Here is a 72,089-nt window from a genome sequence, read left to right as displayed (position 1 = left end):
CCAGGGAGTTGGCATAGGACGATGGTGCGCTCCGTACAAACTTCCGCCACATGGGTCGTGTGCATTGGACTTCGTCTGGATCTTTGGGTAATTGTGGGTTGTCCGGGTCATGATGAATTGTCTCTAGCACAGCTAATTCCCTCAGATATTGGATACCTCTTTCCATGGTGGTCCACTTGCTTGATTGACATATAACATCTTCCTTAAAGGGGTACCTTTCCTTCACGCTTGACAGGAGTCGCCACCAGAGGCTGATGGCTTGTGTCCCTCTTCCAATTGCCTTGTCAATGCCACCTTCCCTGGCAAGCGATCCCAGCTGCTTGGCTTCCCTACCTTCTAATTCCAAGCTATTAGCCCCATTGTCCCAGCATCGGAGGAGCCAGGTGATAATATGCTCACCTATACGGCAGCCAAAATCTTTTCGCATATCCCGCAGCTCACTCAAGGATAGGGACCGGGTGATTACCTCTGGTTCTGCCTCTTCCTCCTGTTCCCGTGATGACCCTGGCTCATCTCCCTCCTTCACTAAGCAAACTGGTTTTTTTATATATTTCTTCTTCTGTACGGGGGCAACTGATACTGGTGCAGGTTGGTCCGCTGGTTCAGTTGCAGTATCGCTTGCCGGGTTTTGGATAACCGCAGCGTCTGTCGCTGGGTTTTGGGTAGCTGCTGTGCTCGTTGCTGGGGCTGGAGGGACCGCAGTGCCCATTGCCAAGGTTTGGGTAGCTGCTGTGCTCGTTGCCGTGGCCAGAGGGGCTGCAGTGCCTGTTGCTGAGGTTTGGGTAGCCACAGTTCTCGTCGCCGGGGCTGGAGGGGTCGCGGTGCCTGTCACCAAGGTCTGGGTGGCCGCAATGCTCGTCTCCTGGGCTGGTGGGGCCGCAGCGCCCATTGCTGGGGTTTGGGTGACCACAGTGCTCATGGTTTTGTTGTTAGGTCCAGAGACCTTCTCTTCTCCTTGAGAGTACTGAGTGGAGTCGAACTGGGCTCGATAGGCATGGGCCAGGCCCCAGCACGTTGCAGTGATTTCTATCTCTCTGGAGCTGCCGGGGTGACAGCATACCTTTTCCAAATATTTTACTAGTTCTTCTGGATTCTGCACTTGTTCAGGGGTGAATTTCCAAAACATTGGAGGTGCCCACTTTTCTAGGTACTTGCCCATACTACCCCACACACCCTGCCACTCATAATTATCCAGCCTTGGGGCAGATCTCTGGGTGATCTTCTTAAATAGTTGTTTAACCTTAAACGAGAGCTGAACCACATTCAGGAGCATGCTAATTCCTAGCAGTAGGGCTAGGACCGTGCTGGTCTCAACATCCCAAGGGTATTCAAATTTTTCAAAATTCTCAAACACCATTGTAACTGGACTGAAGGAGAAAGGAGAGGGGAAGAAAGGTATCCCACCCATAGACTGGCTTTCCAAGGAGGAAAGGTAAATGGTATAATTATTAATAGTTTCCCACACATGGCTCCCGCAGTATAAAGGTGACAATGCTGAGTGCAAGTACCGGATTAATCCCACAACCGATGACTTTATCATACCATTAACCAGTGTTATACAATACATCAAAGCGAAAACCTTAATCCACCTCCCACGGATGATAAGCAGCAGCACAGGGACTACATACAGCAAGCGAGGTGATACATAACAGAACTTTAAAAACCAGAGCAACAACTCTAAGAACACATAAATCAACATAATGACCAGCGACTATTAGACCGATATAATGAATGCTTATAACAAATTTGTTTTAACAAGCTCTGGTCAGGTTTGTCGTTATCTCAACCCTTCGTGCCCTACGTTGGGCGCCAAAATGGACTGTCGTGGTTTAACCCCAGCCAGCAACTAAGCACCACGCAGCCGCTCACTCACTTCCCCCCCACCCAGTGGGATGGGGGAGAAAATCAGGTAAAAAGCAGCAAAACCCGCGGGTTGAGATAAGAACAGTTTAATAGAACAGAAAAGGAGAAACTAATAATGATAATGATAACACTAATAAAATGACAACAGCAATAATGAAAGGATTGGAATGTACAAATGATGCGCAGTGTAATTGCCCACCACCCGCCGACCGACACCCAGCTAGTCCCCGAGGGGCGATTCCCTGCCCCCTCTTCCCAGTTCCTATACTAGATGGGACGTCACATGGTATGGAATACCCTGTTGGCCAGTTTGGGTCAGGTGCCCTGGCTGTGTCCTGTGCCAACTTCTTGTGCCCCTCCAGCTTTCTCACTGGCTGGGCATGAGAAGCTGAAAAATCCTTGACTTTAGTCTAAACACTACTGAGCAACAACTGAAAACATCAGTGTTATCAACATTCTTCACATACTGAACTCAAAACATAGCACCGTACCAGCTACTAGGAAGGCAGTTAATTCTATCCCAGCTGAAACTAGGACACCCTGCAGCTATAACAGGGACTGCTACCAGAACCTTTTTGGTGACTTCTGTGGCTCAACAGTTTCTTGAGCATAGAGCAGCACTTAAAGGTGTTCAGGATCAAATTATGTAAAAGTAAAATTATCCTGATGGAAAGTAGCCCCTAAAGGAGGGAGAAGACTAAAGAATGTCATATGCTGCTTCTGTAGCTGAATCCATGCTCAGACAGATTAGGGTTTTTGTGAGAATATCTAAGTTGTCTCATAATTGCACATTAACAAAAAATGTTTTGGCAAGGTCCTTCCCAGTTCATATGGATCATCAGGGATGGCAGTAAAATGGAACCTTGTTAGAGATTAGACAAGCATCTACTTACTCTTCTCTTCAAGGAGAAAAGCATTCAAGAAAACATGATGAAAAAAGTTAAAATTTAGAAAATTAATACTTGTTTCCACAGTATTTTCTTATGTATTCACAATGTTTGTTTAGAGTAGAACATTCTGCAGAATCTACCAACATAACTCTTGCATTTAAAACAGCTTTTCTTTAGTACATATATGTCAGCTCAGTGGATATTACTGTGTTTTAAGTCTATTTAATTTGCTATCTGTTAATTTGCTACAGGCAATGGGAAGCACACCTTTCACTCCAAAATTATGTAACATGGAAGTTAAGAATATGCCTATTAGCTAAGGATATCAGAATGGCAGCATCCAAGGCAAAGGAACAGCTCAAAACATGATTGGAGCTAATCATAGTATTTATACTGGAAAGATGTGGCATCAACAGCCTGAGAACCAACATTAGTAATACAGTAGAATAAAATCTTCCATTTTCTGAACTAAAATATCTTGTTCAGAAAAATAATTGCCAATTGAAAAACAACCAACCAATCCTCACCCTTAACAGCTACCCTCAAAAGCTGCCAACAAAGCCAAACAGCCCTGGACAAGAACAGCTAAGGTTTAAGCTTAAGATATGCCAGAACAGCTCCAACAAAACCACATACAGAATCCTTACAAATGTTTGGGGGGGTTGGGTGACTGTTTTAGGAGATAGCTCTGAAAGTTAAGCAGAGTATGATTATCTGACATGAAACTGTAAGTCAGGTGATCTTGATGAGAAATAGGTTTCTGTATTTAAATTCAATATTGCTGTATTGCATTATTTTAACTAATACCGCATTTTTATAACTTTTTTTATTTTGTAGGACAAATTTAGAGAATTTGCAAAACTGAGTAAGATTAAGTTGCTTGAAGCCACTGAAGAATCTATTGGTCCTCCAGAAATGTACCAATTTCACTGCGAACTGAAAAACTTCAGAAAAAATGAAACAGAACTATAGGTAAACATACACATTATAGCGACATAGAGAAGTGACTGTAGGGAAATTAGCATAATAAAATTTAATGTGAGATCTTATAGAAGAGGTAGGCGATATTTATTTACAAAGTCTATAAGTGGGTTGACTTTACCCACTCATGCTCATCTTCTCCCAGATTTCATTTACTCACACACTCATGCTTGCAAACACTAAGACATGTCTATGCAAGTGGACTGGATATAGAGTACAAGGGACGCCTGTTGTCAAGTCCTCATCACTTCTCTGGGACTCTTGACTGTCAATAACAAACTGTTTTCTGGACAGATCTTTTGTGCCCTTTAGGAGTCATCAACTGTTATGGGGTGATCCTTTGACTCAGTCTTGCTGACTTGAACTTCCATAAATTTTGGACAAGATTGTTGCATGTTTTTCCTTGTTTGGAATATAACAGATGGGCTAACAGGAAAAGGACTGGTGTGTGCAATGTGCTGCAACCTTGTTGCCATCCTCCTGACATTAGGATGCAGGGTCTTTCCCTGACAGTTACCTGTGCTGTAATATTACCAGAGAACAGGCTTTTTGATCTTGACAGAAATAATGTGTTTCTCAGTGTTACTGCTGGGAGCAGTGTTCTGGGAATAGTTGTATTGTCCTCATGTCCCTGTTTGGATGCTAAAAAGGACTGTGGTGGGTTGACCCTGGCTGGATGCCAGGTGCCCACCAAAGCCGCTCTATCACTCCTCAGCTGGACAGGGGAGAGAAAATATAACAAAAGGCTCATGGGTTGAGATAAGGACGGTTCCAGTCAGTTTATCACACGTTGTCTCTGCTGCTCCATCCTCTTCAGGGGCAGGACTCCTTACACTCTTCCCCTGCTCAAGCGTGGGGTCCCTCCCACGGGAGACAGTCCTCCATGAACTTCTCCAGCATGAGACCTTCCCACGGGCTACAGTTCTTCACGAACTGCTCCAGTATGGGTCTCTTCCACGGGATGCACTCCTTCAGGAACAGACTGCTCCAGGGTGGGTCCCCTGTGGGGTCACAAGTCCTGCCAGAAAACCTGCTCCAATGTGGGCTCCTCTCTCCATGGGTCCACAGGTCCTGTCAGGAACCTGCTCCAGCATGGGCTTTCCACGGGGTCACAGCCTCCTTCGGGTGCATCCACCTGCTCTAGTGTGGGGTCCTCCATGGGCTGCAGGTGGATGTCTGCTCCCCTGTTAACCTCCATGGGCTGCAGGGGGACAGCCTGCCTCACCATGGTCTTCACCACAGGCTGCAGGGGAATCTCTGCTCTGGCACCTGGATCACCTCCTCCCCCTCCTTCTTCACTGACCTTGGTGTCTGCATAGTTGTTTCTCTCACATATTCTCACTCCTCTCTCTGGCTGCAGTTTCTGTGTCGCAGCAACTTTTTCCCCTTCTTAAAAATGTTATCACAGAGGCGCTACCACCATGGTAGATGGTGGCCAGCAGCGGGCCCGTCTTGGAGCCATCTGGCATTGGCTCTGTCAGACATAGGGGAAGCTTCTAGCAGCTTCTCACGGAAGCCACCCCTGTAGCCCCCTGCTACCAAAACCTTGCCATGCAAACCAAATACACTCTCACACACTACTAGTAGTATCAGCCCTGCTCTGTACTGCTGCAATGATGCTTAAATGTTTGTTTAGGCCAAAAGCCACTGAAGTTAATGAGTTTTCTATGGGCTCCAATGGCTGAGCAATCTGGATCCACTTAGTAACTGCTTCTGAACCTAATTGTGCTGTTCATAAAGGGTTTTTATGGTCAGAACTTTTGTACTGTTTAAAATATGCTTTGCTGTTGTTGCATTAAAGGGTGAAGATGTTTGGCAGAAAATAAACCCCCTTACATTCCAGCTTGTCCTCAGATATCAGAGGGGCTGGGGGCGGCTAGGCTTAGATTCTGAGTGATGCCCAATTCAACACTATAAGTCCGGTCACGTTCAATATGTTGAACGATCACAATGATGGATGCACTAATAGCGTAATATTCTTTCAATATAGTCACGTTCAACAAACTATCATGGCTAGATTTTAATGAATAGTACAGTTTATTAAAGCAACAGGAGTACAGGTTCTTTTGGATTGCCAGTGATAAATGCACTGTCTGCAAAGCACGTGCAAGTACCAAGAATATGAATAATACAGCCGACTACAAACGCATTAAATTATGGAAAAACTCTATAGAGATTTCTAAGTTTCCCAGGGAAGCACTCTGTATGACCGAGGGTTCGAATCTTACCTAATAGGCGTCCCTATGGGGGGAAAGAGAGGTTCAGCCCGTCGACTCATCCCAGAAGTCAGCAATGTCCTCCCGACTTGTCTACAATGGTATCTCCCCTAACATTCCTCCTCTCTTAAGCTCTTTTATACTAGTTTCTTATTTTTAGGTGGAGCTTGAGTGACTCTAGTCATACATACCTTTATTATGATTGGTGTAAAATCTCCTTGCTTTGCTTTTAAAGGTATATGCTAGAGAAAATACAGAGCGCATGCTCAGTGAGGGGTGGTCACACCTTGAAGGCAGGTAGCTTTTGGGATGGAGGCATGTTTTGGTATTATAATGAGCATAGTTCACCCAGAGAACATGACTGAGCATGTCACTACTCCAGAACTGGGCACTTATGATATAAATCAGAAGTAAGACAATAGCGTTGACAGAACCCCATTATTTCACCTCCTTGCTTCAGTGGACTCAATGCAGGGACCTTCCATTCTTGTTCCAGTAGTTCCAGTTCCCCATCCCTGCAGTGATATCACAGAGCCTGGCAGTGGTGTCTCCACTCCGCTCCACCCTCCATGTTGCTTGTCTTAGAGTCAGCATACCAAGCTCCCCTGGTGTTGCTAACCTCTAAGGTTGCAGGTTATGTTGCTTAGGGAATTATTATGGAACAGATTTCTTGTATATCCACTGCATTCCACCCTGGAGGTTTACCTTCCCTTAAGAGGGTAGGGGGACATATCAATAAGTCACCTCCAGCAATCATTCCACAGCTGTATAACGTTTGATGCCAGTATAAAGTGGTACAGGCTCCAGTGTGTATGTAGCTCCTCAAACATCTTATGCCTTAGACCAGTTTACTCACATAAAATTACTGGAATAAATTATATTGAGAGAATCTCCTTTACTTCAGTTTAAAGGAGTTTACAGTAAGGTGTTCCCATTTGAAATATTTCAGTTAAAAAATCATACCCCTGAGAAAAATGGTTCACTAGATGTAAGCTGAATGTTGCTTAGCTTCTAGGTAAGGCCTGGTTCATCTGTCTGTGATCCAGTAAAACAGGCACAGTGATTTGCTACCGACTTTGCATATATTAATAACACAGTTGTGGTTTTCCCTCTCATTGTGTTTTTGACAGAGCAGTTATATATGGCTTTTCATAGGATCTCAAAAATGTTTTCAATTTAGAAACACTATTCAAGGCTACTGAAACAGTGGTTAACAACAGAAGAGCCCACATATGCTCTCTACAGGGAGCTCTCATGTTACTTGCACCTTCCTCCTCATCTCTCCTGAAACTTCTACAGCTGTCTTTATGGACTCTGCCCATTAGCCACAAGAGGAGGAAAAAGCCATTTGGAAAGCCTAAGACTTTTCTTTGCACATTGTTAGCACAAGATTAGGAGGTGTCTGATATTGTCAATGCTCTTTGGTGTCTTTCTCTGTGCCTTCTGAATTCTCATGAGGCCTTTTTGGATCTCTGGGTTGGTACGTAAGAATGATAAGTTGTCCTTATCTACTAAGTGTTTTCCTAGTCCTGTACTTTACACACTCCACTTCCCTTGTACCTTGTGTTCAGCACTGCAGATTTTTAAGTGTTGTTTTGATCAACACTGCATGGCTGTCCTGGGTTCAGCTGGGATAGAGTTAATTTTTACAGGAACCTGGGAGGTCGGGGGGGGGGCACAGCCAGGACAGCTGACCTGAACTAGCCAAGGAGCTATTCCATACCATGTGACATCATGCTCAGTATATAAATGGGGAGTGGGCTGGGGAGGTGGGCTTGGCTTTTGGTGGGGGAAGTGGCAGATTGTCAGGTTCCGGGTGGTGAGCAGTTGCACTGTGCATCACTCCTTTTGTATATTCTTTTATTAGTACCGTTGTTGTTGTTGTAACTTCTCTTTTTGTGTTGTCCCAGTAAATTGTCCTTATCTCAACCTTCGAGGTTCCGTTTTTTTTTTCTTTTCTCTTTTCTGATTCTCCTCCCCATCCCACCGGAGGGGGGCGGGAGGAGTGAGCGAGCGGCTGCGTGGTCCTTTGTTACCGGCTGGGCTGAAACCACGACAGTCCTTTTTGGTGCCCAACGTGGGGCAGGAAGGGTTGAGATAACGACAGATCTGGCCAGAGCGTGTTGAAACAAATTTGTCATACGCATTTCTTATATTAGATAAATAGATGCTAGTCACAATGTTGATTCATTTGTTCTCATGGTGGCGTTTTGTAAATTCTTATATGCTCTATGTATTGCCTGTAGTTACGTTTCTCACCTCTGGGAGAGTGATTGGGATTATCATTTTGCTGTACTGGGCAATGTCGACTTGTGAAATGATTACATCACTGGTCATGAGGTTAAGCTGGTATCTGTATGAGGCAGTGATATCATTTCCATACTTCGGGCACCTTTTATCGGATTTTATTGGTAATTACACTCAATCCATGGGGAAGTCGGGGGGGATACTTCCCCCCATCCGTTCACCTCCCTTCTCTCCTTCCGGCTAATTACAACAGCTTTTGAGAATTTTGAATATCCTTGGGATGCGCAAGCCTGTGTGCTGTTAGTGCTATGCCTCCTGAATGTGTTTCAGGTCTTGTTTAGGGCTACAAAAAGGTTCTTTAAGAGTACCACCCAGAGATCTGCCCCAAAGCTGGATATTCATGGGTGGCACGGCATGTGGGAGGATATGGGCAGGTATCTAGAGAACTTCTCACCTCCAGTGGCTTGGAACTTCACTCCCGAACAACTACAGAACCCTCGTGAAGTGGTAGAATATTTGAAAGGAAAATGCTGTGGCTATTCCAGAGACGCACAACTTACCGCACTGTGCTGGGCCCTGGCCAGTATCTACCAAACACTGCTTGATATTAGGCAGCACCCTCAGGGGGAAAAGGGGGAAAACAGAGCAACAGGCACCGTGGCTACCCCAACCCTGGCGACAGGAACCATGGCTACCCCTACCCTGGCAACAGGCACCATAGCTACCCCAACCCCGGTGACAGGTACTGCAGCTAAACCAGAGAACCAACCTGTGCCAGTATCAGTCGCCCCTGTACAGAAGAAGAAACACACAAAGAAATCAGCTCGCTTAGTGAGAGATGAAAGTCAACCAGGGTCATCGCGAGAACAGGAGGAAGAGGCAGAAACTGAAATAATCACCCGATCTCTATCCCTGAGTTGTGCGACATGCGAAAAGATTTTAGCCGCCACCCAGGTGAGCACATTGTTACCTGGCTGCTCAAATGATGGGATAATGGGGCCAGTAATTTGGAATTAGAGGGTAAGGAAGCCAAGCAGCTGGGATCTCTGTCTAGGGAAGGGGGCATCGACAAGGCGATTGGGAGAAAAACACAAGTCCTCAGCCTCTGGAGGCGACTTCTGTCAGGTGTGAAGGAAAGATACCCCTTCAAGGATGAAGTTACATGTCACCAAGGCAAGTGGACCACCATGGAGAGAGGTATCCAGTACCTGAGAGAATTAGCTGTGCTGGAGGTGATTTATAATGACCCAGAAAATGGGCAGTCACCCACAGATCCAGATGAAGTCCAATGCACACAACCGATGTGGCGGAAGTTTCTACAAAGTGCACCACCAACCTATGCCAACTCATTGGCAGTAATGTCCTGGAAAGTAGGCTATGGACAAACGGTGGACGAACTGGCTGTCCAACTCTGGCAATATGAAGGAAGTCTCTCTTCCTCCCTATGGGCCTGTGTCTCAGCTGTAGAGGAATTGTCCCGAGAGTTCCAGCAATTCAAAGTGGATATGTCCTCCTCCCCACCTGTACAGGCCCGCATTGCAGCTATTAGAAGTAAGGATTCCTCTGCCCAAGAGAGAGGAGAGAGAGAAAGTACACACGATGGGCTAACCTGTGGTTTTACCTGCGTGACCATGGAGAGGACATGAGGAAGTGGGATGGAGAACCTACCTCTGTTGACGCGAAAGTCACGGACACTGCACACAATCAATATGATCAAGCAGATGCCACTTTATTGCCAAGATAGCTCGGTTTATATGTTCATTCTAGTTACTGTTCACGCATAAGCAAATTAGAGATTGGTTAGCATGAGCTGTCCACGTGCCTAGTTACACCTAGTGATTGGTTATAACAACACTGCACACGCGTATAAACATAAGGCATAATTGGTTGTATTAACTAAAACATGCGAAACTTGTCTCAGTCTAATTGGTCAAGATAAGCTGTGGAATTGAGGTTCTTTGCCAAGTTCCCTTTATCGTGGAATGCGCACCTGTGTTCTTCTAATTGGTATCTTTCTTTTTTTGTCTTCTTGTTTATTCTGTTCAAGGCCTTCTAAAGGCGTCTGGAATGCTCTTGCGATCGTTAGCTAAATATGTGTCCACAAGCAAAGCGTCCTTGAAGCCTGCTGCCTACAAAACATCCTTGGCTCACAAATTGATCAATTCCATCGAGTCTGGATTGTTCACTATGTGCCCATTACTTTCCAAGTATCCCACAAATCCCTCTTTTTGTTTTTGAACAATCCAGACTTTAGCCATTGCATTCTGTACCATCCTTCCTAAACAACTGAGTATACAAGGGATAATTAATAACAAGACTACCAATACTAACAAAACAATTCCCAACATTTTTAACAGATCTCTTATCCATCCCATAATTCCCCAATGGGTAAACAGCCTGTCTAACCTTCCCAAACCATCACTAACCTGCAGTTTTTTAACTTGGTCCTTCATTATTTGTATAGCTTTATGGACCGATTCAGAGTGATCAGATAAATTCATACAACACATTCCATCTAAATCTTCACAACCATGACCATGTGCTAGCAATAGAAAATCAATAGCAGCTCGATTCTGCAACATTGCATGCCGTCTTGCACCGCAAACTCAGCCCAGCAATCGGTAGGTGCCAGCTTTACATGGGCGTCCCCATGGAGGCAACGATGGCCTTGCTGTACACCAGCCTGATGCTCTTCAGAAAATCCTGGTATTTATACATCTGCAGAGGAACGGATTTCAGCACACATGGCCAGCGGGTGCCAAAATCCGCCTCGGTTGCAACATGGGGAGCCTATGACGCATGCGCTCACTGGCCAGGCGTGCTGCACGAGTCATAGCCATCCTGTCTACTGGTTCATGGGTTTTGTGATGCAGTTGCAATGCACAAAGAATCTTGACCTGTCATGTTGGTCAAGGTGACCTACAAGATCTATGAACACAATTAATTAAACACAGTAAAAGCAACATTATACCTAATAAAATACACAAGAATAAAAGAAACCCCAATTTTTGACAAAGATACAAACCAACTCCTAAGTCCCCATCCTGCAGCTAAATGCTCTAAGCCGAAATGACAGCTTTCTTAATTGCGTTAAAGCTCTTGCAGCTCCTTCTTGCCTCTGCAGTTCTGTTATCTTGTTTATTAATTGCTCCACTGTCCAAGTTCCTCATGTCCGTTGTTTTTCTGGTGGTTCAAAGTCCTTTCATACTGCAGCTGTCACGTACTCTGGCCCACTCATGCTAACTGCGGCCTACTTATGCTAACTCTAAATAATCAGGCTCAAAGAAATGTCCCCCATTTTCCATGAAATCTCCCACAATTCCCCCTTTTTGTTTTTGTGCAAGCCAAGTTACATGAAATGCTTTTGCACTCATATGTTCAACTATTTTTATGATACGTGGTACAATCATTACAACTGCTAATATTACAATTAAAATAACTAAGCCATGCATAAGCAAATCTTTCAACCATCCTGTAATTCTTAATCTTGTTAGTCTACTTAACCCTGTGTTAGTTATCGTGAGCCTTTTTACTGGGAATCATATTGATATCAGGTGTTAGTAACGTAAGTTGTCCAAGGCTACATGGCCTCCCGTTAAGTTTCGATGGAATTCACCCTCATGCTCTATCCCCACAAATTAAAAACATCCCTGCAGGTAAAGCAGCTGGAATAGAAAAAAAAAAAAAAAAGCGTGATATTCTGGAATAGACATAGTTACACCAAGCTGTAGCATTTCTATATACAAGCAAAATAGATAGCTTCTTGATGCGTTATGTTCGCCAAGATTACCCATACATTCTGTTTTGGTTGTTGGATCATCCATTCTTCACTTATGTGTGTCACCCATAACAGGCCAAATGTAGCAAGGAGGAGGAAATCGAGGGGAGGGGGGAAAGGGGTGCATCAAAGGATACGGTTGGCGTTTTTTCTCACTTCACAGCAGCCTCCAGCTGTGTAAGCTTTTCTATTACTGACTGTAACTGCTGCAAAGTGAGCTCCGGCCCCTCTTCATGCTCTTGAGGCGACCCAGGCGTAGATGGAGGCAACGGAGGGTATATGCTAGGCATAATTTGTTCATGTTGAGTGGCAATATCTGGGGGCTGTTTTCTCGTAGGCAGATTTTTACTCGCTTCCTGATTCTGTAGGGTTTTCTTTAAGCGTACGGTTAGGGAGGGTTGGGAACTGTCAGATGGCTGATTAATATCGGCAGTCCCAGGGAGTGGAGCAGAAGTCAAAGGCACAGGAGCAGGCAGACAAGCTCCAAAAGTCTCTCTCGCTGCATTATGTTTTTCTCCCCGCGTTTCTCCTTCGCTTGTGGTGGGAGAGAGAGCAGCAAAAGCAGACGCAGACACTTTACGATCTGCTTTCATTTCTTGCAGAGTTGTCCTAATTAATTTCCATAAAGTTGCAAGACCTTTAACTTCTTTAGACCCATCACTAATTTCATCCCATAGGGAGGTTCCGATAGCTTCCCAGGTACTAAGCTCAAAAGCTGTACCCACACTAATTAAAAGGTTTATGTTCAATGCTTTAAAAGCTAAATCTTGACTGAGTTGTAAAACTTCTATGGCAAATTGTGCCTGCCATCCTGATCTGGCATAAGGACCTGCCCCCAATAACATTTGAGCTTGCACTCCAAACAAAGGATCCCTGTTCTGTCGTGGGATAGCGGCTGCATTTTCACAGGTCGCTTGCTAGCTTTGATAAAATTGAATCTGCTGGGATGGAAGCAGTAATATTTGCACAATCATTTTAACATCGTATGGTGTCAATAAATGTGCAGAAAATACATGTTGAATAACAGATTGACTGTATGGTGATTTTAACCCATATTGAGTGACTGCTGCCTTAGCTTCTTTTAAAACTTTCCAGTCTAACGCTTCCCAAACAGGACCCCCAAGCGCCCCTGCCACAACTGGAAACGCAGATGGAATAATTTCACCTTCAATTAAAGCATCTCTGATTACCCCCTTCCATCTTTTTGCCGGATCTCCCACCCCACTCCCTGTTAATAAGGTCGCTGGAGGTGGCTGTGGCAAAGGAGCCACGGCACCGATCTCACCCGATATGTCCTGGGAAACACAAGGATTCATTGGAGGTGGTTGCGGGAACGACGAAAATCCTGCGTTGAAGGGTGGTGGAGGTGCAGGAAAAGTTGAAGACGGCGGCTCGGACTTCACCGACGGCTCCAGGCGGGCTTCAAGAGTCTCTAGCCTTTGTAACAGTTCCTTTAGTTGTGGATCCCCTGAACCTATTGCCCGTTCCTCCTTTCCCTCGAGCGGGGATGGGGGAGTGGATGGTGGCAGTGGTGGATACAGGGATGAGGCAACTGGTTTAGGTGATGAAGGACGAGAATTAGAGACTAAGTTGTTTTCTGTCTCTTCTGCTGGTGGTGGTGGAAATTCTGCCAGGCTGTCGGCTTTTTCCAAGGGCTGATCTCTGGGCTCTGGATCTGCTACTGCAGATTTCCTGACTGCACTAGCCCCTGCGCCGGATACACGGGCTGGAACAACGGCTGGAATTTGTGGTGGCGCAAAGGTGAAGCTCGCCAGGGATGGCATCCCTTGTGGCCCTTCGGGCTGCAGTGCGGCAAAAGCAGAAGCTACTGCCGAATGTTCAGCTTTCATATCTTTTAAAGTTTCTATAATTAACTTCCACATGGTGGAATATCTGCTCGCCTCTTTTGAACCCGAACTTATGTTATGCCATAATTCTTGCCCTATCTTTTCCCAAGTAGGGATGGCAAAAGCATCTCCAAAGGTAGGGAGTAAGCTTTTTTCTCTCGCCCATAGTAGCAGGGCTTTCAGGGTAGACGAGTCATAACTTAATCCTCTCGCAGAGAGCATATGTTGGAGGAGCTTAACCACTGCTGCCTCTTCCTTGGACATAGTGGACCCCATCTCCTCCCCGGCCGCTCGCCTGATCAGGACGAGATTCCCACGACGGTACCGGTACCGTTTTTCTTTTTTTCCCGAGTGCCGGGGCAGCACTCACCTCCGGCCAGCTTCTGCACCCTCTCTCCGTCGGTTCCTGTTGTAGAATTCAACACCGATCCGAGGGTCCCTGTTCGGGTGCCACTTGTTGACGCGGAAGTCACGGACACTGCACACAATCAATATGATCAAGCAGATGCCACTTTATTGCCAAGATAGCTCGGTTTATATGTTCATTCTAGTTACTGTTCACGCATAAGCAAATTAGAGATTGGTTAGCATGAGCTGTCCACGTGCCTAGTTACACCTAGTGATTGGTTATAACAACACTGCACACGCGTATAAACATAAGGCATAATTGGTTGTATTAACTAAAACATGCGAAACTTGTCTCAGTCTAATTGGTCAAGATAAGCTGTGGAATTGAGGTTCTTTGCCAAGTTCCCTTTATCGTGGAATGCGCACCTGTGTTCTTCTAATTGGTATTTTCTTTTTTTGTCTTCTTGTTTATTCTGTTCAAGGCCTTCTAAAGGCGTCTGGAATGCTCTTGCGATCGTTAGCTAAATATGTGTCCACAAGCAAAGCATCCTTGAAGCCTGCTGCCTACAAAACATCCTTGGCTCACAAATTGATCAATTCCATCGAGTCTGGATTGTTCACTACATGCCCATTACTTTCCAAGTATCCCACATACCTCAGTCCTGGATGCACGGGTATGGGAGTTGCAAGAAAAAGCAATCAGAAAAGAGGATTCTTCTTGGAAAACTGCTGCTCCAGTTTCCTGTGAGCAGTTCCCCAGACAGAGTAGAAGGGCTGATCTCATTTCTGATCCTCTTGAAGGGACTTCTGATTCACGTTTGCGAAAAGTGAGTAACGGATACTCTGACCAGGATTAGAGGGGCCTTGCCTCCAGCCAGGTGGAGGAAAGGGATAACCGGGTCTACTGGACAGTGTGGATTCAATGGCCTGGCACATGAGAACCACAGGAATATAAGGCTCTAGTAGACACTGGTGCACAATGCACCCTAATGCCATCAAGTTATAAAGGGGCAGAACCCATCTGTATCTCTGGTGTGACAGGGGGATCCCAAGAGCTAACTGTATTGGAAGCTGAAGTGAGTCTAACTGGGAATGAGGGGCATAAACACCCCATTGTGACTGGCCCAGAGGCCCCGTGCATCCTTGGCATAGACCACCACAGGAGGGGGTATTTCAAGGACCCAAAGGGGTATTGATGGGCGTTTGGTATAGCTGCCTTGGAGACGGAGGAGATTGAACAGCTGTCTGCCTTGCCCGGCCTCTCTGAGGACCCTTCGGTTGTGGGGTTGCTGAGGGTTGAAGAACAACAAGTGCCAATTGCTACCACAACGGTGCACTGGTGGTAATATTGCACCAACCGAGACTCCCTGATCCCCATCCATAAGCTGATTCGCCAACTGGAGAGCCAAGGAGTGATCAGCAAGACTCGCTCACCCTTTAATAGTCCCATATGGCCTGTGCGGAAATCTAATGGGGAGTGGAGACTAACAGTAGATTATCGTAGGCTGAATGAAGTCACGCCACCGCTGAGTGCTGCTGTGCCAGATATGTTAGAACTTCAATACGAACTAGAATCAAAGGCAGCCAAGTGGTATGCCACAATTGACATTGCTAATGCGTTTTTCTCAATCCTTTGGCAGCGGAGTGCAGGCCACAGTTTGCTTTCACTTGGAGGGGCGTCCAGTACACCTGGAATCGACGGCCCCAGGGGTGGAAACACAGCCCCACCATTTGCCATGGACTAATCCAGGCTGCACTGGAAAAAGGTGAAGCTCCGGAACACCTGCAATACATTGATGACATCATCGTATGGGGCAACACAGCAGAAGAAGTTTTGGAGAAAGGGAAGAAAATAATCCAAATCCTTCTGAAAGCCGGTTTTGCCATAAAAGAAAGTAAGGTCAAGGGACCTGCACAGGAGATCCAGTTTTTAGGAATAAAATGGCAAGACAGGTGTCGTCACATCCCAATGGATGTGATCAACAAAATAGCAGCTATGTCCCCACCAACCAATACAAAAGAAACACAGGCCTTCTTGGGTGTTGTGGGCTTTTGGAGAATGCATATTCCAAATTACAGTCTGATTGTAAGCCCTCTCTATCAAGTTACCCGGAAAAAGAATGATTTTAAATGGGGCCCTGAGCAACGACAAGCCTTTGAACAAATTAAACAGGACATTGTTCATGCAGTAGCACTTGGACCAGTCCAGGCAGGACAAGATGTTAAAAATGTGCTCTGTACTGCAGCTGGGGAGAATGGCCCTACCTGGAGCCTCTGGCAGAAAGCACCAGGGGAGATCCGAGGCTGACCCCTGGGGTTTTGGAGTCAGGGATACAGAGGATCCGAGGCTCGCTATACTCCAACTGAAAAAGAGATATTGGCAGCATATGAAGGAGTTCGAGCTGCCTCAGAAGTGGTTGGTACTGAAACACAGCTCCTCTTAGCACCCCGACTGCTGGTGCTGGGCTGGATGTTCAAAGGGAGGGTCTCCTCTACACATCATGCAACTGGTGCCACATGGAGTAAGTGGGCCGCACTGATCACACAACAGGCTCGCGTAGGAAAACCCAGTCGCCCAGGAATTGTGGAAGTGATCACGGACTGGCCGGAATGCAATGATTTTGCAATGTCACCAGAGGAGGAGGTGACATGTGCTGAAGAGGCCCCACTGTATAATAAACTGTCAGAAAATGAGAGGCAATATGCCCTGTTCACTGACGGATCCTGTCGTATTGTGGGAAAACATCGGAGGTGGAAGGCTGCTGTATGGAGTCCTACACGACAAGTTGCAGAAACTGCTGAAGGAGAAGGTGAATCGAGTCAGTTTGCAGAGGTGAAAGCCATCCACCTAGTGTTAGACATTGCTGAAAGAGAGAAGTGGCCAGTGCTCTATCTCTATACTGACTCATGGATGGTGGCAAATGCCCTGTGGGGGTGGCTACAGCAATGGAAGCAGAGCAACTGGCAGCGCAGAGGTAAACCCATTTGGGCTGCCGCACTGTGGCAAGATATTGCGTCCTGGCTAGAGAATCTGGTTGTAAAAGTACGTCATGTAGATGCTCACTTACCCAAGAGTCATGCCACTGAAGAACATCAAAATAACCAACAGGTGGATCAGGCTGCCAAGATTGATGTGGCTCAGGTGGACCTGGACTGGCAACATAAGGGTGAGCTATTTATGGCTCAGTGGGCCCATGACACCTCAGGCCATCAGGGAAGAGATGCAACATATAGATGGGCTCGTGATCGAGGGGTGGACTTGACCATGGACACTATTGCACAGGTTATCCATGAATGTGAAACATGTGCTGCAATTAAGCAAGCCAAGCGGTTAAAGCCCTTTGGTATGGAGGGCGATGGCTGAAATATAAATATGGGGAAGCCTGGCAGATTGACTATATCACACTCCCACAGACTCGCCAAGGCAAGTGCCATGTGCTTACAATGGTGGAAGCAACCACCGGGTGGCTGGAAACATATTCTGTAACCCATGCCACCGCCCGGAACACTATCCTGGGCCTTGAAAAGCAGGTCTTGTGGTGACATGGCACCCCAGAACGAATTGAGTCTGACAATGGGACTCATTTCTGAAACAACCTCATAGACACCTGGGCCAAAGAGCATGGCATTGAGTGGGTGTATCATATCCCCTATCATGCACCAGCCTCTGGGAAAATTGAGCGATACAATGGACTGTTAAAGACTACATTGAGAGCAATGGGGGGTGGAACTTTCAAACATTGGGATACACATTTAGCAAAAGCCACCTGGTTAGTCAACACCAGAGGATCTGCCAATCAGGGTGGCCCTGCCCACTCAGAATTTTTACGTACTGTAGAAGGGGATAAAGTCCCTGTAGTGCACATAAAAAATATGTTAGGGAAGACAGTCTGGGTTACTCCTGCCTCAGGCAAAGGTAAACCCATTCATGGGATTGCTTTTGCTCAGGGGCCTGGGTGCACTTGGTGGGTGATGCGAAAAGATGGGGAAGTCCGATGTGTGCCTCAAGGGGATTTAATTTTAGGTGAGACTAGCCAGAATTAAACTGTATGATATTAGTTGCTATATAACCCTGCTACTGTATGTTATCATCACTATAATTGTTGTATGCTATATCCATAGTACTATAGTAAGGATCACTTAGATCAAGCAAGAAAAGAACTGTGATAAAAGTGAGCAAAGCGCAGTAGTGATGGAACCAGAACTGACTCCAGGAGTGTGTGCCTCAAGGAGATTTGATTTTGGGAGAGAATAGCCAGTGAATTGGGCTGTATGATGTTAACTGCTAAATAACGTGCCAATGTATGTCATTATGTCTATATGCCATATCAAGGGTATTACAGTAAGAATTACCCAAAATGACTGAAGGATGGACTTTTAAACCGAGCCAAGTACAACAGTGATAGAACTTGAAGTGGCTCCCAATGATTTCCTCAAGATCAACATCTTCGACCTGCAGACCAAGGGCGTGGGTTGCACCAAATGTACCAGCTGCAAGCTCCAGAGGCAGCATGCAACAATCCAACACCTCGCACCATCTCTCTTATCCTGAAGGACTGTTACAACAGATGGAGCCCCAAAGTCATGGACTAAATAAAATTGATGGACACATTAGAGGGATGGCCCATTGACTAAGGGAGTGCTATTTGTGTGTGTGTGTGTAGGGGGGTGTCCATATACACATATGTATATAAGACAAGGAAAGTGGTGGTGATTCATTGCAAAATGTAGGATCTGGGCATGATGTAGATGGTATAGAATAAGGGGTGGATAATGTCCTGGGTTCAGCTGGGATAGAGTTAATTTTTACAGGAACCTGGGAGGTCGGGGGGGGGGCACAGCCAGGACAGCTGACCTGAACTAGCCAAGGAGCTATTCCATACCATGTGACATCATGCTCAGTATATAAATGGGGAGTGGGCTGGGGAGGTGGGCTTGGCTTTTGGTGGGGGAAGTGGCAGATTGTCAGGTTCCGGGTGGTGAGCAGTTGCACTGTGCATCACTCCTTTTGTATATTCTTTTATTAGTACCGTTGTTGTTGTTGTAACTTCTCTTTTTGTGTTGTCCCAGTAAATTGTCCTTATCTCAACCTTCGAGGTTCCGTTTTTTTTTTCTTTTCTCTTTTCTGATTCTCCTCCCCATCCCACCGGAGGGGGGCGGGAGGAGTGAGCGAGCGGCTGCGTGGTCCTTTGTTACCGGCTGGGCTGAAACCATGACAATGGCCTAAGAGACAACAGACAATACTGAAACAGAGGCTCACAGGTTTTGATATGGAAAGCAATAGGATATTTATCAGTTACAAGTTGGAGACTATAAGCCAATAAGAACCAGAAATGGTTGTAGCCATTTCAAAAATAGAAGCTAAAAGCAACAGGGACTCTGATCTCTCTTCCCCCATAAGGAATAGGTGAGTTCCATATGAACAATGTATAATAATACAGAAACAGGTGTTTATTAAGGATTAAAAAATGTTGTCAATCAAGAAGTTCCTTTTTTGAAAGGTGAAGAGTTCCATAATACCTGTGGGAGTGTTTGAGGAGGTATTTTGAGGGACAAGGAAGTTTTCAGTTGAGGACAGAATGGCACTGAAAGCACTGCAATTGCAAAATTCATGCTATTGTGAAACCTTCTTTCACTTTAAGGCAATCCCTTAAAGCAGACTTTGTTAAGTACATTGTTCTGACAATTACGACTTTACATCAAGTTATTGTCAATGCAATTTGTCAGATATTTCTGGGAGATGTGAGGAGCTCAACCTGGAAGAGATTTTTAACTCCATAGAAAAAAAACATTGGGAAAGTAGCAGTTGTTATGGAGCTCTGATGCAGAAAGGAAACCTCCTTGGCTCTGAATGAGTGCTGAAGAACATGTGTTTTAGACTCTCATGGAAGTGAAAGAAGTCATTCTAGCAGGTAGGAGATTGCTCTTGCATATGGCTTTCTGAACCATGCTGTGGGCATTTAACCGAACTTTTATGGCATTGAATGTCATGTTTCATTTCTTCTTCCCTTGGAGTGGGGGGGAATTTCCTTTTAGAAATTGTGTTCTCTGAATCAGTTGGTCTGTACTGAGGGTCACACCTCCTCATGTCACAGCTAAAGTCTTACTGCTAGCATCTATTGGAATGCTTCCAGTCTTCATATCTTGTGACTATTCCAGGCAAAATGTACACAATTCCTGGGAGGACTATTCTGTAGAGTCTATTAGATTTCATTGGCTGGAAACATCCAAGGCTAAGGCCTTGTGTACAGTAGGAAGATTTTTGGTAGCTTTTCTGATTAGACAACTAGAGACAAAAATTAATGAGTTTTAAGGTGAGGAATGATAAATTTATGAAAAGTGCTATATAATGAGATTGCAAGGGAATGAGCTCTATGCCCCAGTTCTGTGTCTATTATCCTAAAAGTGATGGGGGGGGAGAAAACTGCATGTGAGTTTCTTTCTTTTATTTGTCTTTTGGCTGTTCAGCCTGAGGACAGAAAATAAGGTCTCCCCCATAGCCGTCTCTTCTCCAGTCTGAACAACCCCAACTCTCTCAGCCTTTCTTCAGAGGAGAGGTGTTCCAGCCCTATGATCATTTTCATGGCCCTTCTCTCGACCTGCTCTAACAGGTCCATGCCTTTCCTGTACTGGGGGCCCCAGAGCTGGGTGCAGTACTCCAGGTAGGGTCTCATGAGAGCAGAGGGGGAGAGTCACCTCCCTCAACCTGCTGGCCATGCTTCTTTTGATGCAGCCCAGGATATGATTGGCTTTCTGGGCCGCAAGCGCACATTGCCAGCTTACGTCCAATTTTTCATCCACTGGTATCCCCAAGTTCTTCTCCACAGGGCTGCTCACAATCCATTCATCCCCCAGCCTGTATTAATATTGGGGATTACCCTGACCCAGGTGCAGGACCTGGCACTTGGCCTTGTTGAACTTCATGAGGTTCACACGGGCCCACTCCTCAAGCCTGCCAAGGTCCCTCTGGATGGCATCCCTTCCCTCTAGAGAATCAACTGCATCACTCAGCTTGGTGTCTTTCACAAACTTGCTGAGGGTGCACTCAGTCTCACTATGTCATTAATATCATGTCAAGACCTGAAGTCTGCTTACATAGCTTGTTCTAGCTGCAGATAGCACTAGCCCATCCCTCTGTCTCTGCTTGCCTTGCCAGAGGGTTAAATATTGCCAGAGGGTTAAAATATTCCCTTGGGTCAGGGGTCTAATTTTGCTCACACCCTAGCATAGTTCAGGTACCAGGTTAAGTTAGTGTAAGTAGTTGCTCTTAGCTAGTTCTTCTGACTATAAATGTCAGTGAGCTTTTTAGGGCAGGGCTCCTTGTCTTTCCTTCCTTCAGAGGCTGAACAGGTAGTTTTTCTCCTTACATTCGTGAACTCCTACAAATCCATGGAAATCTCAAGGTAGCAGTTTGGTTGTACAAGGTTAAGCACATTAGCTCATGGGGCAGCTGCATGGTACAAGGGAGAGCATCAGCTTGAGCTCAAAAGCCACTGAGCAATGAGAGAGAAACTTCCTAGTAGCTGGAGCATGCTAATGAGGTAATATTCTTCCCCCACTGTAAGTTATGCCACAATTAGTCTTTGTCTCCCTGGAGTAGTGGGAGAAGGAATGCCTGGGAAAATACTTGGAAAAAGTAGAGAAACAAGACCCAAGCATAATAACTAGCAATGCTAAGATCTTTGAAGCTGGCTCATACACCACTCAACTCATGGATTTCATCATGTGCAGCAGTATTTTTTTTATAATTCAGACTGGTTTACATGTTCACTCTCTCTCTGACTCCAATCATTCAAAACAACATTCATTTTTTTAATTGTTTTTTTTATTTGAACATTATATATATATGTACAAAACCATCTATGCCTACTTTTTTTCCCTTTTCTTTTTTTTTGTTTTACAATTTCATGTTATTTACAAAACAGGACAGCAAAATAACTTATAAAGAATACCAATACTGTACAAAAAGAAAACTGATAACTGATTAAACTGTTGACAAGTTGGTATTTTACAGTGTTACAGATCACTAATGTGTAAACCGTAATTTTGAAGTATGTGTCCAGTCTGGTGTATGCTGGGCTAAGTCCATCTGCAAACTGAAAATAGATCTGCAATACAGGTCATGAAAAATTGTTCAAAACAGATGTTGCATAGCTATACCTTTAAAGCCATGGCTTCTCTATAGTAATGGGCTTTCTTAACCAAGGAGAGAAGCTGTCCTAACTTCAGCACTATAAAGTATTTCCAAAATAGTACAAGTACATACAGTATTAGAGAACCTGATTTTCCTTTCTTTCCCTCCCAATATTTGCAACACTCCTTCAAAACTTAACTTCAAGATGCAAAGAACTAACCTGGAGTTTGTTTCATATGTTAGATTTGTTGTTTGCTTTTACTAAAAAAACCAAACCCCACCTTAAAAAGCCAAATGAACAAAACAATAAAATATAAATCTCTAAACCTGATCATTCCCAATATATTCTATTAGTGGTTAATGAATCACATCATTAATCCCATCTGTCCTATGCTGAAATACAGTATACAGTAGAGCAAATCAGTTACTGTTTAGGAGTGGAGTTTGGTTGGGTTTTTTTCAGAAACAGGATTTTGTCACAAGTAATAACAACATGAGTCTATATGTTCCATTGTTTCATGGACCAAAGTACCCCCATCTGTTAATTCCTTTAGAATGTGAAGAAGCAATGACATTTCTTTAAATGTGCATTCTACCCCAACTATTCAAGCTGGGATCCCCAAATTTGGACATTTAGATCCATATGTAGGTTATTCCTGGTAGCCAAAGCATTTACATATTGATTTAAGAGGTGTTTATCAGCTATAGCTCCCCACTGTAGTTGATTGATAGGATGTGAGGGTGTTTCATATTTCACAGGTTCAAGCCTTAATTTTCCAAGTAATAGATTTGTCCTACACAATGGCAACAATACAGACTGTATGACAGACTGTAAAGTTTGTGTGATATTCACAGAGAAGAATGAAGATGAATGTGAATGCTCCTTTGAATGTCGTTGGGTTAAACATGGCCCTGACCCCACTCAACAAGGCAGCATTAACAGTTGTCATGGTTTAATCCCAGCCAGCAACTAAGCACCATGCAGCCACTCTATCACTCCCCCTCCTCAACTGGACAGGGGCGAGAAAATATAACAAAAGGCTCGTGGGTCGAGATAAGGACAGGGAGAGATCACTCAACCAATTACCGTCACGGGCAAAACAGATTCGACTTGGGGAAATTAGTTTCATTTATTACCAATCAACCAGAGTAGGGTAATGAGAAATAAAACCAAATCTTAAAACACCTTCCCCCCACCCCTACCTTCCTCCCAGGCACAGCTTCACTCCCGAATTCTCTACCTACAGCCCCCAGCAGCGCAGGGGGATGGGGAATGGGGGTTCCAGTCAGTTCATCACACATTGTCTCTGCCGCTCCATCTTCCTCAGGGGGAGGACTCATCACACTCTTCCCCTGCTCCAGCATGGGGTCCCTCCCATGGGAGACAGTCCTCCACGAACTTCTCCAACGTGGGTCCTTCCCACGGGCTGCAGTTCTTCACGAACTGCTCCAGCATGGGTCCCTTCCACAGGGTGCAGTCCTTCAGGAGCACACTGCTACAGCGTGGGTCCCCCACAGGGTCACAAGTCCTGCCAGAAAACCTGCTCCAATGTGGGCTCCTCTCTCCATGGGTCCACAGGTCCTGTCAGGAACCTGCTCCAGCATGGGCTTCCCACGGGGTCACAGCCTCCTTCGGGAACCCACCTGCTCCGGCGTGGGGTCCTCCACGGGCTGCAGGTGGATATCTGCTCCACTGTGGACCTCCATGGGCTGCAGGGGGACAGCCTGCCTCACCATGGGCTGCAGGGGAATCTCTGCTCTGGCACCTGGATCACCTCCTCTCCCTCCTTCTTCACTGACCTTGGTGTCTGCAGAGTTGTTTCTCTCACATGTTCTCACTCCTCTCTCTGGCTGCAGTTTCTCTGTCGCAGCAACTTTTTTCCTTCTTAAATATGTTATATCACAGAGGTGCTACCACTATCGCTCATTGGCTCGGCTTTGGCCAGTGGCAGTGGGTCTGTCCTGGAGCCAGCTGGCAGTGGCTCTGTCGGAGATAGGGGAAGCTTCTAGCAGCTTCTCACAGAAGCTACCCCTGTAGCCCCCCGCTACCAAAACCTTGCCACGCAAACCCAATACAACAGTACTGGTAAGCTGTGATGGTTTGGGCTGGGATAGAGTTAATTTTCTTCACAGTAGCTTGTATGGGGCTATGTTTTGGACTTGTGACCAAGACAGTGTTGATAATGCCGAGATGTTTTCGTTACTGCTAAGCAGTGCTTACTCAGCGTCAAGGCCTTTTTTGCTTCTCACACCACCCCACCAGCGAGGAGGTTGGGGGTGCACAAGAAGTTGGGAGGGGACACAGCTGGGACAGCTGACCCCAACTGACCAAAGGGATATTACAGACCATATGACATCATGCTCAGCATATAAAGCTGGGGGAAGAAGAAGGAAGGGGGGACGTTCAGAGTGATGGTGTTTGTCTTCCCAAGTAACCATTATGCATGATGGAGCCCTGCTTTCCTGGAGATGGCTGAACACCTGCCTGCCAATGGGAAGTAGCAAATGAATTCCTCGCTTTGCTTTGTTTGTGTGTGTGGCTTTTGCTTTACCTATTAAACTGTCTTTATCTCAGCCCACGAGTTTTCTCACTTTTACCCTTCTGATTCTCTCCCCCATCTCAGTGTGAGGGAGGTGAGTGAGCGGCTGTGTGGTGCTTAGTTGCCAGCTGGAGTTAAACCATGACATCATAAGCAGAACACTTTATATTTCTAGATAGAAATACTGCTGCTACCTATTTTTATTAGGAAGAACACATGTTCCTACAACTCAATTTGGACACCAGAAATTAAAGTTTGGTTTCTAAAATAAATGTTTCAAAAAGCTGAAATGGAGGTAGAAAATGTGCTTGGTTTCCTGATGTCTTCACTGAAGAAAACACATCCCTTTTTATTGCATAGACTGCTCAATATCCCTAATGCCTTAAAAGCAGTTCTCCACGCATAGATGGAATTTATCATGAACTGTATGCAAACTATTTCTAATGCTGAAAGCTATATACAGCTGTAGAAGAAAATACTGAGTTTATTTTTTTATGTTTGTTTCTAGGAAGCAAGCTTTTTATCAGGTAATACAATAAGATACTGTAATTGCAGGTATACTAACAAGATTTTTATGTAAAAAATTTTACAAGGTGACCTAAATTCATTTGTGGGGGAAACACTTTGGATTTCAGTGTGATTATCCTGAGATGAATTTGGCCCAAAGACTCTAAAGGCTGCACCTCCCCTTCGTCTTCTTGAGGGATGAAAGCAGAACAGAAGAATGTTTCTGGAAAGAAAAATGTGTAAACATAATTCTTCCCCTATGAGTAGTTGGGGAAGGAAAAAAAAAATCACTGATAACCTCTTACAGTTCATGCTTTTAACATAGGAAAGATGGAATACTCAGATAATGACAATGATTTAAAGTTTTCCTTCAGTGATGTTTTTGCTCCTTTTAAAGAGCAAAAGATAGTTTTAAAATAAATATTGCCTTTCTCAGTATTTGATGTGTCACGCGTGATACAGGTACAATGCAAGGTACCTAGAGAAGCTTATGACACTAGGAATATTATGACACAACTTCTGTGTTGTATTTCCAATTAGCTCATGGTTTTCCCCCATACTCTACAGCAACAGCTACAAAGAGATATAGGAGCCCTTTCAAAATGCTCTTTACAATAATTTTAGCTGTTTCCATTAATAGAGAGCTCTTAAGGAAATGTCTACTCTCTCCATAAGCACACACAACTGCCATTGGATTTTGCAGGAGTTAGATAAGCCTATGAAGAGAATAAATCTTTAAGGCAAGTGTATGAAGAGAAAAAAAAACTTTAAAAAGCAGCAGTTTATAAAGATGACAGCTGCTGTTATGCATCCATTCAAACAAAACACAGCAAAATAAAGCACTGTTAGTAGCATTTCTATAGTACAGTACTGTATTTATTGTCAAATGAAAGTATAGGGTTAACCAAGAGATGTATTTTTCTGCCTTCATACCCCTGTGTATGGATTGTCCAGCTCATAGTTCACAAACAAGTTTCACCATGTCTAGTACACACAGGCGACTCATGAGGGGTTACAAAAGCAACCCAGCCTTAGATTGCCTTGAGGCCCTGTCTCTCTGCAGAGATGACTCACAGGGAGCTGTGTAGATAGCTTAGCCCTGGGTTGTCTGATAAGCCCTAAACTAAACAGGGTGGTGGCTGCACCATTCAAAGAACCAAAACCTGAACTGAGCCTTGAAGTCCCTTAACAAATAGCATGCCCTGAGTCTCAATCCAACCACTATTCAGTTGCCTGAGGAAGCAAGGTAAAGAAAAGCTGGAGGGTTTCAGCTTCAGTTTCAAAAGACAACCTTGTGTATTCAAACAATCACAGACCAGCAAAAGAAAGAAAGATAAGGGGAAACTCCACTGAGATATACATAACCCACTCAGGCATATATCATAATCCACTCAGGCATAGTCATACACACCGTTCCACAAGTCAGGGGATAAAAACTCTAAGATTCAGGTTGGAAATGGGGGAGTCACTTCTCCAACTATACAGTTGGCTTGTGAAGGAGACCCTTCCCCTCCTTGATCGGGATGCCGGTCGAGGTAGCTTCCCTGGGATTGAGAGCCCTTACCTGGAGGGGTAAGTGAATATTGTTTATGGTTTAAGTTTGTAAACACGTGTGTGCTTGTGGTTGTCTGTGAATCGCTTGTGGTTGTAATAGTGTACTACTCTTGCTTTTAAAATTGCAATAGTGCATTCCTCCATTGTATCTGTAAAACCTGCAATAGTGGCGTGTTAAGTCTGTAAGTGAAGTTCAAATAAATCATTTGCTTGAACCTTGCAGTTAAGTCTCTTTCTGCCGCACCCTGCCACATTACACAGGCTGATTTCTATTTTTTCCAGGTAAGTAAATAATAGAGCTAAATACACATACTGTCAGTAAATGACTGAGCCGTTGTGACTTTCTTTGCTTTAAGTATCTGCTTGAAGTATACATTTTTTTACTGGAAAAAGTGCAGCTTATATTCAAAAGTATAGTTAATACAAAGAAAAATTGAAAAGACATTTACTGTAATGGGTCTTCTTGAGTATAAATTCACCTTATTTTTGTGTATCGATCAGATGCTATTAGTAATAAATGCAATATTTCTCTTAACCACCTTTTTAAATGAAGGATCATTCTGAGATAGAAGTAAACCCACTTTTAAAATGTGCTATGGAGTTTTTACTTGAGAATTATTTAAGTGACTCTGAGTAAAATGTGGGTTTACTCAAATTTTAAATACAAGCAGCGTTACATTGTTCAACAAAACATGTTCATGACACAGCAACCACAAAGACCACGCTATTGTGGTGTCACAGGCCAAACCATCCAGTCAGACATATATACACCAGTGTCAATGCTTTAAATTACAGAAGAAAGTCATTGCCTAGACCAATCACCATCCCTTCCCTCACTCACTCTGCAATTCATTTGCTTAAGACTGTTGCTCCTAGCAAAGGGTGGGGAGGGGGGCACAGAGTACTTATTTTTTAAACTTCGGCTACATGTGCTTTCAAACCATGAGTAGAGACTGAACAGCATGGCAGCGGAGACTGCTCTTGCACTGTTCATCATATCCTTGCTGCGGCTCGCTTCCCCCACTCTCCTCCCCAGGCCACCTCTGCCTTCACAAGGAGCTGGAGCTTGATTTTTTGGATCGCTTGATCATGCTGGGGTGAAACTCGGTGTGGCGCCGGGCATGCTTTGTCAGGTGGTCACTCCGGATAAACTGTTTCTCGCAGAGGGGGCACCGAAACTGTTTTTCGCCTGTGTGGGTTCGGTAGTGCCGGGTGAGCTCATCGGAGCGAGAGAACTTTTTAAGGCAGCCAGGCCACGTGCAGGGGAATGGTCGCTCGCCTGCAGGGAGAAAAGGATGCCAAGAAATTTAGGGGAGGGATATAAACACCAGCACATACAAACTTTGCTGCAGCAGGACAGCTGAGAAGCTGGGTAATATGCTGCTGAGGGGATGTTGTGGTTTAACCCCTGCCAGCAACTAAGCACCACGCAGCTGCTCACTCACTCGCCCCCACCCAGTGGGATGGGAGAGAGAATCGGAAGGAAAAGGTAAAACTAGTGGGTTGAGATAAGAACAGTTTAATAGAACAGAAAAGAAGAAACTAATAATGATAATAATAACAATAATAAAATGACAACAGTAATAATAATAAAAGGATTGGAATATACAAAACAAGTGATGCACAATGCAATTGCTCACCACTCACCGACCGATGCCCAGTCAGTTCCCGAGCAGCGATCTGCATCCCCGGCCAACTTCCCCCCAGTTTATATACTAGATGTGATGTCACATGATATGGAATACCCTGTTGGCCACTTTGGGTCAGGTGTCCTGGCTGTGTCCCCTCCCAACTTCTTGTGCCCCTCCAGCCTTCTTGCTGGCTGAGCATGAGAAGCTGAAAAATCTTTGACTTAGTCTAAACATTACTTAGCAACAGCTGAAAACATCAGTATGTTATCAACATTCTTCTCATACTGAACCCAAAACAACACTATACCAGCTACTAGAAAGAAAATAACTCTATCCCAGCCGAAACCAGGACACATGCAATACAGGTGGGGGGGGCTTCGCCTGCCACCCCTGGTTGCATGGCAGCAGGATTAGGTAAGACAGTAGAAACCATAGGATAGAGTGTGGCAGCCAGCAGAGCAGAATCAGAAGACAAAGAAAGAGCATTACACGCATAAGGTGGGGCGGATACAGTTGGGGCATTATCTGAGGCTTCGTCCGGGGCAGTAGCCTCCACTACTGCAAGCATTACCTTTGGCGATGCCTCTTTCATCCCACACCTCTGACTTTGTTTTTTTCTCTCCCACGCCAAATCATCCCAAACATACCAGTAATCCATTTGTCCTGGGAACGTATCCTCTAGGCAATGTCGCAGAAAGGTAAGTCTGTGCTGGTCAAAGGTCCCTTGCGGTGGCCACCAGTCTGCTGGGTTTCCATCTCTAGTTATAAATGGCCAGCCTTCTCGGCATAAGGTAACTGTGTGCTTTTTTGATAGGCTTGCTGTACCAAAAATTCTTTTCCAAATTTGTAGTACCTCAGCCAAAGGTGTCCCCTTCTCTGTGCTGGGTATATTTCCCATCACTTTCCTTATTTATCCACATGTGCTTTACACTGATCCCCCTCTCCGGCCATGAAACAGTATCCTATTCCCCAAGAAGCTGAGAAGAGCATTCAAAAGCAAATAGACTGGTATTTAGCTCAAGGAATTTTGAAAGCATGTGTGTCACTGTATAATACTCCTATACTCCCTGTAAAAAAGAATAGATTAGATGAAGATGGGGAGCCAGAATACTGTTTTGTACAAGATCTGCGGGTAGTTAACCAGCATGTAGTGGTTCCTCACCCAGTAGTGCCCGATCCCTCTACCATACTTCTACAAACACCACATTGGGCAAGATATTTTACTGAGATTGATCTAACCACCGCCTTCTTTAGTATTCCTTTAGATGAGGACAGCCAACTTTTGTTTGCCTTTACGTGGAAAGGACAATTAACCTGGACGCATCTCCCACAGTGGTTTGCAGGGTCTCCTACAATTTTTTCATGAATACTGGGAGAGTAATATCTATCTGTTAAAGGACAGGGGATAGTAGTTAATGAGAACATATAAATTTGTATGTTGGGTATAAAGGCAGTTTAAGTATGTAGTTTAAGTTGTAAGTGTTGGTAAGAAGGGATTTCAGTAATGAGAATTAAATACAATGGAATGGTTAGAAAATATATGTGTATTAAATTACGTGGGACCTGAGCATGGCGCAAATGGTATGGAATAAGGGGTGGAGATTGTATTGGGTCTGGCTGAGATGGAGTTAATTGTCCCCTGTTGTGGTTTAACCCCAGCCAGCAACTAAGTACCATGCAGCCGCTCACTCAATTCCCCCCACCCAGTGGGATGGGGGAGAAAATCGAGAAAAAAAAAAAAGTAAAACTCATGGGTTAAGATAAGAACAGTTTAATAGAACAGAAAAGAAGAAACTAATAATGATAATGATAACACTAATAAAATGACAACAGCAATAATAAAAGGATTGGAATATGCAAGTGATGCACAATGCAATTGCTCACCACCTGCCGACTGATGCCCAGTTAGTCCCTGAGCAGTGATTCGCCCTAGCCCCACTCCCCCCAGTTTATAAACTAGACATGACGTCACATAGTATGGAATACCCCGTTGGGCACTTTGGGTCAGCTGTCCTGGCTGTGTCCCCTCCCAACTTCTTGTGCCCCTCCAGCCTTCTTGCTGGCTGGGCATGAGAAGCTGAAAAATCCTTGACTTTAGACTAAACATTACTTAGCAACAACTGAAAACATCAGTATGTTATCAACATTCTTCTCATACCTAACTCAAAAACATAGCACTGTACCAGCTACTAGGAAGACAATTAACTCTATCCCAGCCAAAACCAGGACATCCCCATAGCAGCCCTCATAGTGCTGTGCTCTGTATTGGTAGCTAGAAAGGTGTTGATAACACACCAGTGTTTTGGCTACTGCTGAACAGTGCTGGCACAGCATCAAGGCTGTCTCTCCAACATTCCCCCCCCCACCAGTAGGCTGGGGCTGGGCAAGATCTTGGGAGGGGACATAGCCAGGACAGCTGACCTAAACTGACCAAAGGGATATTCCATACCATATGACGTCAGCTCAGCAATAAAAGCTAAGTAAAGGGAGGAGGAAGTGGGGGCATTCATTATTTATGTTTTTCTTCCGGAGGAGCAACTGCTACATGTACTGAAGCCCTGCTTCCTGGGAAGTGGCCAGACATCGCCTGCTGATAGGAAGTAGAGAATAAAATCTTTTGTTTTCCTTTGCTTTTGCACGTGACCTTTGCTTTTGCTTTATTAAACTGTCCTTATCTCGACCCACAAGCCTTTTGTTGTATTTTCTCTCCCCTGTCCAGTTGAGGAGGGGGAGTGATAGAGCAGCTTTAGTGGGCACCTGGCACCCAGCCAGGGTCAACCCACCACAAAGACATATGAAGATTGCTTGAAAGATACTATTTGTCTATGTACTGCTTAGCAGAAAAAGGTCATTGTGCATCTCTTTCTAAGCTTCAGCTGTGTCAGCAGGAAGTAAAATATTTAGGATTCATATTAAAAGAAGGATAAAGATTAGTAGACCCAGAACAGGTCCAGGCTATTGTAGAAATACCTCGACTGATAACAAAGAAAGAACTGCAAGGATTTTTAGGCGCAGTAGGATACTGCAGACCCTGGATACCGGGGCTAGGGGAGTTAAGCAAGCTGTTGACAGAAGCTACAAAGGCAGAGGAAGCGGACCCTATACGGTGGGATTCAGAGAGGGAAAAGGCTTTCCAATCTATAAAAGGAGCTTTAGCTTCTGTTCCAGCATTGGGATTGCCGGATTACTCCAAGTCCTTTGAACTATTTGTGCATGAGAACAAAGGAGTAGCCAGTGGAGTCCTTACTTAAAAGCTAGGTCTACACCGCCGCCCTGTGGCTTATTACTCAACTGAACTGGATCCTGCAGCGGCAGGGAATAATTCCTGTATTAGAGTGATAGCCACAACAGCAACTACCATAGAAAAAAGCAGACCATTAGTCCTGGGCCACCCAATAACCGGGTATGTCATGTCCCGCATGAAGTAGAACTGATTCTTAAGTAACATGCTACACAAGCATTGTCCCCACAAAGAGCGCATCACTATGAATTAACAATTTTGAATACAGATAATATTACTTTAAAAAGATGAAATGTTTTGAATCCAGCAACTTTACTGCCTGTTCCCTCCAATGGTGAGCCGCATCATGATTGTGCTCAGGTAGTGTTTCACTCCAGCCGCCTATGGGAAGATCTGCAGGATCAACCTCTAGAGAACTTGGATCTAACCCTTTTCACCGATGGATTGTCACACTATGTGAAGGGAAAATGACACACAGGCTATGCAATGGTGAGAAACTCAGAGGTACTTGAAGCAGAACCTCTACAACCCTCGGTGAGTGCCCAAGGGGCTGAATTAACTGCATTAACAAGAGCAGCCTGGTGGGGACGTAATCAGTGGGTAATTATTTATACTGATTCTAAATACGCTTTTAGAGTGTGCCATGCAACAGGTATGCTATGGAAGAATGAGAGTTTCTTACCTCAGTGGGAAAGAATATTTCTAATGGAACTGAAATCCGAATGCTGTTGGAAGCTGTCGTGGTTTAACCCCAGCCAGCAACTAAGCACCACGCAGCTGCTCACTCACTCCCTCCCCACCCAGTGGGATGGGGGAGAAAATCGGGAAAAGAAGTAAAACTCGTGGGTTGAGATAAGAACGGTTTAATAGAACAGAAAAGAAGAAACTAATAATGATAATGATAACACTAATAAAATGACAACAGCAATAATAAAAGGATTGGAATGTACAAATGATGTGCAGTGCAATTGCTCACCACCCGCCGATCGACACCCAGCTAGTCCCCAAGCGCAATTCCCCGCCCCCACTCCCCAGTTCCTAAACTAGACGTGATGTCCCATGGTATGGAATACACCGTTAGCCACTTTGGGTCAGCTGCCCTGGCTGTATCCTGTGCCAACTTCTTGTGCCCCTCCAGCTTTCTCGCTGGCTGGGCATGAGAAGCTGAAAAATCCTTGACTTGAGTCTAAACACTACTGAGCAACAACTGAAAACATCAGTGTTATCAACATTCTTCACATACTGAACTCAAAACATAGCACTGTACCAGCTACTAGGAAGACAGTTAACTCTATCCCAGCTGAAACCAGGACAAAGCTATTAAGCTTTCAAGGGAAATCACTGTAGTACACTGCCCAGCTCATACCAAAGGCTCCAGCGAAACTGAAAGAAATAATGAATTGGCAGATAAAGCAGCTAAAGCCGCTGCCTGCCAGCCTACACGAGTGTACCGCCATAACAACTCCCTCTGCTGATGATTGGCCAGATATCAATAACCCAGCCCAAATATATACAGAGGTTACTCAGGAAGAACAGGCTCATTGGGAAAGTTGGGAGGCTGTGAAAGATGAAACTGGAATTTGGACTGTTGGGGGAAAACCCATTTTACCGAGAAAATATTTAATGACTTTGGCTGGGTGGTTTCATGATAAGACACATGGAGGGACGACAGCAATTGTTAACCAGATTGAGAAAACGTGGGCAGCCCCTGGAATACATATGGCAGTAAAAAGGATTGTGAGTTCTTGTCCCACATGCTGGAAGTTTTCTGACGCAAGGAAAGCTGATACTGCGGGAGTGGTCAAAGCACTTCTGCAGGAAATCATTCCCAGATACGGAATACCTGAAACCATAGAATCTGATAGTGGTTCTCATTTTTCAGTGGGAATACTAAACAATATCTATAAAAGTTTAGGAATAAAGTGACAACTACATGTTCCATATCATCCACAGTCCTCAGGGCAGGTGGAAAGAATGAATAGGACTCAAAAATAAAATTGCTCGAACTTGTAGTCAGGTAGGTTTGAAATGGCCTGGAGTTTTAGGAATAGTGCTATGGGATATTAGAAATATCCCTCACCAACCTTTAGGGTTGTCACCAGCAGAAATAGTGTTTGGCAGGCATTTAGCTGTACCTGGGACCTTTGTCCCCGCTAGGACCAGCCTCTTAGATGGAGATGAATGGTTGACCCAGTACGTTTTGTATAAGCAACAAGAGTTTAAAGAGAAAAGGAAATATGCTCAATGGTATCAACCCACGCCACCTGAAGTACAGGTACATGATATACAACCTGGAGATAAAGTGTTAATTAAGGTATTTTCCTGAAAATCAAAATTGGAACCCAAATGGGAGGGGCCATACACTGCCTTATTGTGTTCTTATTTTGCTGTTAAAGTTTTAGGAAAAGAAAATTGGATACACCATTCTCATGTCAAACAAGTGGTGGATAACCAACCAGCTGACAGATGACAGATTCCTGAAAATCAACAAAGAATGAACTGGGATATTTCACTACTCCTGATACTGTCGACTCTGGTGACTGCTACAGCATGGCTAAGTATAAAATTAAAAAGGATGGATGATCCAGAGTGGTGGAAAGGTGATAAATTCGAAAAGAAAAAAACTACCTAGGTTATACAGGATCCGATTTCCCAATTCTTGAAAAACCTAAAGAAGGGACTCTCATTTTCTGTTGTGAATTGAATAGGGCATATGATCCAACTGTGACAGAGGTAATCAGAAAAAATAGATCTCATTGTCCCAATAATACCAGTTGCTGTTTAACACTTGATTCCAGGTGTTGTGTGGCAGTTAATGGTGTAGTTGGCAGAATACAAATTAATGTAACTTGTGAAAGAATTGACTTGATACCATATACAGTCCCTCTACCCACCATGATGAATCCAACTTCAACTCCGCTAATAAGAGAGGAGTTGATCCCGCAAATATCTGAAATTGGACCATATGCTATCAAATATGTAGGGCAACAACAAGTGTTATTTAATCCCTCATGGTCACTGAAACAGGTAGAATTGTTGATACAAGTTAATATTTCTACAATCAAACCGACCTGTTCACCATTCCTGAGTACATCCTATGCAGGATGGTTAGCATGGTTACATGACTGAACCTTTACCCCATCAAGGCGAACAAAAAGAGATGCAACTGGTATCATAGGGACAGGATTGGGAGTCTTAAATAGCATAAATGCTGAAATACTTGTAAACAAACTGAGCGCAAACACAAGTGACTTCAGCAAATCAGAATACCCATTGCGGTCCTCTCTATTAGCATTAGGGACTAACCAATGGCTTGTTTTTGATATACTACCTCAGTGGGAAAAAATTAATGAAAAAGACCACCAGTTGATTGTAGATGCACTCGGAACAGTCCAAGGCAATGTTTCACTAGCCATTAGCTGTATCCAAGCTCAACTATGGATGCAGTCTACAGTAGCAGCAATTATAAGAGAAGGTGAAGACGACATTTTACCCATGGAGATTCAAAAGGTAATTTGGAACAATGCAACTAAATTTGAAAGAGAATTCCAATCCCAGTGGTATTTAGTCAATTTTACTTATGACCCCATCAACAATAGGGCCACTGCTTTTGTCTTAACAATACGCAATGCTTCAGTGTACACCATATATCCAATCATTGTGTTAGGGTTAAATCACAAAGGAACTGTTCTCTATCCATTAGAATATAGAGTATTAGCAGAAACGCTTAATAAAAACAAAGGGAGGACTGTTAAGAAATACTAGTCATTTAGCTTAAATAAGTAAGTTTTAAATATAATGAATTGCTCAGAGTCAATCATTTAGCATTAGGCTGCAGGGGTTACAGCTAATGTTGTGTGATTTGGTGTACTGTTTGTGTAGCATTACTTACTTAGCATGAGTAGCTAGATTTGCTGAAGCCTTAGGCCACAAGCTGTGAACTTTCACCTAGATATGCTGAATTTTTACCTAGTTAAGCAAAAGAAGGCCTCCAGAGCCAGCACAAACCAGAAGATAAGGAGACTACAACCGTCAGCAGAAGCTGCAACTCAACAAGATAAGAACAGTTAACAGCCTGCCTGGAGACAGAGAAGAAATCCAATAAGGTGTTAGAAGATCTCAGACCAGAAATCACCATTGGACCAAAAGGTGCGTGAAGGGCACGTGAGGGGCGGGTGCATAGATTGTAAGGATATAATTGCCCAGGGATTTCTTTGTTCGGGGTCCCTCTCCAGAGGCACCCAGCTCGAGCTGTTTGGGTTTTTTTTCCGGCTGTACCATCTGAATAAATTTATTTTTTTAAGATTCGATGCCTGAGACTCTGCTATGGGAAACCTAGGGTGAAGAAACTTCTTTAACATTTTGGCACTCCAGATGGGACCCTAGGCCACCACCTTCGGATCCTCTCATCTCCAAACATCCAACTGCCAGCATCGGGTGAGTTCACCTGGGACCTTTGGAGTGGGAGGCACCAAAGGGTGAGTGTTAAAATTCCCTGAGCAGACTTAGTGGAAGTAGAGAGGAAAGTTTCTTGCTGCAGTTTTTTGCAGTGCGTGGCCTGATCAGCGTAAAGCGCACAAAGCGAAAAGGGTTGGTGTGTGGCCTGATCTGCAGTCAGTGTCTGCAGAGCTGTTGATCGCTTACTTCATCAGGTTTCAGTCTCACCTCTAGCAGAAGCCAAAACCCCCTCCAACCGTGTGAAACTCACGCTCTAGTGCAGAACCTTACATGACTCTGAATGCTGTCACAACAACAGATGAGGTCTGCCTATTCCTGTACATTTTTTATGTTGTGCTCACTACAGAGGTTTGAGAAAGGAACACCACTGTTATTCCTCTAACACTTCCATTCTGCTGAATAAAATAATCTGTAACCATTAGAAAAGCAGCAAAAAAAAAAAAAAAAAATCTCAGCTAGGACAAGTAATTCCAGTCTGGGAAGAATTGAGTGGGGAGGGGATTGGGAGAGCTGTGCAGCCCCACCCAGGGCTACAAATATGTACAGCAAAAATGCTGTGGCTGTAGAGAGAGGGCCTATGCTCCCCCTCTTTTCCTTTCCCTTTCTCCCAGAAATCCAAGCTGTTCCACTAAATAAAGGACTCCCCTCAATCTCTTAGATGGCTGATTTGAAGGCAAGAAAATTATCTCATTATTCACAGCTCTATCAATATGAATGTTTGCTATGATGATAAAGAACAAAACCAAACACCTTAACCTAAAATACAGTGCACCTTTGTTTCAAAAACAAGGATGTGAGGAGTGAACAGTACTCACTATAATTTCCCTAACACTCCAAATCCCTTCAGTTCACCTCTGCAGGTTGCATGGGCCTTGCATACAGTCACAGACCCAATTCTTCCTGATCTGCAAAGCTGACTGTGGTGGGTTGACCTTGGATGGCTGCCAGACCCCCACCCAGCCCCTCTCTCACACTCCCTCCTCAACAGGACAGGGGAAGGAAATAAGATGGATAAGCTCACGGGTTGAGATAAAGGCAGTTTAATGAGAAAAGCAAAGGCAAAAAGAGGCAGATGCTTCCTATCAGCAGGCAGATGTCCAGCCACTTCCTGGGAAGCAGGGCCTCAGTACATGTAGCAGTTGCTTCAGAAGACAAACGCCTTAACCATAAATGCCCCCCCTCTTCCTTCCCTCAGGTTTTATTGCTGAGCATGATGTCATATGGTATGGAATATCCCTTTGGTCAGTTTAGGTCAGCTGTCCTGGCTATATACCCTCCCAAACTCTTGCCCACCCCCAGCATACTGGCCTTTGGAGGGTGGTTTGGAGAGACAGCCTTGATGCTGTGCCAGCACTGCTCAGCAGTAGCCAAAACACTGCCATGTTATCAACATGGTTCTAGCCACAAATGCAAAGCACAGCACTATACAGGCTACTATGAGAGCAGTTAACTCCATCCCAGCCAGATCCAGTACAATCTCCACCCCTTATTCTATACCATTTGTGTTATGCTCAGGTCAGTACACTGACTCAGTTATATGACACAGAAGGAAATGAAAACTTTTAAGTTCACATGGAAGCTTTCAGTCACAGACATCATGAGCCAGTACATTTTGATGCCTTAATTCCCATTCTTAAGAGTCTCCCAAAGGGAATATAAATAACAGCTATGTGACAGCTATTTATAGTCAACCATGAAATATAAAAACTATCCCAGGAGTGTTTCCAACTTGGAAGAGTTGGAAAGAAATTCAAGAACTCCAGTGTTTCTTGATACTGTGAAGTTTGACACAACACACAAGCTCACTTTACATTTACAGATCACAAAAAAAGGAGTCATTTACAAGCAAGTGTGCCTTGGAATAACTCCTCAGACACAGCATCAGAGATGAAAGACCAGGCTAAAGACTTGAGGAATTAATAGCCCAGAAGCCAGGATGACAACTGTCAATGGAAAGCATTGCAAAGCTTGAGAGAGAAGAATGGGAGCAGAGGAGTGGGGGGAAAAATGACTGATGGCATCCAGAAGATGTGATATCAAGGAAGAAGATGATGGACTAAATAAGCTGAGATTTAGCCACACAATGGGCCCTTAAAGCCCTAGTGAAATTCTCATAAGTAATGTAGTAATTTTAATGGTTTAGGCTTCTAATATGGTATTCCCTGACAGGCAGACTACTTTGTCTCAAAATGACCAGCATTTGGTAGTTTTAGCTAGATGAGTAAGAGTTTGCACGTTAAGGCAGCCTCTTAGGCCAGCCACAGCATAGCCTGCTTCCTGTGCAATTTCTTTCCTCATCTCACAGCAAGACTGGCTCTTGGTCAAGGAAGAAGGAAACAGAAATAACAAAATGCCAATTTAGCCTGGTGCATTAACCCAGAACAGGGTGGAAACACCACTGCAAGCCATTCTGACCTGCGGGTTATTTTTTACAGATTTCTTGGCTCCCTGCTGTATGTTTTTAAACATGGTTGGAAGCCTTTCGGAATAAGCACTGCCTGTATAGAAGAAATTAAAACTCTATGTTTGCTCATATACACATGAAGGCCGTGATCACAGCTACAACCCAGGGCAACACTGGGAGGTGCGCACAACCATACAGAACACTTGTGTGATGGCACCATGCTAACTGGTCTCTTCTGGCTTTGCTCTGCTTGATGTCTGCACAACATTTGAGTCAAGCATTTCACTTGTACTGCTCTTTTACTATCTTATGGTTTCTGTCGCAGCTTCTTGAAGCAGGCATCAGTGGGAGGTGCAGAAGAGCTTTCTAGATCCCCCAGGGAGTGTGGGAGAAGTGCTATAAATCTTGCATGTGTGGAGGCATCTAATATATGGCTCTATATAAGGTACCTACACCCCAGAGCAATGGAAAAAGTTCAGGCATCCTGCCCCTTCCCCAGAAGCAACATTTCTTATAATCTACCTCAGGACAGCTCTTCAGCCTGCAGAAATGCCTAATTCTATTAGAGAGAGATCAGGTACCTAGGCTGGATAACAAGGTGCTACTGACTTCTGTGCTCTAGTCAGACATTCCCCTCCCCCTCATGTTTTTCCTCTTAGTACTGCTAAGGCTTGAAATGAGCAGAATAAACCCTTAAAATGAATTGGTATTATGTACTATTTCCTTTGTTGTCAGTATGCTACTTATGTTTTAAAACATGCCTTAGCTTGGATTTCAACCAAGTGATGGAGGAATGTCCACTGATGTATCAATACCTTAAAACCATATGCGATAGAATCTGAACAAGAGATAAAACTTTATTCAAAAGACATATCCAGGGCAGCTTACAGAAGTAACAAATGAAACAAATTCATTTAAAGGTTATTGGAATAGGTATCTGCAGAACTCCCATTCTTTGTCCTGTTTGCCACCAGGGACATAGTGGTAGACATAACAGCACAAGCTAACATCGGTTCTCCATAGATCTTTTCTGAAGTCTAAAGAACTTGCACTTCTGCATCAGATCCCATATGGATATAAAGCCATTGTGGATCCTTCTGATCTCTGTTCTCTTGCTCCAGTTGATCTTTTCTCCCTGTTCCTTCTCACACGCTCTCCCTCAAATGGAGAGTTTTAATTTCTCTGCGAGTTTAAACTCTGTATCTAAGCTGCTTTTTATGAGCTGAGGGAGGTAACTTTCCATTTTTTTCTGACTAGGGGGGTCAATTATTTAGCTTTTTTTTGGTCCTGCCCTGAGACATTCCAGACTTTCTACATTGTGGTCTTGTGCAGGGTTTCGGGGGGGGAGGAAGAAAAGAAAAAATAATATAAAGTCTGCATTAGTAGATTCATCAATAGTACAGGTATTATACCCAATATCCTGATTCATCATTTGTCTCTCACTACAAGACACTGGTTTAGATGTGGATGACAGGTTAGGAGCTGCAGTTCAGTGGCTTTAACAAAGATGACTTAATTTAGACAAGCAAGTGATAAAGAAGTTCTGGACTGTCTTATTTTTCCAGAGGGAAAATGAAAAAAGCAGTGTTTGAAAAAGATGAAGAAAAAATTGATAATCACACACTTAGGCTATTAAAAGCTTATAAAAGGACATGCACTAGGACTGGAACAAACTGAGCTTCTGTGGTGCAATTAATTTTAAGTTCACTCCATGGTGTATTAACTTTTAAGTGAGTTACCGGAATTGTTTGAGCACTAACTTTACAGAAGACTTTCAGAAATTGCTGCTGGTATGGATGGAAGTCTGGCCAAGATGAGCTGTTTGTTAGACTTGCTTTGTTTTTCTAGCTGACAGTAGTGAAGTTGGACACAGCCATGAGTCCAGAGTCTGGGATCTATGTTAGCTAATGCAGAACAGTTTATCATCAAATAATGCTAATGATACTGCTTCACACATTAACTAAGAAGTCAAATGGACTGTAGTTGCAGCTGCATGAATGGACAGCTAATTAGACACCCTTGACTGATATATGTACAAACAAGATACCATCAGGTACATGGTAAGACTGTGCTGCCTAGGATGCATAATAGCAACTATATTAAGTATCAAAACTGAAGAATGGTTCCAAGTTTTACTTATGGGATGCAGTGCCTGTACTCAATTCCCATTCTGTGTCTAGTCATGTGACATGGCATAGCTGTAGCCATTATCTACTGCTGCAGCGACTTTGATCTCTGCCTGCAGCACCTGCCCTAAAATCCAGAGGTACAGAACTACAGCAGGGCTGACCCCTTCCTATCAGGGATTTGAGGGAGCTGATGGGAAAGAGGGAGATGGAAAAGCACACAACTATGGAAAGCTGAAATAAGGAAATCTTTTGCCATCAGGCAAGAGCAAAGCTACTTAGGAAAACAGGACTGTTTGCATGAAGCCGGAGGGGGGAAGGGGAGAAGGAAAAAAAAAAAAAGAGAGAGTATTCCCACAGCTTCAACACACAGATTCAACTCTGCATGGTTCAAATAGGAGAATCTAGCATACCTTCTTGTCTTTGTCTTCCAAGATCCTTCTGAAGCTCTGTGGCTGCTGGAACTCGAACTTTCCAAAGAAATCTTGGTATCCTGAAAAGATCTAGTCCTGAACTACAATCCTTGGCTTAGACACAACCACAATAAGCATTTTTTTCTTTTCTTCTTCCCGTGAACCCACTCAGCCACCACTCCTGTGTTTCTCAGTGTCTCACAAAGTATCACAGGTTCTGTAGATGGATGAGTGCAAAGAACATGGTCCAGCTTATTGCAGGAAAAAAGATGGACAGGCTTTCTTCCTTGCCCCAGAATAGGTGTTATCTCAGGTCTCTCTTACTTTTGTCTTCCAGTGTCCTTGTTTCCCCCACACACTCTGAATGAGCAGTTTCCTGTGGGACATGTGGACACTCATTCAAAACCCAAGATATTCTGATGAAGAGGAATCTCACAGGCACCTGTACACCCACTTCTGAGCAGTGGACTGGAGGCATTTCAAGCAGCCTTTTTCCTCTTCTGAGAGAGTCCAAAATTGGATCATTAAAACGTGGCAACCAAAGCTACAGATGCTGGTGAGAAACAGCACAGAGCAAGATCAGCAGTGAGGATGGTATGTACTATTTGTATAAAACAAGGACTTCTAGAACACTTAAACTCAACCAGCTAGTCTTGCAACAGATTTAACAGACCCCTAATCAATGTCAGGTGATTACAGGATAGGCAACAGATGGATAATTTGCATCAATAAGTTTATTCCACCAGCACTCAGGACTTAACACCACAGAATGATTAAGGTGTTAAAAATGCCATCTTCAGCAAGTAGACTGCTCTGACATCCTCAAAACCACCACTCAACAGCTGCTTAAATGTGCAGGTGTTTGAGTTTCTTTCAAAAAAACCAAAACAAAAACAACCAAAACCACCAAAAAAACCCAAACCCAGATGCAAAACTACCCACTAAAACCCAGCTCTACTGAGCTGTTGGGAGTCCTAGCTCATGCCTGAATCTGTGAGACTCAATCTTGCTGTTACCCCCATCTGATACAGTGTCAGATGTAAGGAACATCCTTGTGGCTTCTCTACTGGATTACATCCCTCCCCGCATGCCTTAGAAAAGGCTTTATTTGGGGGATTGTGCTCCCTAATGTCTATCAGTCAGGGAAGCTACCTGGGGATGAAAGACCTCACCTGAGAGTTAAATTCACACTTTTCATAGCTGAGAGGAATATCCTCAGCAATAGACTTTCAGGTACTCTGGGGCAAGTCTCTACCTCTTCTCCTTTTCCATCTTTTCTCCATTTGAACTTCCTCCATTTTGCAGTAATATTTAAATATTAACTGAGCAATGGAGAGAGACCAACTCATAGCATGGTGCTTAGGGCACTTACCTGGTATTGAGAAGCACTGGGTTTAGGTTCCTGTTCCATCTAAATAATTAAATGCTTGTTAAAGAGGAACAGCTTCAACAGGGTAAGGAGCAGAAACTTTCTCCGATCAGAGGGGTCTCTTTCCAAACTCCACAGAGCAGGGACTTGAAAACCGGTCTTTCAGCTACTGATGGCATTTTCTAATTGCTGAGCTACTGGGTATAATAGTGTTATGGAACTTGTCCCCTCCCTCCTCTCTAGCACAAAGAGGAATGACTTGGCATAGGCACTTTGCTTCAGAAGAAGGTTCATGGCTAGGCATCCTGAGCAAAGATAGGACCATCTTTCTCTCCAGCCTGGAGTCAGGCACTGAACTACTGACATGCTAACACAGACAGCCCTATGCACAGCTGGGGCTCCCTCTTTGAGGTGCTTGTCTCTCCTTTTGCATTTGGGTTGCAAAGGAAGACCTTTCTTTGGATTCTACTTGGTGACCTGGCTCTGCAGAGATCAATGTTGCAAGCATCTGTGGGGCTAGCTGAAAGTAACCACAGACAACATGCCTGTAGGGCCTACCACAACCAGGTGGACAATGGCTAAGCTCAGCTTGCTTAGAGCAAGCATTGTCCTCACTGCAGTGTACTCTTCTGTTCTCTGAAGATGTGTGTGAAGGAGGTTAAGTGGTGATCTTATCAAGTTGCTCATGTACAAACAAGCTTAACACTTGTGGCCAGAAACACACATGATGAAACTGAGGTACATTACCGGTCTCAATTTTATGTGTATTCAGAAAGATAATATAATTTTTATTATTTTAATATTAATTCATTAGGCAATATTTCAACAGACTCTTCCTTCAAGTTTAAGGTATTTATAGAGTGGTCTCAGGCTATTCACAGTCACCATAGCTTACATCTAGATGATAAACTACAATACCACAAATAAACATTTGAAGTGTGCTTTACCATCACTATCCCAGAGTTTGGCCTTTTAATCTTAACTTGGCTTTTGCCTGCTCTTCTGGCTGCAGGTTTGGGAGTTCTGTGAGGCAATGAATGACAGCGTGGTACAGAACAGCACTGCAATTAATGAAGGGGAACGATCGTTCCCACATGGATCCTAACACCTAGGAGTGCAAGAGACTGTCCTGGTTTCAGCTGGGATAGAGTTAACTGTCTTCCTAGTAGCTGGTACAGTGCTGTGTTTTGAGTTCAGTATGCGAAGAATGTTGATAACACTGATGTTTTCAGTTGTTGCTCAGTAGTGTTTAGACTAATGTCAAGGATTTTTCAGCTTCTCATGCCCAGCCAGTGAGAAAGCTGGAGGAGCACAAGAAGTTGGCACAGGACACAGCCAGGGCACCTGACCCAAACTGGCCAACGGTGTATTCCATACCATGTGACGTCCCATCTAGTATAGGAACGGGGAAGTGGGGGCAGGGATTTCGCCGCTCGGGGACTGGCGGGGTGTCGGTCAGCGGGTGGTGAGCAATTGCACTGCGCATCATTTGTACATTCCAATCCTTTCATTATTTCTGTTGTCATTTTATTAGTGTTATCATTATCATTATTAGTTTCTTCTTTTTCTGTTCTATTAAACCGTTCTTATCTCAACCCACGGGTTTTGCTTCTTTTCCTGATTTTCTCCCCCATCCCACTGGGTGGGGGGGAGTGAGTGAGCGGCTGCGTGGTGTTTAGTTGCTGGCTGGGGTTAAACCACGACAGAGACACAAACTTAAAAAAAGCACAGGTGATGCCTACCACATGGTCTTCAATATCGTAACACAACAGCATGCAGGAACTCAGTAGAGCTGCATTTTCAATACATTCATCCAGCAACAGGAGTCACATCCTTATGGGCAATGCCTGCTCACTGCTTCTCTCCTACATGTGTACTTCCTTACATGGATTGAATTAACATAATCCATGCAAGCTTTTCTGGGGTGTTTCCCCCACTGTGAAACATATGCTCACTTAACTTTATTTTTTAAAACAGGAAAAAAAACACAACTGAGTCAGGCAACACTGGACTTAATCTTTATGATTTTTGCCTACCTTGCTCAGCTAGCAAGGCTTCCAGTCAATATTATCATATTTCTCCAATACCTGGAAATATGCCTATTAGAACCCTAACAATTTGCATGTTTTTATAAATCCTTGAGAACAGGGGTTGCAGGCAAAGGTCTGGGTTTAGCAAAAATGTCCTGCTAGCTCCACTTTCTGCTCTTCAGTCTTATTGTAAAGGAACTGGCAATGTGTCATTGCATTGCATAAATTTCAGATTATGCTCACATAAAATACTCAAAAAAGCTCAAGCAGAGGACTGCCAACATATCTGTATGTGTACAGTCTGTCAATCTAGTGATAATCTAGAATACAAATAACAAAGCAGTACAGTCATAGAATCATAGAATCATTTAGGTTGGAAAAGTCCAACCGTTAACTTAACACTGCCAAGTCCACCACTAAACCATGTCCCTAAGCACCACATCTACACATCTTTTAAATACCTCCAGGGATGGTGACTCAATCACTTCCCTGGGTGGCCTGTTCCAATGCTTGACAACCCTTTTGATGAAGACATTTTTCCTAATATCCAATCTAAACCTCCCCTGGTGCAACTTGAGGCCATTTCCTCTTGTCCTATCGCTTGTTACTTGGGAGAAGAGACAGACACCCACCTCGCTACAACCTCCTTTCAGGTAGTTGTAGAGAGCGATAAGGTCTCCCCTGAGCCTCCTTTTCTCCAGACTAAACAACCAAACTAAACTGATATGGTGCCTGGATCAATGCCATGATATCTATATTGCAGCACTAATCAGTTGCTGTTTGTGTCTTTCCCTTCTACCAGAAATGCTCCTCAGATTCACCTTGTAGAATGGCCATCGATGGATCCATGCTTCTGCCCACAACCTACTACTGACGATCAATTGGAGCAAAATGTCAGAAGAGTTGAAGGGTGTATCAACTGCCTAATGTTACAAACTGATTTACAAGATGGCAGTTGACTATAAAACCTAGTTAGAGGGAAAACTTTTCATACAACAGGATTTTTTGTGCATCTAACCTTAATTAAGAGTACCTGATGTAGACATGAACATCCCACCAAATTGTAGCACTAAATTTTGGGAAGTGTTTGGAATTTACACACACATATCCCCCCCCCCAGATGAGTTAACTTCTAAAGGTCCTGTAAGAGGCATCTCACAAACTAACATCATGGTACCTTCTCTATCCCTCTTTTCTAATCAGGAGGATCTGCTATGAGCTGCCATATGCCCTTTAACTGGCTTGCATTCACACCATCATAGCAAGTGTACATTCTTTAATTTAGTTTCTCCTGCCATTCCTTTCCTTTCTTTTGGTATCTTGTCCTTAGTTCAATGCTCCCTGCCCAGGCCTTCTGGCTGAGATTGCTTATTTACTCTCATATGTCTGTCTTTATTTTCCCTGGAGATCCTCTGGTCTGCACATCCTCCTCTGTTAAGTTCCCCCCCCCCCATTTTTGAAGCTAATAGTAAACCTACATATTACTGGCCATATCAAACCTCTAAAACTACCTATTTAAAGAAGTCTTTGCATTTTCAAGCTAATCCTCTGCATATCCGCTCTTACTTCCAGGGCTCTGGTCTTGTGCACATCTTGCCTATGTCTGGGCCTTTTTCTATGCTCAGAAAGCCCTCAGGGGAAGTCTGCAAGACTTGCCCATGCCACCTCAATACTCAAGACTGTTGTGCAGAAAGACCACTCTTGTAATCCATCCTGCTACTACCAAACTTGATCAGAGTTTACCTGTCCTATTCTCATAATACTACCTAAGTATTATGAGACTAAGGTAAGGTCACTTCATATTTCATATCCTCCACCTGCCCTCCAGACGAATAGCTTTTGGCTTGTGAGCTTTGGGATAACACCATATTTTATCTTCTACTTAAAGCGCCACATACCTCAGAGATGCTATGGGAAATAGTTCACACAATCTTACCTGTAATAGTGTTCCTGTCCAAGACATCAGAATTTAAATAATAAATTCCAAGTTACTTTTGGATAGTAGTGATAAGACAGGAAAGGTAGTAGTTTAGTTTCAGTGATAGGCTTGTCCTTGTATCACAGGCTTTTGCAAGTTAATAAATTTTGAATTTAGGTATACATCCAAGATAGAATGAAGAAGTACCTGACTATATCACAGAAACACTGGGGGTCTGGCAAGAAATGAAAGGCCTACCCTCTGGAAGAGTGTTCAGACTTCCTTAGCTTCCTCCTGCAAATCCTATTCTAAGTCATACTGAGTTCAGTAGGAATGGTGGCAGAACCAAGGGCTGCTTGTTTAAGTAGGATGTGCAGCACCATCCACTGACTTTTTTGTTAAGATCACCACAGAAGACAGTTTTAGATGGATGTGCTGGGTCTGGCTGGGATGGAGTTAATGTTCCTCATAGTAGCCCGTATAGTGCTGTGCTTTGCATTTGTGGCTAGAACCATGTTGATAACATACCAATGTTTTGGCTACTGCTGAACAGTGCTTGCACAGCATCAAGGCTTTCTCTCCAAATCCCCCACCTGGCTCAAAGGCCAGTAGGCTGGGAGTGGGCAAGAGGCTGAGAGTGGACATAGCCAGGACAGCTGACCTAAACTGACCAAAGGGATATTCCATACCATATGATGTCATGCTCAGCAATAAAATCTCAGGGAAAGGAGGAGGAAGCAGGGACATTCATGGCTATGGCATTTGTCTTCCCAAGCAACCATTACACGTGCTGAGGCCCTCCTTTCCAGGAAATGGCTAAACACCTGCCTGCTGATGGGAAGTAGTGAATGAATTCCTTATTTTGCTTTGCTTGAGCACACAGCTTTTGCTTTCCCTATTAAACTGCCCGTGGCAAGGTTGGAACTAGATGATCTTTAAGGTCCCTTCCAACCCAAACCATTCTATGATTCTATGATTATCTCGATCCACAGGTTGTCTTGCCTTCCTTCTATTTTCTCCCCATCCTGCAGGAGAGGGGAATGAGAGGGACAGGATAGCTGTTTGGCTGGGGTCAACCCACCAGAGTCTTCTGGAAATTTAGCTAGACTCAAAGGCTCAAGCAAACAGTTATTATACAGATAGCTTTGGTCTCTGAAATACATAGTGCCTTTGAACCAACAGGTTTAGAGAATTACTAGTAAGATACAGACGTTTAACCTCTGAACATCAAGTCTTTGGTCTTCTAACTTTATTTGCTCTTTCATGTCTCATTTCTGTTAGCTGACCAAATATGGTCCAGTGAATTTTTAGATTCTCAACATTACACAGCACAAATCAGTATTCAGAGCTTTCCACCTTGCTTAGTTAGCATCCATGAGTAAAAAGTCATGTTGGTACAAGCAAGATCATAGGTGTGAACCAAAGTCCTAAAGTCATTGTCCAAGATTGAGAGACTGAGGTTAAATATTAAAATTTTAAGACCAGGAAGTTTTTAATTGATAGCTGTGTACCTACTTCAGCTAAAGGATACAAAGCAGCAAGAAACCAAATCGATGGCCTGATTAAGAAGTGGAAAGTAGATGGAAGGGATTCAAAAAATCTGAGATGAGATAAATGATTTTTTTTTTTTTTAAATGGTACTGAGGAGGGAACATTAACACTCTGCAATATGTAGTTATGAATAACTCCGGAGGCTCAATCAAATCCCACTGTTGCTATGGAATTGTTCTGCCATTTATAAAAAGTAATTAGCATTAGCAGCTGTATTGGCTTTGTGTGGCAAGGTTTTGGTAGCGGGGGGGGTTACAGGGGTGGCTTCTGTAAGAAGCTGCTGGAAGCTTCCCCTGTGTTCAAGAGCGCCAATACCAGCCGGCTCTAAGACGGACCTGCCGCCGGCCAAGGCCGAGCCAATCAGCGATAGTGGTAACGCCTCTGTGATAACATTTTTAAGAAGGGAAAAAAAGTTGGGACAGACGAAAACGGCAGCCGGAGAGAGGAGTGAGAATATGTAAGAGAAACAACCCTGCAGACACCAAGGAAAGTGAAGAAGGAGGGGGAGGAGATGCTCCAGGTGCCGGAGCAGAGATTCCCCTGCAGCCTGTGGTGAAGACCATGGTGAGGCAGGCTGTCCCCCTGCAGTCCATGGAGGTCCACGGTGGAGCAGATATCCACCTGCAGCCCGTGGAGGACCCCACGCCGGAGCAGGTGGGCTCCTAAAGGAGGCTGTGACCCCGTGGGAACCCCGCGCTGGAGCAGGATCCTGGCAGGACCTGCGGATCTGTGGAGAGAGGAGCCCACGGAGCAGGTTTTCTGGCAGGACTTGTGACCCCGTGGGGGACCCATGCTGGAGCAGTCTGTGCCTGAAGGACTGCACACCGTGGAAAGGACCCATGCTGGAGCAGTTCGTGAAGAACTGCAGCCCGTGGGAAGGACCCACGTTGGAGAAGTTCGTGGAGGACTGTCTCCCGTGGGAAGGACCCCACGCTGGAGCAGGGGAAGAGTGTGATGAGTCCTCCCCCTGAGGAGGATGAAGCGGCAGAAAATAACATGTGATGATCTGACCGTAACCCCCATTCCCCGTCCCCCTGTGCCGCTGGGGGGGGTTGGTAGAGAATCCGGGAGTGAAGCTGTGCCCGGGAAGAAGGGAGGGGTGGAGGGAAGGTGTTCTGAGATTTGGTTTTATTTCTCATTACCCTACTCTGGCTTGATTTGTAATAAATTGAGTTAATTTTCCCCAAGTTGAGTCTGTTTTGCCCGTGACGGTAATTGGTGAGTGATCTCTCCTGTCCTTATCTCGACCCACAAGCTCTTTGTTATATTTTCTCTCCCCTGTCCAGCTGAGGAGGGGGAGTGATAGAATGGCTTTGGTGGGCACCTGGCATCCAGCCAGGGTCAACCCACCACAGCAGCATCATTTAGTATTTCAGTTGGTTACTATTAACTGTTCACATTAGAAAGCTCTCAGTTTATTTACTGCTGCATTTTTGTAATGTTTTTAATCACACAGAACTACAGCGAAGGTACATTAGTGTGTCCAAGTTAAGCATTTAGTACTTGGAGTTATGTGCTACCCACAAGTGAGTGGCCTTTGTAAGCCTCACACTACTTCAGAAGATACTTAGAACTATATTGCATACAGCAAGCAGTGTGGGTTGTACAGTATATTAATTTTCATGTTAACACCCAAAATGCTATCCCAGTTGATGTCTGTTTTGGTCCCCATATCAGGGTGGGTATCTGAGCACTAAGTGGAAGTGATACTGATATATTTCCTTTGTCACTTGTGAGCCAAAGTTTTGCAAGGCATCAGTTACCTTCAGCCTCCAAAAGAGGATTTGAGCTGAAATCTTTGAGTTGATAACACAATAATCCCTAGGGTAGGTACTGAGGTTATTTAAGGGTCATCACTGACCATCTTCTTTCCTTGCTCATGGAGACAGTCTTGACTCCACCTAAACGCAGAGTCCACCACTGAACCACATCCACTAACCCTCCTTCTCCTGACCTCTTGAGCCAAGCACATAACAGATCTCCTAGTAGGGCATAGGTAGATAACCAATTCCAGGTCTCTCCCTTTGCAATACAAATATAGCTATATGAACAGGCAAGTCAGAGCAATAGAAGTTTAGCCAGTGTTCAGATTTGACCATGCCCTACTCAGACTGCACTAAATACTAAAGCAATAACTTGCAACATGTTCCCTCAGTGATGAATTCATTTTTTACTTCACCACTTACTATCACTGTCAATATACAAAATCCAGAAAAGAAGTCATTTACAAAACAGATATGAAGCACATAGCAGTGTGTTTCCTTTGATCCATGCCTTTCCTTACTCATACACAGCCCTTTAATCTAGAGAAATTTTTAAAAGTCTACAATTACTATGCTCTTAATTGTTAGGCAGAACCAGAGGAAATAAGAGTTGCTGCAGCAGATTTTTTTTAATCACTAAGTTTCCATTTTGCCACACCCTCTAAACTGCTTGGGAGAGTAGATGGGTATTAAAGGACACAGTCTTATGAATTAAGCCCTTGTGAAAAATGCCATCTCAACTGAGATGGGTTATGATAACAGGAACAGCTGAGCAGAGAAGAAGCTAATCCCATATGGACAGTGGCTAAATCCTCTAGGGAGTACAAATTAACCTGCTGGTATCATTTGCAAAGTAACCTAAATCCCTGAAGAAAGTCTCTTCCATGGGGAGTCTGTGAGGCTGACACAGGTTTTTAAGTCACGTACTTTTGGAATTTTCCCCTTAAGTTCATTTGGTCCCTCTCCTGCTTGAGGGGGTCTGCCAACAAAAGCCAAAAGGTATAATTTATCACTGTGCAAGGGAGACGTGGCCTCCCCTTTGCAAGGAGCTATGCCAAGATTTAGCAGTTCAGTTCACATAGCCCAGACTTGAGACAGAGTATGATGCCAACATACAACACAACTTCAGTACTCAAGCCATTACTAGGATCCTGAAACATCCAGTTTCCCTGGCATGAAGCAAAGCTTAAAGATACTAAGGGCTATCAAAACACAGACTGCAAAAATGATTAATTAAACCTGGCTTCAAAAAGGTAAAACCAGTAGTTGAGCATTACCAAATACACATCCTTTCAAAGAACAGCAGGTGAGCTTTTTTTTTTTTTACCCAAGGCTACTGATTTATTTTTAGAAAATGGGCCAAAAATCTTTACTACTGCAAGTGAGCAAAATGCCATTAGTGTCTCTGAAACTTGCTCATTTACATGAGCAGAAAGTTTGCCTCTGTTCTTTCAGAACTCAATACTCTGAAAAGTAGCAAGGATTTCCTTACATTCAAAACATGCTCAGCATCTTCATATAAAGCTGCTCTGCCACAGCCAATACTATAGTAAACATCTGCATTGGGTTTACATGGCAAGGTTTTGGATGCGGGGGGGGGGACTGCAGGGGTGGCCTGTATAAGAGATCAGGGGCTGCCCCTGTGCCAGACAGAGGTGGTTTCAGCCAGCTCCAAAATGGACCCACCACTGGCCAAATCTAAGCTAATCAGTGATGTTGGTAGCACCTCTGTGATAACATATTTAAGAAAGGGTTAAAAAAAATGCTGTGCAGCAGCTGTGAGAGAGAGGAGTGAGAACATGTAAGAGAAATGACCCTGCAGACACCGAGGTCAGTGAAGAAGGAGGGGAAGGAGGTGCTCCAGGCAGAAGAGCAGAGATTCCCCTGCAGCCTGTGGAAAAGACCATAGTGAAGCAGGTTGTCCCCCTGCAGCCCATGGAGAGGGCCATGCTGGAGTAGGTGGATATGCCCTGAAGGAAGCTGCAGCCTGTGGAGAGCCCACGCTGGAGCAGTCTGTTCCTGATGGACTCTACCCCACAGAAAGGACCCATGCTGGAACAGTTCTTGAAGGACTGTATCCCACGGGAAGGACCCCACGCTAGAGCAGGGAAAGAGTGTAAGGAGGAAGGAGCAGCAGAGGCGAAGTGTTACAAACTGGCCGCAACCCCTATTCCCCATCCCCCCTGTGCCACTTGGGGTGGGGAGGAAGTAAAGTGAGGAACGAAGGAATGAAGGTGAATTTGGGAAGAAGTGAGTGGTAGTGTTTGAGGTTGGGTTTTATTTATTTATTTTTAAAGTTTTGGGGTTTGTTTCTTCACTGTCATACTCTATTTTTAATTGGCAATAAATTAAATTAATCTTCCCCAAGCAGAGTCTGTTTTGCCCACGACTGTAATTGGTAAGCAATCTCCTTGTCCTTATCTTGATCCATGAGCTTTTCCACCTTATTTCCCCCCCCGTCCTGTTGAGGAGAGGGAGTGAGAGAGCAGCTAGGTGGGGATCTGGCAGCCAGCCAAGGTTAACCTACCACAGCATCTATAATGAAGGTGACTGTCACATAACTAAGAAACTTATGTGCTGTAGTGCTGGATCAGAAAGTCCGATTCAAGAAGCTCATAAATAAAAGCAATACAGCAATTTTGGAACATCAGTCACTGACAGCTTCTCTTCAAACTGATCCGTTTACCTAAAGTGTATTCCACTTTCCAAAGGTTGCTACCTTTCTAAAAAACCAAGATTTTCCACAACACTTGCTCTTCTGCTCCCTGCCTTTTTCTTCCTTGGGCTTTCCTCCATTAACTGCCATCCCTTTCACACCAGGGCTATTGGAGGAGCTGAGCTGAGCTGAGCTCTCCCTTGAGGATTCAGGAAGCCCACGGGGGTACGGGAGGACCAGCCACGCCCGGCTGCCACAGCCCTGCCCAGGGCAGCCGGCCCCACTCTCACTCCCCACGGTGGCAGGTGGCCTGCTCACTGGCCGCTGGCCTGGCAGACACCGCACCCAACCAAGTCGCGCTGTTTTAGACAATCCCGAGGGCTCTCGGCCAGATTTACGGTGCCACCGACGTAGGGCTCACACGGGACCCCCCTCCACAGGCTCCCCATCTGAAGTGTGTGAGGGGAAATAAGTGATATTGCGGCAAACGATCCCCACAGGGTTCATCCGAGGACAAGCAGCTCCCTCGAGCCCCGCCCCCCCCCCCCCCGCGCGCCCGCGGCTTGCCTGTGTGCACTCGGTAGTGGGCTTTCAAGTGGGAGGACTTCCCGTAGATCTTGCCGCAGCCACTGTAGGGGCACTTGTACCGCTTCTCAGCGGCCAACTTCCCCTTGGGGGGCACGGCGTCACGCAGGTGGGGGGGCTGCCCCGGCGCCGAGTTGCGTGCCGGGCTCAACCCCCGCTCTGTGGTCACGTCACTGTCAGAGCCCACCTCCTCGTCCGGGCTCTCCACGTTGCTGCTGCAGACGGAGGGGATGGGCAGGGGCCGGTACTTGTTCAGCTCCAGGAGGCTCTTGGCAATGGTCACCAAGGTGCAGTAGTCCTTCCAAGCGTCACGGGGGTCGTACGGCTCCTTTCCCACCTGCTCCTCTCCTGGCACTTTCAGCCGTGCCGCCTCGGGCATAGCAGAGCGGTTGGAGATGGACACCAGGCACTGGGCAGCCACAAAGTCCATGTAGGCGACGGCCGACATGGTATGGGAGCAGCCCCGCTGCTGCCGTGCACAGAACCACTCCCACTGCCGGCTGCGCTTCGCCAAGTCCCCGGGCGGCGCAGGGCACCTCAATACACTCCCTTGGGGCCTGCCGCGCTGTCGCACCAGGTGCTGCAAGCCATGGTCCGCCAAACACTGGCGGGTCAGTCCAGTATTGGGCAGCGCGCCGCTGGGACGAGGCTCAGAGACACAGCTGCCGGAGCCGACCTCGAGTAGTTCACTGGGGGATATTTAATAAAAGAAAACATGAGGGGGGAAAAAAAATTTCAAATTGCTCCTAGGGCTCGTTTTTCACCCCCCCCAGCCCCCCAAGACAATATTCAGCAGACGGAGGGCAGTGCTGAGGAAAAGCGCTTCGCCGTCCGCACGGTCGGCCTGGGTCTGGCGACAGCGGCGGATGCAGAGGCGCGGCCGCTAGTAGAGAGGAAACTGCCGGCTGCCTCGCGCACTCCTGCTCAGGAACGGCCGCGCCGAATCCCATCACGTTAGGTTCGGAGCCCCCCCCATCGGCCAACGGGCAGCACAAGTCAACTCTGTTTACCTTCTTGCCTCTTTCGCTCAGATGAGCCTTTTTGCATGGAGGGTGTGTCCACCAGGCGGCAGACCCACCAATCCCTGTGCTCTCTCCCCAGACCGCGTGCTACTCTGGGTGCCTTGGCGCGCCCGTTTAAAAGGGCGATGATGCGAGAGGAGTGAGGGGGGGGGGGGGGGGGGGGGGGGGATCTACGTCTCCCTCGTCGCCTCGATTCGCACCACCAACTCCGCGCCCTCCTACGTGAGGGGTGCGCGGTCCTACCGGGGGGCTGCTGGGGCGGCCGGCGCCGCGCGGCATCGAGAGGGTTAAGTGTCTCGCTAGAAGCTCTACAGTCCCAGCAACCAGCCGGCTAATGAAAAGTGAGCCGGCTGATGTTATTGGCAGGGGTTGGCTAATCAGAGAGAGGTTCCGAAAGGTGTGCAACGCTTGTAAACCCGGTGGGCCAGGCGGCTCACTCAGGTGCTCCAAAACCTCCAGCCGACTCTTCTGTAAAACTAGCAGGCCTTCTCTCCACCCAATACAAGAAAGCACAAGTTTAGGGCAATGTAAAATTACTTAACGAATAACTTCTGTATAGAATCATAGAATCATAGAATCATTTCAGTTGGAAAAGACCTTCAAGATCATCGAGTCCAACCATTAACCATGCCCCCTAAACCATGCCCTGGAGTACCCTGTCCACTCGCTTTTTGAATACCTCCAGGGATGGTGAATCAACCACTTCCCTGGGCAGCCCATTCATATGTGTGTTTTTAGTTGACTTCCTGACTTTCTATCTGGAGGAACCTCATTGAGTCTCAGGAAAAAAGCAGCTATGCCACAGGCAGCTCTCTATCTCCTCGAGGAAACAGGGTCAGCACAAGTTTTCTGAATGAACCTGCTGCTGCACACATGTTCCCTCACAGAGAGCTGCAAGAGACTGCTCAGGTCACTGTGCAGTGGATATGAAGTAAAAACAGGTCCATGGTGCATGGTCCATTCCCTGGCACCCTTTGACATACCTAAATCTTATGTAAAGGATCAAAAGTCACACTTATAATCACTGGGAGAGAGGAGGACTTCAGTCTATTGCCAATATAGTAGGGTTGGGCAGAGTGGACTACTTTGTTACAGAGGAGGTAAAAAACTAAACAACCTCAATAGTCTCCACAAGTCTGTTGTGGGGAAAGTTTCTTCCTGAACAAATTGTTGGTAACTGGTTCAACCCAAAGTGCATGGGAAAAACTACAAATTGGGTATCTGAGGAATATTTTAATGCACTTCTGCACCCTATCTTTCATCCCTCTTCTAATCCTATGCTTCGCAGGAATAAAAGAAACTTCCCTCCCACCAATGCCATTTCACATATCTCCCTTTCAAAACCCCCAAGCCCAAGAAGTCAAGTTTTGCAACAATGCAGAAAAAAAGGTACTTCCTGGGCCCTGCAAACAATCAGAAAAAAAAAAAAGTAAGTAAAAAAAAAAAAAGAGTGTAGGACTTTAATATAGATTCAGTGCAAGAAACAGGAATCCGGTTTCCTTTCAAAGCCCCTTAAAGAAATTCAAACACTCAGTAACATGACTTATTTCAAAGAAGTGTAAAGAAAGCCAGTGGCAAAATAGTATGCCTTTAGGTATATGCTTATTTGTAATACCTGTTTTGAAGGTCAGAGCATCATCCATTGAAATATGAGCCGAGAGCACTCCTTGACACTGAGAACTCAGCAGTCATTGTCCAGTCTCAATCTGTCTAGTCATGCATTCATCTTCATCTTGTTTTTTATAGTTGTCAAAATGCTTGAGTGTCTTGAGGGGATCTGAACAACTTGACAGATAATAAAACAAATCAAGGGCTGTTTACTGGGATTTTCAGGACTCAGACATTAAACTAGTCTTTTCTGTCTGTGAGACTGCATGCCGTTAAAGTTATCACCTGCCTTTGCTACTGTGTGGTGAGCAGCCAAAAGCCCACCCAGCTGCTCTCTCTCTCCTCCTCCTCAACAGCACGGGGGAGAAAATAGGATGAAAAAGCTTGTGGGTCGAGACAAAGACTGTGAGATTGCTTACCAGCTACTGTCACAGGCAAAACAGACTTGACTTGGGGAAAATTAATTTAATTTATTGCCAACTAAAATAGATCTGGATACTAAAAAACAAAGACAAAAAAATTAAAAAACCCACCTTCCCCCCACCCTCCCTTTCCCAGGCTCAACTTCATTCCCAACTCCTCTACCCACCTCGTGGTGCAAGGGGGATGGGGGGTGGGGATTATGGTTAGTACATAATGGTTCCTCTCTGCCACTCCTTCTTCCTCACACTTTTCCTCTTCTCCGGTGTGGGTCCTCTCCATGGGCTGCAGTCCAGCCAGGAAAAATCTGCTCCAGCATGGATTCTCCACGGGCTACAATTCCTTCAGGAAATATCCTACTGCTCCAGCGTGGTCTCTTCCACAGGCTGCAGGGGAATACCTGCTCCAGTCCCGTGGAGTACCTCCTCCCCCTCCTTCTTCTCTGACCTTGGTGTTCACACTGCTGTTTCTCACACTCTCCCCACCCCTCTGCCTGTGTGGTGTTTTTTACCCTTTCTTAAATATGTTTTCACAGAGGCACCACCAACTTCTCTGATTGGCTCATCTTTGGCCTGCAGTGGGTCTATTGTGGACTCAGCTGTGTCCAGCACAGGGCAGCTCCTGAGCTCACAGAGGCCACCCCTGCAGCCCCCCCACCCCCCCCCGCCAACCTTGCCACATACACCCAATACAATACTGTTACTCAGTAGCATTATTCAGTTCACTTTTTATCCTGTCTTTCTGAGGAAACAAAATGTATGTTGCCCTATTGTCTGTGCACCTGTCTTTCTGTTTATCTGGCTCATAATACCTCTGAGCCCATTAGCCAGTTTCAAGTTAATTTCATATTGAAGATATGAACTTCAAATTTAGTGAAAATAGGTGTTAGGCAGAGAAGAGAGAAACCCCTTTAGTACCTTAACTGAGGACATAGTTGAAGTATGAGCTTGCTCTTTGTTAGACATTCAGATATCTTGACAAGAGCCCACACTTTGAACATACACCATAGGAGACTAGGATTCCTTGGTTCCACTGCTCAGGGGACTTTTATTATCTTATAAAATGTTTTTACTACTTTGTTGTCAATATAAGCCACAGTTAGCAAACAAAAGTACTTGCAAATATATAGAGCTTATAGTGTGCTGTCAGGGTTAACTGACTTTGACTCTATAAGAGTAGAAGGAAAAATGATTTTCTGGACCAAGTACTATTAAAAAAAAAAGGAAGGAATTTGCTATCATCCATTGTTGTGGTTTAACCCCAGCCAGCAACTAAGCACCACACAGCCACTCACTCACTTCCCCCCCACCCAGTGGGATGGGGGAGGGAATCGGGGAAAAAAAGTAAAATTCGTGGGTTGAGATAAGAACGGTTTAATAGAACAGAAAGGAAGAAACTAATAATGATAATGATAACACTAATAAAATGACAACAGCAATAATAAAAGGATTGGAATATGCAAGTGATGCACAATGCAATTGCTCACCACTTGCTGACCAACACCCAGTTAGTCCCTGAGCGGCGATCCCCCCACCCCCACTCCCCCCAGTTTATATACTAGATGGGATGTCACATGGTATGGAATACCCTGTTGGCCACTTTGGGTCAGCTGCCCTGGCTGTGTCCCCTCCCAACTTCTTGTGCCCCTCCAGCCTTCTTGCTGGCTGGGCATGAGAAGCTGAAAAATCCTTGACTTTAGACTAAACATTACTTAGCAACAACTGAAAACATCAGTGTTATCAACATTCTTCTCATACCAAACTCAAAAACATAGCACTGTACCAGCTACTAGGAAGACAATTAACTCTCTCCCAGCTGAAACCAGGACAATTAGCAAACTGACCTTCCATTTTAAAAGCACACAGTAGAAGGCTACTGATGGAAGACACATCTGGCCTTAAAATCCAGGACCACGAGGATTAAAGATCTGTGTGCAGCTGCAGGGCTATGATCTTGTTGGAATCATGGAGATGTGGTGGGATGGCTGGAGTATTGCAATGGATGGATACAGGCTCCTCAGGAAGGACAGGCTGGGAAGATGAGGAGGGGGAGTTGCCCTTTATGTGAGAGAGCAGCTGGAATGCATGGAGCTCCGCCTGGGGATAGATGAGGAGCGAAATGAGAGCTTCTGGATAAGGATTAAAGAGAGGACAGGTAAAGGTGACATTGTAGTAGGTGCCTGCTACAGGCTGCCTGATCAGGAAAAACAAGCAGATGAAGCCCTCTACAAACAGATGGGAGCAGCATCACATTCGCAGGCCCTGGTCCTCATGGGGGACTTCAGCCACCCTGATATCTGCTGGAGGGATAACACAGTGGGGCACCAGCAATCCAGGAGGTTCCTGTAGTGCATCAATGACAACTTCCTGACCCAAGAGATAGAGGAGCCAACAAGGAGAGGTGCTCTGCTGGACCACATACTTACCAACAAGGAGGGGCTCCTTGGGGTTGTGAAGATCAAAGGCAGCCTTGGCTGCAGTGAACATGAGATGTTGCAGTTCAGGATCCTGAGGGCAGGGAGGAGGGCAAAAAGCAGGCTCACAACCTGGACTTCAGGAGAGCAGGCTTTGGCCTCTTCAGGGACCTGCTTGGAAGAGTCCTGTGGAATAAGGCCCTAGAGGGAAGAGCGGCCCAAGAAAGCTGGTTAATATTCAAGGATCACCTCCTCCAAGCTCAAGAGTGTTCCATTCCAATGAATAGGAAGTCAGGCAAAAATGCCAGGAGGCCTGCGTGGATGAACAAGGAGCTCCTGGACAAACTCAAACAGAAAAAGGAAGCATACAGAAGGTGAAAGCAGAGACAGGTAACCTGGGAGGAATGCAGAGACAGGTAACCTGGGAGGAATACAGAGACATTGGCCGAGCATCCAGGAATGAGGTTAGGAAATCCAAAGCTTACTTGGAATTGAATCTGGCCAGTAATGTCAAAGACAAATAGAAGGGCTTCTATAAGTACATAAGTGACAAAAGGAAGACTAGGGAGAATGTGGGCCCACTGCTGAATGAGATGGGGGACCTGGTGACACAAGACATGGAAAAGGCTAAGATACTGAATGCCTCCTTTGCCTCATTCTTTACTAGCAAGACCGGTCTTCAGGAATCCCAGGTCCCAGAGCCCAGGGGGAAAGGCTGGAGCAAGGAAGACATGCCAAACCAGACATACATAAGTCCATGGGCCCTGATGGGATGCATCCATGAGTGCTGACAGAGATGGCAGATGCCATGCAAGGCCACTCTCAAAAATCTGTGATCAGTCATGATGATTGAGAGAAATGCCTGAAGACTGGAGAAGGAAAATGTCACTCCTATCTTCAAGAAGGACAAGAAGGAGGACCCAGAGGACCACAGACCAGTCAGCCTCACCTCGATCCCTGGGAAGGTGATGGAGCAGCTAATCCTGGAAACCACTTCCAGGCACCAGAAGGACTAGAAAGTCATCAAGAATAGTCAGCATGGCTTCATCAAGGGGAAGTCATGCTTGACCAATTTGATAAACTTCTACAATGAAATGACTGGCCTGGTAGATGAGGGGACAGCAGTGGATATTGTCTGCCTAGACTTCAGGAAGGCCTTTGACACTGTCTCCCATAAGATCCTCATAGAGAAGCTGATGAAGTACGGGCTGGATGAGCAGACAGTGGAGGTGGATTGAAAATGGGCTGAACGGCTAGGCCCAGAGGGTGGTTATCAGTGGCATGAAGTCTAGTTGGAGGCCAGTAACTAGCAGGTTACCCCAGGGGTCAATATTGGGTCCAGTCCTGTTCATCATCTTCATTAATGAGCTGGATGATGGGGCAGAGTGCACCCTCAGCAAGTTTGCAGACAGCACCAAAACTGGGAGGAGTGGCTGATATGCCAGAGGGTGGTGCTGCCATCCAGAGGGACCTGGACAGGCTGGAGAAATGGGCTGACAGGAACCTCATGCAGTTCAACAAGGGGAAGTGCCAAGTCCTGCCCCTGGGGAGGAACAACCCCAGGCACCAATACATGCTAGTAGCCACACAGCTGGAAAGCAGCTTTGCAGAAAAAGACTTGGGGGTCCTGGTGGACACCAAATTGAACAAGAGCCAGCAATGTGCCCTTGCTGCAAAGAAGTCTAACAGTATCCTGGGCTACATTAGGAGCACTGTTGCCAGCAGGTCAAGGGAGGTGATCCTTCCCCTCTACTCAGCACTGGTGAGGCCACACTTGGAGTCCTGTGTCTAGTTCTGGGCTCCCCAGTACAAGAGAGACATGGACATACTGGAGAGTCTCCAACAAAGGGCCATGAAAATGATTAAGGGACCAGAGCATCTCCCCTATGAGGAAAGTCTGAGAGAGCTGGGACTGTTTAGCCTGGAGAAGAGAAGGCTCAGGGGGGATCTCATCAATGTGTACAAATATCTGAAGGGAAGGTGCAAAGAGGACGGAGCCGGGCTCTTTTCATTGGTGCCCAGAGACAGGACAAGAGGCAATGGGCACAAACTGAAACACAGGAAGTTCCATCTGAACATAAGGAAACATTTTTTCTCTGCGAGGGTGGTAGAACACCGGCACAAGTTGCCTGGGGAGGTTGTGGATTCCCCCCCCCCCCCCCCGAGATATTCAAAAGCCATCTGGACATGGATCCTGGGCAACTGGCTCTAGGTGGCCCAGCTTGAGCAGGGGGGTTGGACCAGATGATGTCCAGAGGTCCCTTCCAACCTCAACCATTCTATGATTCTGTGAGTAAAATCAAATTCAACTTTCTGGAAGAACAAATGTTATAGATACACAGTCATATCAGAGAACATGTTCCCTTCTGTTTACTACTCAGTATGGCAAACTCTTTGCTATTTTGAGTGTTAGCATTTTTCTCTTTTTACATTTAAGTTTTTCTACTGTAATTCCATACATATTCTGCACTACAGTATTATTCACAGGTCTTGGTTTTGAGCTCTTCCTAGTATCTCCTGAATCACAGCTAATGTCCTTAACCGTGACCAGTTCTGTTGATTTTGAACCTCAGAAACCAGAATGACTCTTCCCTCCCTGGGGCTTACCTATGCATGTGATAAGTACTGAAGGAATGTCTATGCTTCAAATAAATTATAGCCTATGTGGGTAAAACAGATCTAGATTTAAGCTTGTTTTGGATACTGGTGGCAGTGTAGGCATAGCAGCACTGAACTCAGCGTGGGTTAGCTGATTGAGTATGTACTCAGGATCCCAGATGGATTTTACAGCCTGCATCAGACACTACCTTTCAGTGCTTATATGGGTGTGTGAGCTTCAAGTTCATAAATAGAAAGTTAAAGTTAATTTGGAAATGTCTACCTTTGACTGCGGTAAAGACATCCAATGAATAATAAATTCACAACAAAGCCAGCACACAATATACATGGAGAATGTGGACTGGGAATCACTTTATGGTTAGGTTTAAAGGTCATAATTTCTTTTCATTCAGTGATTCACACCATTTTTAGAAACTGATCAAAAAAACATTCCTCCTCCTGCTTCCTCAAGATTGTACTATGATGCTAATTGAAAATAGTTTTTTGCCATTTCTATCACAGAACATCGGCTCATCAGGTAAAGTTTGTTATGTGCCTTTGCATGTAAGGCCTTTGAAACTTCCTAATATCTACTTGATAGTAAGAATCAATATCTGACAGTACTACTGTTTCAATGGAAGGCTGTCACTGGGAAGGGGTGCTGCAACACAGCCTATCAACATTGGCACCAGTTCACCCCATCAGATGGGTTGTGTAAATTATACAGACAAGGCATTGAAATGTTTCATTAAAAAAATAGTAGAGGGATTGAAATTCAGTGAGTTAAAGTGTAATTCATGATGTGTTTTGAATAAGGAGTGAGGTCTTTTAAGCTTTCTACCTTTCCAAGTGAGAAAGAAAATACCGTTACTAGGATATCACTGCATAATAAAGTACAATGGAGCATGTACACAATTCTACAGCCAGCTTTGCATTGACTATTAAGTTCATTAAGTGGAGATGGCAATAAAATGGCAGAACTGTTGCTTATAGTGGCTTCCCACCAGTGACCATCCTCCAGGATCTCTGCTCAGCTCCCTGCTCAGCATATTTTATGTGTTAATCTAGACAGGTATCCCTAGCCTTGCAATCATATTAGCTCATGTTGGCTGACCCTAGAGCTTTTCTTCCCTGAACTATGCTTAAATGCAACTTTTCTTTCTCTACTTTTGGAACCAACTCCAGATTCACATATTGGTCTGCATGTTTTCCAGCAGTGGCTTTCCCCAGCACTGATGCACCCTCTTCTCCATTCCCCCAGGAAAAATCCCAAGGAAAGTTATTTGCTTTTCAACGTGATTTTTTTTGCCTCTGCACATGGTCTCCTGGAAGAACGAGGTTGAACAGCCGTAGGTACAGGCGGCCAGGCAGAGGTGTCGGGGTTGCCCCGGGGAAGCGATGGGACCGTGCGGGCAGCGCTGCTCCCACTGCTCCGGCCTGCGGGCGGCCCCCCGGCGTGGCGTGGCGTGGCGTGGCGTGGCGCGGCGCCACCCCTCACTGAGGGCTGCAGGCGTACATGGGGTGCAGGCGAAGCCGGGGACGGCTCGGCACCGTGGCATCGCCACTTTAAGGCCGTGGCGCAGACAGCGGGAGGAAGGGAGAGGAGAAGGAGCTGGGTTCATCCGAGGATACATTCTCTATTCTCAGAAATCCTCTCGTCTGCGGGAACACTGAGTTCCCGTTACTGCAGTTAAATAAACTGCCCTAGATTGGGGGCTGATGGGCCCGCCCTGCCTGTGCGCCGGACCCACGTGAGCCGCACTGAAATTAGAACTCCCCTCCCCCGGCGAGCAGCGAGGGTGATTAGGTTCTGGGCTTTGAGTCGCCCTCGGGGCTTCTGTCACCCGGTGCTAAAGTAGAACCACCGTGGCCCCTTTAGGTTTGCTCTTGGGTTTTGGTTTTTTGTTTTTCTTTTGAGGGGAGCTCCCTGCAAATCCACAGCGTAATCCTTTTTAACCCTCTCAGCCACACGGTAGCCATTGGACTGTTATCGAAGATGGAGCTCAGTGATTGGCAGGCTGCGGGAACATGTTTGGTGGTGGGTTATAATAATAACCTCTTTTGAGGGTGGGAGAGTTTAAAACGCACCTGCACCACGGTGCTCACTAAATAAACGACAGGCTGCTGTGAATTTATAAATAGAGCTATAGCAATATGTGTTTAGGAAAAACAGAGATCACTCCTCCCATACTTGTTTAAAAAACAATAACCACCATTATAGCCTGCATATGAGCAACACACATTTGCAGGAATCTTTTTTTTTAATCATGCCTCTTCCCCTAGCCTGTAGCGGTTACCCCGAGTCAGATTTATGCGTTTCCTGTGGCTGTTTGCTTGAACACTTTGTTCCACTTTCTCCCCACACTACTCTAGCCCCGCCCCACCCCCCGGAAAGAGATGGGTCTCTCCCCCTCCGATAGCCCAACCAGATGCCTTCTGCTCCACCCTGCTCCCCCTTCTTCTTCCTCGCCGCCTCCATTTTATGCTTCCGCCGCCTCCCCCACAATGTTACGGGGACCGTAGCGGCCTCCGCTAACATGTCCGCTCTCACCCCTCCCTGTGGGTACGGTGCCGCTGCAGCACTAATCGCTGCCATGGCGTGCACGGGGTCGCCGCCGCCCGCCCTCGGTGGCAGCCCGGTCCTCTTCGGGCCACCCTCTGAGGGAGTTCGTGGGGGAAGGGGGCGAGGGCAGCTAGGGAGGGAGGTGATGCTGCCCGAAGCAGGCAGCCCAGCTTCCTCCTTTGCTTACTCCCTCTTCCATCCTCCTGGCTGGTGGCCATGAGGTATCTCCTCAGCCACCTGTGGCAGCAGTGGTCTTGGCATGCCGAGGTTTTACGCAGGGCCCTGGGTGAAACTCAGGAGTTTTCAGCATTGTCACCAGGGTTTGTGGGAACTTCTCTGTTCACCTCATGCACCCAGGGCATTCCTAGCCTGCTAGAGAAGGGGACTCCCAGTTTGGTTCCTTGTTGGGACAAATTTGTCTTCCTTGTTTTCTTTCAAGCACACCAAACCCCACGTCCTTGTCCCATATTCCACTGATACTCTTCTCCCTCTGCACTTTGTCCCTTATCTTCCAGCTGCCCTGCTTTATGGCTTGTCTCAGACATTAGAACCTATCATTGCCTTGGTCTCTGCTGCTTAGCAGTTAATGTGGCTGTTTCATAGCCCTGTGCATTTGATCTTATTCACAGCCCTTAAGAGCTACGTTAGTTCTCTTTATTTTTGCTTTGCGAAGCTACTGTGCCATAACTATCCAAGACCCATGCAAAAGTAATCCAAGGTCACTTCCTCTCTGTGAAAGAGGGGTGAACTCTGTAGGCCATGGGCCAGGATCATAGATATGGGCAGTTATTACTGAGCAGTAGGGCATAGTAATTTCACAGGGGGGATGGTGGATGGGTCAAATTTATGGGTACCCCAGAGGTGCAGTGCTCCAGGAAATTGCTTGGATTTTTTGTGCCTGCAGTCACTTGAAACTGATCCGTGTTCAGGACATTGCCAAAAAAGAACAGCCTTGTTCTCCCTCTTCTGAATGTGCATGAATTGCAGCACTAGCATCTGTGCAGCTGAACAGTGATTTGGATCAGGGAGCTGATCTGTCTGAAAAACAGTCGTCTTTGAGTTGTTTCTCTACTGGATCAGGTCAGTGATCTGACTGTGCCAACAGACTGGAGGCTGTGGGAGAGAAGAGCTGGAGGTATGACTAATAGAGGTGGGACAGCCCTTTTTTTAAAAAAACTCTCTTATGTATGTTTCAAGTGACCTATTTAGAACTAATCTGTGGGCAAGATAAGGCTCTTTGATGAGACACATTGGCCTCCAGACCATAAATTTGGGTTTCCAGTATTAGGCAGTACTGAATCTAAGCCATGGACAAAAAGGCAGAGGTTTAAGACAACGTTATCTTTTTAGTGTTTGCTAATCCAGCTTATTTGCCTGTCCCAACACAGCTTCCTGGCTTTTATAATTTTATTGCTAATGCACTAACGCTTTCCATACACTGTAGAACAGGGCAGTGTCCTTAATGGAGAGCTATGGAATTGGCATGAGGACTAAGAGGTTAGAGTTTATTGTAGTTTTTCATGCCACTTTGTGAAATAAGCTGTGATTTCAATTCTAACATTATACGATATGTGTCCCTGTAGATCTTGATTGTGCTAACATTGCATTTGGAGCTACTGTATTCAGGAAGTTCCATTTTTATTTATTTTCAGATCTAGCTGTCATAGTATCCTATTCTTTATCATTAAGAATGACATTATTTTACTTCATGATTGTCACAGATTTGTCCTCTAGGTGCATATATTTAACTGTGGTGATGGGTTGACCTTGACTGGTTGCCAAACACCCACCCAGCTGCTCTCTCGCTCCCCCCTCCTCAACAGAACAGGGGGAGAAAATAAGATGGAAAAGCTTGTGGGTAGAGATAAAGACAGGGAGATCACTTATGAATTACTGTCAGGGGCAAAACAGACTCGACTTGGAGAAAATTCTTTTAATTTATTGCCAGTTAAAAGATATTTGGATGGTGAGAAACAAAGACAAAACCTAAAACACCTTCCCCCCACCCCTTCTTCCCAAGTTCAATTTCACTCCTTCATTCCCAACTCTACTACCTTCTCCCCCACCAAGCGGCACAGGGTGGATGGGGAATGGGGGGGTTGCATTCAGTACATAACAGTTCATCTCTGATGCTCTTTCCTCCTCACACTTTTCCCCTTCTCCAGCATGCATCCTCTCCATGGGCTGCAGTCCTTCAGGAAAAATCTGCTCCAGCATGAATCCTCTCCACAGACTGCAGTTCCTGTCAGGAGAGCCTGCTCCAACATGGGTTCTCCATGGGCTGCAGCTTCCTCCAGGGCATATCTACCTGCTCTGGCATGGGGTCCTCCACAGGCTGCAGCATGTATGCCTGCTCCACTGTGGTGTCCTCCATGGGCTGCAGGGGAATATCTGCTCTGGTGCCTGGAGCATGCCCTCCCCCTCCTTCTTCTCTGACCTTGGTGTTTGCAGGGTTGTTTCTCACATTTTTTCCATTCATTCCTCACACTACCATGAGGTGTTTTGCTCTTTCTTAAATATGTTTTCACAGAGGTGCCACCAGCTTCTCTGATTGGCTCGGCTTTGGCCTGCAGTGGGTCCTTATCGAGCTCTTTGGAACTGGTTGTGTTTGGCACAGGGCAGCTCCTTACCTCTTCTCACAGAGGCCACCCCTGCAGCCCTCCCCTGCTAACCTTGCCATATACACCCGATACAACTGCATTTTGGGTTTTTTTGTGATTCTTTGCAGTTTGTTAAAGCAGGGTCATGCCCCTGCAAAACAGTTGGTTTATGTTCATGGTACTCCCACCATTTGCAATGAGCACTTTTTTTACATCAGAGAGATTGCCTTCACATCTGTGCCAGGAAATGGCATGTTTCTTTACCCCTCTATTCCATCTTTATGTCCTGCTATGCATTTATAATTGTATGGACTCAGTTTTTCAATAGTCACTAATGCTTTCCTCTTAGAAACTCAGTTTCCCCAAAACCTGTAAATATTTAATGTTCTTCACAAAGCCATGGCCGTTTATAACAGTAATTTTGCTTTGACCTGACCATTAGCTACACAACAAAGTAATTTAATCCCTAATTAGTCCATTTGCTAGCTGTTCGAATTCGTAGGACTTAGTCTTATTCATTGGGGTCACCTGGCACCTGGGTCTTACGAAGAAAATGTACCTTCTCCAAGTGAATTCTTTTGCATAGGTAGCAGAACTCTTAAATTTTTTGAGTAATTCTTTCCAGTTTGCAATTCTCTTCATGCACCCATGGGAGTGGATTGTAGGTCTCCAATAGCTCTGGGCTTGCTGCATGCAGCAATATGGAAGATTTCATTCTGAATTATTTTCTCTCAGTACCACTTTATCAGGCAATGATTGGAAGTGGTGTAACTATTTCCAGCAATTTTAATACTGTTGAACTATTTCCAGTCTGGAAGTTCCAGGCAACTTTATTTTCTCCCTTTTCAGTTGTCTTTGGCACTGTGCGTTACTATGTTGACACAAGCTCCAGTATCTACCATGGGCTAAGATTACCACACAAGGAAGATGACATTATTGGCTCAGTTGATAATGATGGCTTACTACAAGCTGTTACTTTTTCTATAGGCAGGACCCCCAATTGGGACAGCTGAGCACAACCTCAATGGTTGTGCTGCTGCCCACCTTGTCCAGGGCAGAGCTTGCAGGGTAGATATAACACAACAGTAGACTTGGAGTTAGTCATCATTATGGGGATGACAACTGATGCTCTCCTGAGCAGCAAGGGAGAGGGAAAGCAATGCTGCCTTCCATGTATTACAGCATAAATAAGAAACATCCCGACAGCAGTGAGAGTTGTGGAAAAGGATAGCTAAATGTGGTGGGTTGACCCTGGCTGGCAGTTAAGCACCACACAGCCGCTCGCTCACTCCCCCTGCAGTGGGATGGGGGAGAGAATCAGAAGGGCAAAAGGAAATAAAAATCATGGGCTGAGATAAAGACAGTTTAATAAGTGAAGCAAAGCTGCACGTGCAAGCAAAGCAAAATAAGGAATTCATTCACTACTTCCCATCAACAGGCAGATGTTTAGCCATTTCCTGGAAACCAGGGCCTGGGAGTGGGCAAGAGGCTGGAAGGGCACACAGCCAGGACAGCTGACCCCAACTGATGAAAGGGATATTCCATGCCTTATGACATCATGCTCAGCAATAAAAGCTGAGGGAAAGGAGGAGGAAGGGGGAGGACATTTGTGGTTATGACATTTGTCTTCCCAAGCAACTGTTGCACATACTGAGGCCCTGCTTCCCAGGAAGTAACTGGACATCTGCCTGACAATGGGAAATAGTGAATCAGTTCCTTATTTTGCTTTGCTTGCACACTCAGCTGTAGCTTTCTTTAATAAATTGTCATTCTCTTGATCCACGAGTCTTTTCGCCTTCCTTCTATTTTCTCCCCATCTCACGGGAGAGGTGAGTGAGTGAGAGGTAGGATGGGTGTTTGGCTGCTCTCCAGGGTCAACCCACCACAGTACTTTTTGGTGCCCAACATAGGGCTTGAGATAACAACAATTTTGATCTGAGCATGCTATAGCTATTGTAGCTGTTAAATGTCAAGCTTCTGTGTGGGCCACTGAGCTTGCTTGCTTTACTGTATAATAGAATCTAGGCTTGTTAGTGGCTGCTTTCAGCTCTTGCTGTTTGCTTGATGCCTATCTCTTTATTTTGCTGTGCATGGGAACATTATGAAAAAACAATGGCCATGTACTTGGCCATGGCATTGATGCCCTTCCTGTGCTGGGTGAGATATCTTACAGAGAGAATAAGATTATACCTCCCGTTTCACCTCTGGGATTGTTGTGGATAGTTTTGTTGCATGGGCTCCCGAGGTTCTTGCACATCCTTATGTAAGCAGCTTGATCCTGCTATCTAACACTGTTGGCTTATTGTTGAGTGTGTGGAACCTAGTTTCATCCTGGCGTATGAGGAGATAACTTGTTGGTGAGGCGACGAGGAAACATGCCCTGAGGCGGACGATTCTTGGGTGGCAGGGTGTATGGAAGGATTTGGGCTGGTGCTAAGGGTGGTTATTGCCTCCATGCCTGAAGAGGCATGTAATCCTGTTGAATTGGCATGCCACCTGATGGAAGGGTGCCTTGCCTACCGTGATGAGACCCAGCAGCTCCTAGCACTGTATTGGGGCTTGGCCTGTGCCTGTCGAGCCTTCATTCAGCACCATCTGATATAGAGAATGAACTGCTTATTGCTTAATGATTGTCTCTCTGTAACTTTACATACCAAGGACTGGTGTTTGTCAAGGATTAAGCCTGTCAGAGACTGGTACTTGGGAGTGATGAGCAAGAAGGAACCATGAGCGATCACAAAACTTAATTAAATGTTTGATGAATTTACGATCTTGTTAAGAAGGCACAAGTAGAGGCCTTGCCTGAATAGATAGGGCCGGAAAAGATAACAACTCCTGCCTTTGTTCTTGTCCTTGTAGATAATTTAGCTTAAACTAACCATATGGTTCTATACTACTAATGAAAACTTAGATAATAAGAACACTAACAAGCACTGATGTATCAAAACATGTAAAGGACCATACTGTGCAGAATCACCTGAGGAGGGTCAAATAGCGGACAAGTGAGGAAGACTATGGAAGACCACCAGAGACCTTCAATGCGCCTGCGTAAAGGACATTTACATATGCTAATAGTTTCCTGGAAAACTAATGAATATGTATAACATTTCTCAGAAATCTAGTGAATATGTATGTAGAACATGTACTTAACCTGCACAATTAAACCCGACGGTGTGCACGATAGGTGGAACGATCCCCCGTGCATCCAGCGCTGCCAATAAAGAATACCTACTTAATAGTTAATCAAACTATTGAGTTAGTTTCTTTGAATCACATCAGAGCAGTATGGTTGAGACAGGGACCCAAACCACATCTGAGGATCCCATGGTTGGGATAGGGACCCAAACCCCAACTACAGTAATCACCCCACATCGTGGTTTCAGCCCAGCCAGTAACAAAGCACTACGCAGCCTCTCGCTCACTCCTCCGCCCCTGGCCACGGTGGGATGAGGAGAAAATATAAAGGCAGGCTCGTGGGTTGAGATAAGGACTGGGAGGGATCACTCCCCACTTATGGTCATGGGCAAAAGACAGGCTCAACTTGGGGAAGAAACAAAATCAATTTAATTTACTACAAATCAAAACAAAACAAGGATATTAGGAAGTAAAACCAAACCTTAGAACACCTTCCCCCCACCCCTCCCTCCTTCCCGGCTCAACTCCACTCCCGGTTCTCTCTACCTCCTCCCCCCAGCGGCGCAGGGGATGGGGGTTGGGGTCAGCTCGCCACACATTGTCTCTGCCTCTCCTTCCTCCTCAGGGGGAGGGCTCCTCACTCGTCCCCTGCTCCACCGTGGGGTCCCTCGAACCTTCACGAACTTCTCCAACATGAGTCCTTTCCGCGGGCTGCAGTTCCTCACAAACTTCCCTGGCGTGGGTCCTTTCCATGGGCTCCAGTTCTTCCTGAACTTCCCTGGTGTGGGTCCTTTCCGCGGGCCGATCTTCAGTCACAAACTGCTCCAGCGCTGGCTTTCCCATGGAGTCACGGCCATCCATGGGGGGCCTCCGCTCCACCATTCACCTCCATGGGGACAGCCTGCTGTCTCACCATGGGCTGCAGGGGCATCAACCTTCTCAGGCACCCCTCCTCCCCCTCCTTCTTCACTGACCTCGGTATCTGCATAGGTGTTCCTCTCACATTCCAATCCCCCTACTCACTGCAGGTTCCCCTTCTTAAATATGTGTGGCAGTAGATTTCCCCCCCTCCATCCTGCCAGCAGGAAACAAAACTTCTCCAGGAAGGGAGGAGGGGAAGGAAACCCTGGAGGCTGCAGGTTGAAATTTGAACTGGCCAGTCGAGATGTGCCAGGTACACTGAGGTGACCCTCCTAGCCAATAGAATTAAATGACCACAGGTCAGATTCGACAGGGGTATAAACAGGGTCCTGCTGGAGGACACATTGGCAGTCCTCCTCAGAGCAGTGGGTCTGCAGTCGGGGACTCCCCCTCGGGTTGGGACACCGCCTGAGGTAATTCCTCAAGGGAGAGAGCCCTCAGCTTTTAGGTGAGTGATATGCGTGTTTTGAGCCATCACTTTAAATCTTGGGGATTCTTAAGTCGGCCGTGTAGTATTAATTCTCTTTACATCATTGAGCCTGTGGTTTTATAAAATGTTACCGGACTTCTAACTAACTTTTGCTGAAGAATAAATCTGAGTTTTAACACCTGTTGGATTTGGTTAGTCGTGCATCTGTAACAATATGTTATCCCAGAGACGCTACCACCGTCACTGATGATTGAGTCAGCCTGGGCCAGAGGCGGGTCCGACTTGGAGCCAGGGGAGCTTCTAGCAGCTTCTCACAGGAGCCACCCCTGCGGCCCCCTCCCCTGCTACCAAAAAAAGCGCACCACACAAACCCATAACACCCCAGTAGTCAAAAAGAAACACTGGACATGGAGGTCGATGGGTCCATACTATCGCTTAGTAAGGGAGGAGGAGGAGGAAGGGTCTGTCCCGATTCAATGTCAGGGAAGGTTTTGATATGATCCCAAGAGTGAGATTAAGACACAAGCGAGGTCAAATGCCGTATACCCAAAACAGCTTTTATTATCAAAAGTAGAAAATAGTAGTGATAGGACAGAATGGAAGAAAAAGGCAGAAATCAAGCAGGCAGTCGGGATAGAGTTGCAAGAATAGTCACCACCATGGATCCAGTGGCGTCCCATTGGTCCTCAGTCTTCAATTCTTCAGTGATGGGTGCACACCACGGCTTGTCTCCATGATTTTTTATAGGGCATAGTCCGATGCATGCACATACGTACTGTTCACGCACTGCAGGTTTCATCTATCACACGGCCTTCGTGTGATCAACACCAGAAACCAGTACCTTATCTCGAGGACTACAGTTTCCATGACAATGGTAGTCTCCACATTCCTGCATGCTTCAAGGGCTCCAGCCCATCTCCTCCCCTGGATGCCTCAGTGGCCTGGTAATCGTCCTTATCGGCCAGAGAAGTGTCCTGCTTAAACAAGCCATCCCAGAGACAAATGGCTTGAGATAAATAGTTCACAGTTCAGTCTCTCACAGGGTCTGATCAGGAAGCTGGTCCTTTGTCAAGGAAGCAGGAGAAAGAAGTGAGAAATCACCCAAGAGGTGGAAACTACCTGGTCCCTAACTATGAGCAAACTTCAAGATTTGTGGAAAGGTTACAGCTGCCAACCAGGCAAGTGCATTGCTGCCTGGTTGCTCTGATGCTAGGATACTTGGGCCAACAGTCAACAATTAGAGGGTAAGGAAGCCCAGCAGTTGGCATCTCTTGCTAGGGACCAGGGATAAGGAAATCAGAAAAGAGGTGACAATCTGCAGCCTCTGGA

General features: G+C 45.4%; 1 protein-coding gene and 1 long non-coding RNA gene across 2 annotated transcripts; one reads left to right on the top strand and one right to left on the bottom strand.

Annotated features, from left to right (window-relative positions):
- Positions 1-36,096: 36,096 nt before the first annotated feature.
- LOC128136090 (uncharacterized) lies at positions 36,097-48,731 on the top strand. The gene is made up of 3 exons (XR_008233253.1): positions 36,097-36,214; positions 41,516-41,772; positions 45,380-48,731. It is a non-coding gene; the product is annotated as an uncharacterized LOC128136090 (long non-coding RNA).
- A 4,151-nt stretch (positions 48,732-52,882) lies between these two features.
- On the bottom strand, positions 52,883-53,498 carry LOC128136044 (Krueppel-like factor 9). Its single transcript, XM_052775136.1, has 2 exons — positions 53,033-53,498; positions 52,883-52,914 (listed from the first exon to the last, which is right to left on the bottom strand). The coding sequence occupies exons 1-2, from the start codon at positions 53,496-53,498 to the stop codon at positions 52,883-52,885; spliced, it is 498 nt and encodes a 165-aa protein (XP_052631096.1).
- Between the last annotated feature and the right edge of the window lie 18,591 nt (positions 53,499-72,089).

This window comes from Harpia harpyja, chromosome W (genome assembly GCF_026419915.1).
Source record: "Harpia harpyja isolate bHarHar1 chromosome W, bHarHar1 primary haplotype, whole genome shotgun sequence".
Taxonomy (NCBI): domain Eukaryota; kingdom Metazoa; phylum Chordata; class Aves; order Accipitriformes; family Accipitridae; genus Harpia; species Harpia harpyja.
The sequence above is the reverse complement of the archived record's forward strand: the minus strand, read 5'-3'. Positions and strand labels throughout refer to the sequence as shown.

Excerpts from the sequence above, each read along its gene's own strand:
- LOC128136044 (XM_052775136.1), bottom strand. The coding sequence starts at position 53,498 with ATGTCGGCCGTCGCCTACATGGACTTTGTGGCTGCCCAGTGCCTGGTG. Across the intron at positions 52,915-53,032 it reads CCACTACCGAGTGCACACAG|ATGGGGAGCCTGTGGAGGGG; the intron begins GCAAGCCGCGGG and ends CACACACTTCAG.